This window comes from Macrosteles quadrilineatus, unplaced genomic scaffold (assembly GCF_028750875.1).
Source record: "Macrosteles quadrilineatus isolate MER2022 unplaced genomic scaffold, UCM_ALF_1.0 Scaffold_8__2_contigs__length_117827958, whole genome shotgun sequence".
Taxonomy (NCBI): domain Eukaryota; kingdom Metazoa; phylum Arthropoda; class Insecta; order Hemiptera; family Cicadellidae; genus Macrosteles; species Macrosteles quadrilineatus.
The window spans coordinates 105,153,743-105,225,831 of NW_026542601.1; the positions used below are offsets into that span (position 1 = coordinate 105,153,743).

Genomic DNA, 72,089 nt, shown 5'->3' on the forward strand with positions numbered 1-72,089 from the left:
TAAAACTGGTAATTAAATAGCTAACAGTGATCATTCTCAATGACCACAGATATTTTTTGAAACATTCTCCCTATTTTATGAACCAATTTGGTATCTGTATCATACAATTTTCTAAATTCAATATTACCAGAATAATTTTGTCTATTTATTTAGTATTTAGTTATTTTGGTGTCAAAATGTAAATTCACCGTCACATTAATATTCCTGATATCAATATTAGACCAAGTCACATCTTCCATTCAGCCTGGTTGTTTACAGCCCTTCAGGGAATCATTCAGGCGTTTGCCTACTTTTCCTCAAAATGGTCAGTATAATAGTTAGACCTAATATACAGTCTTGTGTTGCAGCAGTGTGCGGTGATATCATCACAACGTATGATGCCACCTAACTCGGTCCTAATACTAATACAAAGCTTCATAATACTACCAATCCTAAATTACACTGTATTCTATCAAACGATGCGACGGCGGTTTTGGGAAGCAAATAAATTGATTCTACCAATAAACCAATCCATCAAGCGCTGGCTTAGCAATGATGAGCATGATGGTAGTTCTGACACTGACAAATCGTTGGAATTTCACCGTTCATTCAACGGTTCATTATAATACTCGTAGCATTTCAATTTTTCTTGTATGGGAGTGAAAAAAAATAAACCAGTTCATCAAAGAAGTTACCGAACAATTTGATATTTCATTCATACTATCAACGTTTCTTTCCCCTCTATTTATGGCGGATATCTTGCTTTTATTTTGCCCCGTAAACCCTATTCTTAATGTTTTATACTTACTTACTGGACATTCTGAATATTTATGGTCGTTCGGCAACAAACGGTAAGTAAAATACATATGTTTAAAAGGTATTTTGATGAAATATTTTGCCTAAAGCATATTTATAGCATTGTATTCATTTTGAATTGAAAGCGAAAGGTATATATGAATAGTATTGAGTTCATGGGGGGTTTATGGGCTACAAACTAGTTTTCCCATTTTTTCCCTAAAAACATAACCTTTGCAATTTCTTTCGAAACAAATAGTTTAGTATATTGAAGCGCTATAATGCACCTTAATGGTTACAGAGAAATTAAAAGTTTTAATTTTAAAATTTCCATGTAATTTTTTAGAAGAATAAGTAAACTGTTGTAGTTTGCCTGTTTATAAACATATTTTGATCAAATTTGGAAAAAGCCTTTATTTTACCCTCAACTATTGAAATTTCACAAAAACAAACTTGTTTACCCTTTCTGTTGGTTTGCTAAGAACTCGTTAAACTAATAATGTGATATTTTTAAGGAAATATTTTACTGTAAATACAATCAGTCAAATGGAAATTTGCTTAGTCTGCAGGTTTGCTGTGGTGAGGGAATTTTAATGTTTAGAAATGATGCAAGCTATCTTAAACAAAATAACGAGGAAGAAAAAGTTTTACGTGCATAAAAAATATTGTATGGCCTATTATACAAAGGGACTTGCCGTTAAAAAGGATTTTAAACTAAAATATTGTTATAGTAAAGAGAAAGATCGCTCAGTTATATGCTTTTCCTACAGTTACCTGACAAAGATTTGAGACAAAAATCTTTCAATGATTATAGAACGCAGAGTATTGCTGCATTTACTTACTTTGCCGCACTCCAGTATTCCAATCAAACAACACAAAACAGTACGGTAAGCTTTTATTAGGCACGTAATACGTGAACGCTTGAAAATAAGTTATAAGATACTACGACTACGATTAGCTGGTGCAGCGTTTCCAAGCTGGTTTCCAATGGTCATTGACTGTTGATACGACTTATTCTGTTGTTTCGTATTAACATCCTATTTTCGTTCAACTCTTGGATATTAACCTAAAAAATGTGGTTTGGTATTTGAAAGACTAATTATTTATATGCTTAGGCTTTAGTAACTGTAGAAAAAATAACGATTGAGGTTTGAAGCCCTGGCACTAAAAACTATAGGACTCTAAAAATAAAACCTTTCTTATACTTTATTATTACGGATATTACATAAAAAATAAATTTGGTAAAGTCTTAAAATTTCATCACTTCAAAGAATTTAATTTTTACAAGAGTTGGAATCGACACAAGGTTAAAGCAAGGCAAAGGTTGTATTCCAATCTGGGTGACAGCTGATGTAATCTGTCTGCAATATATTACATTCTCTTGTAATTCCACATTACACCACACCAATCATGTTTGTTGCCATGCGATATTCATTTATTACTCTCTAAAATATATCTAAGTAATCAAGGAACAAAGAATTGTTGTAAGTAAAGACTGAGAGACAGCTGGAGTAATATTACTGCCTCATATTACCACCTATTGTAATTCAGCATTTCATTACATGAGTATTGGTTGTAGCTTCAACTATAACTGTATACAGTATAATAGTAATAATAATGGTAGTATACAGTCTGGCTCGGCTCTAAGTAAACATTGATGTAATGCATAAATACTTAAATAATTTTACATCATGGGCATATTAAATAGTGTACTAGGTCCACAACACTGGGAGTATGGGGATACGGAATAGCCCCCAGTATAAGAGGGAACCATCTAAAAGCCTTCCTTTCCTATACAAAACTATTTCCGGGGCTAAGCTCAGCCAAGGTTTCATGTGATTATTATGACTCTATATCATGATACGATATAATAAACTCCCTCAATATTATATTAACAATATTCAATTCATATCACACAGATAGCGTTCATATTTCACTAATTTATCAACTCTAAGTTAAGGTTTTCACAAACCGACCAACGTCGACATGTAGCCACATTCTGTATGCAGACAGCTCCTCAGTCTAACTGGCAGAGCTCAACGTGCACCGAGTTATCTCTTACATATAAATTTCTAATTGTGTTCTTATTACACCACCAGACCTATTTTCCACATTCGCACAATTTATTTATTTTTTTTTTCTTTTGAGTACTTTGAATATTTTTTTACTCCTATCAAAATCTAAAACGTTTTCTACATTAAAATGTGTTTCTTTATTTAGGCCCATCATGTTAACTTAGTAGTTAGTGGTATTTTGTATGGTTTTTTTTAAACGTAACAAGACCTAGTTATCCTCATCAACTGATGTTTAAAGCTCATGATAAATAATTAGCAACCACGATCAGCTATGAAATCTTATTTTAAATAATTTTTTATTCCCACAACAGTACGATCAATTGATGTGCTCGTAAAATAGTTTCGTTCCCCCAAATCTTACCTGATAAATTATATTTTACTCTTGTATAATTGCATATTTGTCATACAGCATAGCTTACTTTTATTAAGATGAATGTGAGCACAAACAGAATGATTAAAGACAATTACTAGTAAAAAAGTCAAAATTTTTACCAAGTATGTTTTTCTATAAGTTTAGTTATAGTATTAAAATATCCTAATAACCATGGCTAACTGTGACTAAGGACTGTTGGAAGTCGAGTATTATATCAGTGACCTACTCCGGGATCCAATATGGGATATATCCGTCTACTTATCCAGGATCCAAGACCCCTCTCCATTAAGCGTATATCGTCCATGTTGTGATAAATTACTAAATAAGGAATAATTAAACCATATTGAATTCAAGAACATGTTGATCGATGCTAAAATTATTGATTTTAATAGATTTGAGTACCGGTAAAGTTAAAATGTGCAATCTTGATTAAATAACATTTATAAATTGTTAATTTAATGGACACCTACATATGTGTGGGGGGGGTGTATTTAAAAGGCAGCTTTTAAAGTAAGTTTTTTTTGTTAATGGGATTTAAAGTGGATTTTTTTTACAACATTTTAAACTACAACAGATGTTAATAAATATACAGTAGGCCTATATATTAAGAACAGGTACTAAGAGCAGACAAACTAAAGAAATAGCACAGTATGTGTGTCAAAAGATGCGTTCAAAATGTGATCAAAATATGCGTTTGAAAGAAAAAAAACAATTTGAGTATAAACCCTGGTTCGCAAACTCCATCAATTTTATCCAGCTCTACACATTCGTACCAAATTTTACCAAAATCAAACCAAAATTGTACAAGTTTACATGATCGCGGACACATATACACATAAGCCTACGTGTACACATACACATATTAAATGTGAACGAATTGAGTTTTTTGCTTCTGGAGGCATCAAAATAAAAAATTAAATCAACCCTGGGTCTATGTCTCGCAGTGCCACATTCAGTAAAGATTTCTTCTTTATAGGAGCATCGCTAAAATAATACAAATTATTAAAATAATTACTAAACGGGTATCTGTTTTAGCGACGTTATTATCATTATTGTTGAACCCTACGTACTAAATGCGTACAGTATTTATTTAACAGAAATACAAATAGTTGGGGACATAAAAATAGACACGTCATAAAATAGTCACAGGGAAATTATTTAAAACAACGCATGAAATAGTTGCTTATTGTAACAACAGTGGTTGGCGCAGACTGTACGTTCGTAGAGTGAGACAGAACACAACAATGCTACAATCAGCCGTCTGGATCTTAACAGTTGTGTTAGATTTCTTAATAACAATATTTTTCCTACAGTCACCCGACAAAGTTGGCTTCCTTGTACTGTTTATAGTACAGAAAGCTGCTAATTGCTGCATATTTATACTTTGCCGTACGGTTTATACTTTGCCGTACGGTTTATACTTTGCCGCACATCAGGATTCCAACGAAACAACACAAAACAGCGTGGTTCCATTATGCACGTAATCCGTGTACGCTTGGAAATAGGTTGGCAACACTTAAAGATAATTATACTATGAGCAGCTGATTGACTATTATAACTACGATTTAACCTGTCATTTCGTGTTTATAGTTTCGGTATTTCTGAACTTTTCTTTTAAACGTTTTTAAAACCTTCCTACGATCTTAATAAACAAGAAAATACCTTTTAAGCATTTTTTTTTAGGCGCGGAAACCACTTCAAATTACAAAAACATACGGAACTATATTCTCAAAACGCGGAGCACATTTCTTGCCGAGGAAAAATAGCGGAGTGATATGGACCGCGGGTACTACTTTCTCTAGGGCACCATTTGTGTTGCCAGCTGAACCTAAAAACGTGTTGCATAGTGTTTGAAAGACTAATTATTTATATGCTGTATAGTGACTGTAGGAAAAATATAATGTGTAACACGAGTAAAAAAGGCCTTTGCTGCACTCGAGATCATTCCACACTCGCCTGCGGCTCGTGCGTAAACATTGCTCTCGTGTGCAGCAAAGTGCCACTTTCACCACTAGTTACACAAATAACTATTCCAATTCACCGCATGAACTATCTTGCGTGTTTTAACATAACAGTATTATTAATCTGTTTCTTTCTTGGGATTTACAGTTTTTACTACCGCTATATTTATAACTTTCTAGCAGTTATTATTGATTTTATTTTACAATTGAATAATATAAATAATTAGATAACAAATGGTTTAATTTCACCTTCAAGGTTTATAAAATACTCACACGTTTATGAATATACAGCCTTATATAATTCTATGAGCTTAAAATATCTATCTCTAAACGAGTTGTTTAATAAGTATTGGAATGTCTTTCTCAACTACTTTCGTATGACAAATCCAGATGAAAACTGCGTATAAAATACTACTTAGGAATTTAGCAATGTAATAAAAAACAATGGCTATAAAAATATATACACAAAAGCATACTGTATGTATAGTTATTTCACTAAACTATAATAGAACAAATATATTTACCTTTTTCCAATATTGCCCCAACCTTAATCTTGTCTTTAACACCATCTTTATATCACTCGACACAAACATACACTAATCACAAACATTACACTATCTATACACTAAAACCTAAAATACACTACACGATCTATACACTAAAACCTAAACGAACACTTCACGTAGTAACAGGAAAGTACATCGAACTGTTCAACGACACAACAAGACAACAGTGAGCCAATAAGAAACAGATCGTGCGAGTAAGGACTCATCAGCTGTTATCCACGTTAGCATGAATTGGCCTTTGGTTTAGAACATAAGCCAGCATTTATTTATACTGTATTCAATGATAATGGTGCATTATTTTATTTGATTTGTTATTTTAAATGCAGGAAGTAATTACAATAATACATTTACTTTCATTACATAGTATCATAGATAAAACATATAAATATCTTTGTAAGTCATAAACTCAGGTGTAATGTGCAAGGGGGTTGGAATATTTTATGCGTTATTTGTGTGATGTGTTTCCTAAAATTATAAACTAAAATTTCCATATATCTATAGCCATCTAGTGACTATAAGCCTTTCAATTACTGGCATGTGATAAACGTAATCGTCAAGTGAATACAAAAAGTACGAAAGGGAAACTTGGAATGAATCAAGAACTTTATGATGAACTAAGGTGGATAATAGTTTGTCAAAATTGTTTACTGATAAAGTTGGGGACAATAAAGAGAGAGAGTCGAATTGTAAGAACCACAAACACTAGAAAAGACCTGGTATGGATCATAAACATAAACAAATGACGTTTTTGGCCCGAAAGTAAACAAAACCATATCAATCAATTAATTTATCAATATGTTAATTAATGCTATTAGTATAGGGGTTTTGTTTACTTTCGGGCCAAAAACGACGTTTGCTTATGTTTATGATACATACCGGTATTTCCCTAGTATTCGTGGTAAGAACTGAAGGTTTGCGTAGTGAAGTGTAACATTTTCCAGAATATTAAATAATTATCCATGATACTATTCGTTCGAATTGTTATGTATAAATTGTGTGTGTCCGTGAATATGATAACATAAACAAATTTGTTCTGATTTAGATTAATTTTACACATTAAATACATGAATGTGTAGAGCTGGATAAATTTATTGAATTAGGCCGCGGACCAGCAAGATTAAGTAAAGAACTGGGGTTATGGGATTAAAACATAGAAAATTCCGATATTCATTACAACTAGTGTAGAGCTAAAGAACAAAAACATTATATACATTTAAGCATTGTTATACGATTAAAGGTTACGTTGTAATCTCTATAAACTGTACATTTAACATTCACATGTTCTTAAAAATAAAAAATAAACTATTGTAGTTTGCTTGTTTATGGATATATTTTGATAGAATTTAGTGAATTTTTTAATTACATCCTATACTACTAGCACAACATCAAAAACACCCTTTTCCCTTTCCCTGTGGCAGCAAACCTAAGCACTCTTTATATCAAATGTTAATGAAACAGAGAATAAATTACATGTTTATGGAAATATTTTTAAAAAATCAAATGAGATTAATTGAATTGAACTGATTATTGACATATTGAGGTTCTACGGTGGGGGTATTTATTCTAATTATTTTAGTGTATCTGTTAGACCAATAACTAATGATTCAAATATTTGGGAGAAACAATGTTACAATAAACCATACATTAATACACCGCAATTTTCTAAATTATCAAAATTTGTCTTAATGTAAAAAATGTCACAAACAGTTATCTACTATATTAATATATTATAGTTCGAGTACAATCACGTCAAAGCAAGGACATACCTTGGGGCATGTGAGAGCTGATGTCCACCAGGAGGTAAGGATCGTTCAGGATGGCTTGCTGGGTGTCGTCCAGGTGCACCTTGAGGAGGAACTTGGGGGAGCGGGACTTTGCCCTCCTGGGACTCCGCCGCGGGCTCCCACCCTCGGCCATGCTTCTGCGGATACATCAACTGTTACTTTGATTGAAGTTCAATTTTGGTGATAGTGGGTTTATTGTATTTGATTGATTATTGCAGACATGTTTAATCATTCAGTTTTCTGTGTGATATCTATGAGATTTCCCAGCTTTATCTGAATCTTTTTGCCAAACTTGTTATGTTTTAGGTATTTTCCCACCTGAGGACGGGTTCAGATTTTAGGTTTCGAAACTTCGTAAAAACTTGTTTACAATCATGATAAACAATGTCCACAATAATCCGTCAATTAACATTAACTGTATGAAAACGGGATATGTAATGCTATGATAATACATTTCCTTATTTTTCAATCGAATTATTATATTTTTTCAGATTAGTTTATGACATATTGTTAATTAAGAGGTATTTATCCTTATTTTCTGAACAGCTGACAAAGAGGCCTGTCCTAATTTACAGTACATTGATTATTAACGGAATTTCAAATCTCAATATTGAATTCCACTCAAATATATTGAACAATTCTCAAAATTAAATATATTTCCAGGATATTTATGTTTCATTTTAATTTATGTTTCTTATCTTTCTTATATTTCAATTTTTTATATTTTATTATATTCTTATATAGCTTACTAAACACTTTAACAACTTCCAAGGTGACGATAACTCCTACGGTAAATCCAATTCAAAATATTTTCGAACAGTCGTGCACGTACAACGAAATTTTCTCAACATTTCTGCTTACTAATAAACTAAAAATCGTGATTATTCGAAACAATGTTTTTTTTCTATAGGTGTTATTCAAGTTGTTATCATGGTATTTATCTAATTGCGTATTTTAAACAGATCCACCATTTTTATTTTTAATGGTGATATGTTTTGAACGCCAAAAATATAACTGAAATTTATTATAAAACTTCCAAAATGTATCGGCAATTTCTATTTCTGTGCACATCCACTCACAGATACAGATATATGCACACATTCGCTTGGGGACAAACCCACATACAAACAGGACTACAACCACAAACAACAAATAGTTTACAGTTTCACGGGGGCATCAAAGCAAATATTACACCCCAACAAATCAAACTCAAAAGTTTTAACGAAAAAATACTAACCTGCCGGTACGAAAGTAGAAATCCATTTGATATACCTTTCTGTCCATTGAAAATCTCATGAGAAACCTAACCTAACTAAACCTAGTCTAAAGGTGGACTTTTTTAGGTTAGGTTAGGTTATAAATATTTTGTTATATAAACTAATTAAAATCTTATTTGGAAGTCGATTTATTGGTGTGGTCGATATAATACCAAATTACCCGAAATTAATCTGTTTAAAGTGTCAGGAAATGCAAAGCTACGATTATATTTTACTACACATATGTCCATACTTTTAATCAGGTTAGCTGTAAAAATAGGCGAAACCAAAAAAAGATCTATTTTATTCAACATTTTCATTATTCGTCACTCCATTGACATAGTTTTTTTTTTTTATAAATACTTTACATTCTGTATGGTTTTTAGCAATTCTAAACTGTTTAAGAAAATGTATGCACAAGAATATTGATATAAACTTTGACTTTTAATAATAACCAAATACACCTAACAAAAAAATACAGATAGTTTCAGTAAGTTTGTTTCAGTAGCCCGACAACTCACATCAATTTCAATTACACCACTGTCAACATAGCAATCTATTTTACTGATATTATCAAATGCTAGAGATAGCTATAGTCATGTCAGACTTCCAATATCATCATCAACCACTCAACAATGAATTTCAATCAGCTGTTTTCTATTATCAGCTGTGCCACATCACTGACGCGTTTATCAATTCACATACATTACACACTTGTTGAAAATAAAGTCAATTGTATACGTGGGAGAATACTACTGTAATTAATGTTGGATTACGATTGAGTAAAATGTTAGTTTACTTTCCTAGCATTACGTGCAACCTCTTACAGATAAAAAAATTAATACAAAAACTATTTGGGTAAGTAGGAACTGTCATTAAAATGAATTTCAAATACTGTAAAAGGATATTTAATGATGTTTAATCTTTTAATATGTAATCTTATATTGTTTCAAATTTATATTCATTACCTGTTCTTTTCTGGAATTTGCGTTTGTTGAAAATCAATATATAATCAAGATTTAAATTGAAAAGTTAATACTAATTTGATTATTGCAAAACATGCTATGGTGTGTTTAAAATGATTTTCCTCCAGTTACCTGACAAAGCGGGCTTTCTTGCACTTATATATATTATATTAATTTGACTTTGTTTCACTCATTTTACTTGTACGCACTCCAGTATTTGAACCAAGCCACACAAAATAGTGTCCTTGTATTAGACACGTAATACGGGTGTGATAGAAAGCAAGTTTGAAACACTGATTAATCAGCTTGTGCAGCTCATTTCATTTGTGAGCTTCAACTCATGCAATGAGCTTAGCTCACTGCAGCTTGTGCAGTGTTTATTTGTCATTCCATTTGACCATTGATACACCGCCTTCATTTAACCTATAAACCTGTTGCAAACACACCAAATATTCAGTTTTGAATTCATTATGTTTCTGAAATGTAATTCAAAGTGTGTTTGCTAATTTATGAATCAATTTCATTTATGTTTTTATTTGTTTGTGAGATGATATTATTAAGGTTTGAATTTGTTAATTTGTGAAACTACATAGTAAGGGTTAACCTGTATATACATACAATTACCCATTATTTAGGCTTTATACTGACTGTAAGAAAAATATAATGTATAACACGAGCGCAAATTTCTTTGCATACTAGATACTTAAATAACTAATGTTTACAATCCAAGATTTATTCAAATTGAAAGTTTTTATTTGAGAAGTTTAAAAACGTTTGCCAAACAAACCTCTTGAATTCAGACCGACACAATCAAAGTGAAGAGGGCTCTATTCCATATAACTCTAAAAGCACAGTCATGTCTTTCAAATAAGCGAAGATAAAAGATTGCAAAGATTTTATTTACATTACAGCGCTAACAATGATTAAAAGAAATTGAAATGAGCGTTTTTAATCATTTGTCTCATACTATAATAATTATGTTTTGAACTCACAAAATAATTTTGAAAATGCAGTTTTAAAAGTACTGTATTTAGTAAATAAACTTCCAGTAAAAAATGCATTTGTCTGTACCTTTTGTTTTATTACAAATTTATCTGAATTTTACAAATCATCATTCGACAGTTAAGTAGTAAGAATATCAATAGTCATAGTCAAATAGGTATGGAACCTTTGGAAAGGCTCCAAATCCATTTCATAATTTACACACCCATTATTTGTATTTCCGTTTTAAAACAATTTGACGTTCACGAATGAAAATTTGAAATTTCCAATGTACGCAATGAAATTACCAACAAGTCCAAAATTAATTTAATTTGTTATAAGTGGAATTCAAGGCGCATTTTTCGGATTTGGAAAAGTGAACTTGTATACTAAACTTGTTGTACTTGGAAATATAAAATGTATTCTACAAGTAGATCAAAAACCCATAGACACTAAGATCAAATATTTTGTAATGTTCCTAATGGCAATAGAAATTCATGTTGTTCAAAGAACTATTAAAGGAGGTTTTTCATAATTCATTGAGTCAATTTACTATGTCTCACTGTACAAAACTGACTCCGTCTTCAAAATGAAGTTAGTTTGTAACACCGTTTTTTTATTCAATGCTATAACATGACAAAATTTGTTTATAATCCAGGAACCGCTGGGGAAAATTATAATAGAAACAACAAAACTGTCATATAGGATGGTGGAAATGGACGATTCCACCTATTCCTGGTTTTCTTATTGATTTTGCCTTTTGAATTTGAACGCTCGAAATATTTGTTGTTTATAGCTATTTTCGCTGATCATTTACATTCTTCTCGATTTTTATACTTTTGAAATCATCCAGGTCCCTTCCCACTTAATTTCAGCCAGATCCTTATATCAATGCACATTTATGTACTATATAACATTTTTCGTAAATTGTATTTTAAATTATGGTATATATTTTTTGTACAAAACCCAGTTTAAAAGTTTAGTGTAAATTCAGTAAAAGCGTCTCCTATCCCTCAGCAACGTTATCACGCATGAAGTGTCCTTGGCTGTCGAAGACCAAAGTGATAAGACACGCAGATCGATAACATGTCTCGGGCTTGCTTCTCTCTGAACAATTAATTATTACTCAACTCCAGCTTCATGCGTTGCTGTTTCATTGCTCTGAGTCACACTCCAAAATTTAAAATTTCGACTTAAAATCTCAACATTTTGACTTATAATCTCAACATTTTGACTTTTAATCTCAAAATGTTTACTTTTATTCTCAAATTTTTTGCTTTAAATCTCAAAACTTTGACTTGAAAATCTCAGAATTTTGACAGGGGATTGATGACGGCTGTACTATTCATATTCACGAGGTGCTAGGTATTGGAGAAGCTTAACCATTCTGTCTTATAATGGATAAAGGTCCCAAAGAACGCCTTATCCAAGATTATTTTAGATTAGGGCTGCATAATGTAGAGATTTTAGCTATTTTACTCTCAAAACATAATATTTAATAAGTGGCCGACAGTTGAAACGGAAACTGTCAGCGTTGGGACTATATAGAAGACGAAACTATTCAGATTTTCAAGCAGTTTCTGTCTTTATTCAAAACGAAGTGAGGGGTTCTGGACGTCTCCATAGCTATAAATGGATGCATTCAAGCTGGATACGTGATTTCTCAAAAACAAGTGAGAGTTATTTTAAAAGAATTCGACCCTGTTGGTGTAGAAACCAGAATACGGCAACGGCAACGTCAGAGACAGTACCAGAATAAGGGTACACATTTTGGCGTTTAGATGCATATTAACCAGAGTTATACACCATGAAGTGTGAAACCGTTCCATTGGTCGGACTTGGTCTGTGGGCGTTACGGGATTCATCTGACCCAGAATGATGCGAACGATAATTTGAAGTATTATAATCATACAGGGTAACAAAAAAGTCTAGAAACGGCTTAATATCTTTTTAACTAAATCCGTTAGAAAATCCAAACATTTCACATCAACTTATATGTGTGAAAACTACTTTTTGGAAGCATTACCATTTTTTGACCTTCACCACGGAACGACCCATAAGGAGTAGGTACATAATCTTTATTGTAAGCATATGTTGATATGCACATCATTTTAAAGGGCCGTTCAAGTGGAGTTCATTGCCGGAAATTGCGTCTCAAAAGGTTCATCCGTTACAAAATGACGGCTGTTCAAAGTTCTTGCAGAAAATACCTGCACAGGCCTTAGCATTGGTAAATTCAAATTTAGCTTTGAGAGCCGAAATTGTATTTTAAAGTCAACTAGGTCATAAACTATTACTATTCAATCTTCAAAACAAATCTAACCGGGTTTCGACTTTGCCGGCTAATGTTGACTATGAGTATTTACCATTTACCAATACTAAGGCCTGTGCAGGTATATTCCACAACAACTTTGGACTGCCGCCATTTTGTAACGGATGAACTTTTTGAGACGCAGTTTTCGGCGATGAACTCCACTTGACCAGACCTTTAAAATGATGTGCATATCAACATATGCTTACATTAAAGATTATGTACCTACTCCTCATGGGTCGTTCCCTGGTGAAGGTCAAAAAATGGCAATGCTTCCAAAAAGTAGTTTTCATACATATAAGTTGGTGTGAAAGGATTGGATTTTCTAATGGATTTAGTTAAAAAGATATTAAGCCATTTCCAGACTTTTTTGTCACCCTGTATTAGGCTTTGCAATGCAATTGTTACTCGTACGACTGAATGCTCCTAAATTCCTTGATATAATAGAACCGTTTCCGTTCACCTGTACTCTTTAATTAATTAGTTATAAGTCCTCAAACACGAATTGTTAGTTGCTCATTATGTAATGTTTTTGGCAATGGGCAGGGTAAGAGAAGAGACTGGATTAGGACTAGAAAAGTGTAACAAAAGAACAAACAATTTTAAATGTAATAATGTGTTTATATATTATATGTTTGAATATTTCTATCAGTTCTTGTAAAGATTGCCCTCGATGAACTATTAGTTGAACAGGGTTACAATTTGTATCATTGTTGATTGCTATATGCATAGGTGGTTCTTCTGAAGAACTACCTATGAAAGGTGCAGTCAAAACTTCGTCACTAACGTCAGCTACACTATCTACAGTATGACAAATTTCAGTTTAAAGTGTGGGCGTTACTCTGCTTGGGATGTCAATTTGACCTTCTAAATCACTGTATTCGACAAATTCTGTCTGATTTAAAAGATCTGTAGAATGTTCACTGTTAGGATCATCTTGTACAATATCTCCAGATTCGGTATCAGTGTATATAGACGGGGTTTCTTGTTGTGGTAATAAATCTCCTGAAGTTATGGTGTGAGAGGGAAGACTTGTTTTTTTCTCTGGTGCTTAGGTAAAATCTTAAAGTAGACAATTTTGTTATGTCATAGAGTTGTCCAACATTCAAATTCATATCTAATACATTTTTTTAAAGTCAATAATGTTAAAATGAAAGTGCTTTACATTTCCTAGAGTAGAATTACCATTAGGAACAAATAATACTACATCCTTTTTCAATATGTCATCCTTATTTGCACTTTTTGGAAGTTTCTCTTTTATTGTTCTACCTTCTTTTTTTTTGTTCTTACTTGCGTGAAAGTTCCATCTTTCTTCTCTAGATACCAACCTAGTTCAACTTGCCTTCTCGACTGAGTGTTTGGTGCTGTACACAATTGCTTATTGCTTTTAGACGTACCGGCAATTTCATTAGCATTACATAATGAGTCAGTATCTTTGACATTTTTTATTTAAAAAAATCAAATATAATACATTTTTTTTAAGTCAATAATGTTAAAATGAAAGTCCTTTACATTTCCTAGAGTCGAATTACCATTAGGGACAAATAATACTACATCCTTTTTCAATATGTCATCCTTATTTGCACTTTTTAGAAGTTTCTCTTTTCTTGTTCCACCTTCTTTTTTTTGTTCTTACTTGCGTGAAAGTTCCATCTTTCTTCTCTAAATACCAACCTAGTTCAACTTGCCTTCCCGACTGAGTGTTTGGTGCTGTACACAATTGCTTATTGCTTTTAGACGAACCGGCAATTTCATTAGCATTACATAATGAGTCAGTATCTTTGACATTTAAAAAAAGAAAAATCATATCTAATACATTTTTTTTGTCAATAAAGTTAAAATGAAAGTCCTTTACATTTCCTAGAGTCGAATTACCATTAGGGACAAATAATACTACATCCTTTTTCAATATGTCATCCTTATTTGCACTTTTTGGAAGTTTCTCTTTTCTTGTTCCACCTTCTTTTTTTTTTTGTTCTTACTTGCGTGAAAGTTCCATCTTTCTTCTCTAGATACCAACCTAGTTCAACTTGCCTTCCCGACTGAGTGTTTGGTGCTGTACACAATTGCTTATTGCTTTTAGACGTACCGGCAATTTCATTAGCATTACATAATGAATCAGTATCTTTGACATTTTTTATAAAAAAAAATCATATCTAATACATTTTTTTTAGTCAATAATGTTAAAATGAAATACCTTTACATTTCCTAGAGTCGAATTACCATTAGGGACAATAAATACTACATCCTTTTTCAATATGTCATCCTTATTTGCACTTTTTGGAAGTTTCTCTTTTCTTGTTCCACCTTCTTTTTTTTTTGTTCTTACTTGCGTGAAAGTTCCATCTTTCTTCTCTAGATACCAACCTAGTTCAACTTGCCTTCCCGACTGAGTGTTTGGTGCTGTACACAATTGCTTATTGCTTTTAGACGAACCGGCAATTTCATTAGCATTACATAATGAGTCAGTATCTTTGACATTTTTTATAAAAAAAATCATATCTAATACATTTTTTTTAGTCAATAATGTTAAAATGAAAGTCCTTTACATTTCCTAGAGTCGAATTACCTCAGGTCTGGGCGAACCCACGAGTTATTATTGCTAATTTCTTGTTTATTTTGTTAACACTTCGGTGAATAATGTTATCATTGAACTAGAAATAAATGCTGTAAAAAAAAAATAAAAAAAAGATGGGGTTATTTTTGACAAGTATGACCAACAAAACGGAACAAGCTGCAATCTTGGATGGCAAAATTTTCTCTTATGTTCAACCAGACAGTAGTGACTCCAGTTTTTAATCTATTCATCTCTATGGTTAATAGTAGGCCTACTTACGGAGTTTGGTGGTAACTTAACACTTAAAGCCTGATGATTTAAACAGTAATTATTGAGCTCCAGTTGTAACAGCGCTTGCACTAAATACGACGTTGTAGAACTCAATGATACAAGTATACATTTTGAGATAAAAGTCAAAATGTTGAGAATATAAAAATTTTGAAATTACATATAAGTCAAAATTTTGAGATATTAAGTCAAAACTTTGAGAATAAAAAATATTACTCCCTGGTCCTTCTACGCCGTTGTAATAAAGTGACCGTACAGAACCCGCTGCTATAAATTTGTCAAACAGATTACAATTATTGTAAAAGTCTTGAACACTTACACTTACACTTATTGTTCTTCTAACATCCAAAACTACGTATATTTACTTACCTTGTTTATAAAACAATCTGATTACCACAAGTTTTTATAGCACGACCACTGAAAATTGTTAAGTTATTGTTTTTTAAATGTTTTTAAACATTACCATATGTTGTCATGAACCAACCCAACTTAGTTTAAATTCAAATATGTGACGTATATTTCACAGCCTTTGGGAAACGCATTATTTTAACATTATAGTGTAATTTAACAAAAAATACATGGGAGCGGCAAAATGATCTGACGGTTTTCTTTGCCGCCCTGTCGAGCGAATGAGTGGCGTAGGGTGGTGGGAATAGGGGCGTTACAAAGCCAACGTGTGAACATTTTTAGTAGCCATGGAGCCGTTGGATAGCTGAGAAACATGTATTTGTAGTAGAAGTGTTTCTAAAAGTAGAAATTCCTGTGTAGCTGTTCAGTACACTTTTCAATATGGGTCCAAGGGGAAAAGTCCCAACTCAAAAATCCATTTTGCTGTGAGTAGGTAACTTTAGAGCTACTAGTATAGCATTAAAAAAAGTCAACAGGCTGTCCAATGTCAGCTCGGACACCAGAGAGCGCCGAGAGAGTGAGATACGCTGTGGAAGTTAGTCCTCAGCAGCCTAAACGTAAATAAGCTGCAGCTCTGCACTTGTCTGGCCTCTCAGTAGAAGAGTATTACAATACCATCTGCATTTTCATTTATACAAAATGGCAATCGTGCAACTGCAAAAGTTGAAGCCCAGTGGTTATGCAAAGCGCATCTCTTTTTCAAAACAAGTAGTGATGACAAAGTTGTCATTATGAGTGACGAATCACACTTTCAATCACGCCACATAGTCTTTCTCACTCTCTTTAGTTTCACACCACGTAGTCAGATTTTAGTTTCAATGCTGAACTAGTAGCTCTAAAGTTACCCACCTACAGCAAAATTGTGTATCGAGTTGGGACTTTTCTTCATTGACCCACATTGAAACGTGTACTGAACAGCTACACAGGAATTGCCACTTTTAAAAACACTTCTACTACAAAGTCATGGTGCTCAGCTGTCCCACGGCTCCGTGGCTACTAAAAATGTTCACACGTTGGTTTTGTAATGCCTCTATTCCCACCACCCTACGCCAATCACTCACTTGACAGGGCAGCAAAGATAACCGTCAGATCATTTTGCCGCTCCCTGTATATAGATTATTAATGATACCGGTCACTTACTGGTGCCTCCACCCAAACTGATATTATAGTTTATGCCTTTTTTTTTACTAAGACAGTTGGTGGTTATTCAAGCAAACTAAGTTAGAAAGCGTATAAACTTTTCATATAAAGGTAACCTTTCAAAACTAGTTCCAACTTTACAATTTTGCTAATGCAAACAAACAGCTGTTTAGTAAGTGGGTCAATCATTTCGTCTATTGCGGTTGTGTTTGTTATGTATATTTCAAAGTGGGGAGAGATCTCTACATAAAGAATACATAAAGGTTTCCTTGTTTGGGAAAACTGTTCATATATTTTACCACTTACCATCTTTTAAATGTAATTACAATACCTGAAAGTACAACAAATATCAGTGTTATTAGACGTATTTTTTGTACTTTCAGGTATATTTTACCGTAGATTAAAGAGTTGGTCTATCTGATTTTGTTAGATAAGCGGACCTTCCACAAAAGTCAAATTCAGAACAATCGAATTACGTCATTCTCTATACAGGGTGTTTCAGAATTAGTGTCGGATATTTTAGGGTATTATTCCTGGGTAAGAAACATATCCAAATATCATATTTAAACAGTCCGGAAGTCTTTATTTACTCAAACAGCCGCCATTTTGTTTTTTTCCTTTAATATTTTTTTAAAGAGAATGGTAAAACATACGGACTTCAAACTTTGAACAAACATTTCTGACTACTAGGCAAAGCTAAAAAAAAATTATGAACATTTTCCAAAAAACATAAAACAAAATGGCGGCCATTTAAAGTTTTGTTTCTTAAATAACTCGAAAACATTGATTTTATGAAAATTTTACAAGAATAACTTTTTTTAGGTAATTTTATTACAAATCGATTTACACCTTAAGTTTTACAATCGAACGTATATTAACTGAGATATTGCAGTTTTAGTGATACGTGACCACTGGAGGTTAGTTGTAGAGCATGCGGCTAAAGTCTGCCACAACAATGCATGGCTCCGCATGCTCTACAACTCACCTCCAGTGGTCACGTATCACTAAAACTGCAATATCTCAGTTAATATACGTTCGATTGTAAAAATTAAGGTGTAAATCGATTTGTAATAAAATTACCTAAAAAAAGTTATTCTTGTAAAATTTTCATAAAATCAATGTTTTCGAGTTATTTAAGAAACAAAACTTTAAATGGCCGCCATTTTGTTTTATGTTTTTGGAAAATGTTCATAATTTTTTTGTAGCTTTGCCTAGTAGTCAGAAATGTTTGTGCAAAGTTTCAAGTCCGAATGTTTTACCATTCTCTTTAAAAAATATTAAAGGGAAAAAACAAAATGGCGGCTGTTTGAGTAAATAAAGACTTCCGGACTGTTTAAATATGATATTTGGATATGTTTCTTACCCAGGAATAATACCCTAAAATATCCGACACTAATTCTGAAACACCCTGTATATAAATCCCAAAGTACCCATGAACTTTTGAGAAAACTTGGTACCCCCATAAACCATATACTTAAAATGTTCGTCATGACGAGAAATCTTGCGCAAAACTATCCATTATTTCATAAATTGCCCTTTAAGGTCGTAACTCCTTTCTAAAGGGAACTTTCCATAATACATCAGGTTAAAAATACCTCAACTATACGTATTAGGTTGTTATTCTTTCAATTTATTACATTATTAAAATAAGGTGTGATTATTTGTTTGTATTAATGTATTCTGTTTTGTTTATTTCAGCTTAACCGATCAATAGTTTTATTAAAGATTACATATCTTTGGTTTTATTAATACTTATGAAGTCAAATAGGGTGAAGCCCATGGGTAACAGCTAGTTTCTCTAATAATCTTTTTGACTGGTTAGATTTCAAATCTAACACCATACCCCTGCCACTAAACTTAATTTAAGTATACTGTATATTTCTCAATGATATTAAGTATTCAAAATGTACAGTATATTCTTAGAAAGTCTCTTCTAGGCTGATTATTCAAACTGAAAATTGTATTGGCACAATAAACTATCTTAAGTAATTGGCAGTTATACAATAATAACTGTAATGAGAGGAGTGTAACCCTATTTTAAGACAGTATTTTGTAAGTCCCCAATACTTTCATGTGTAACATGAGCCAGCGAAATACACCCGAGCACAGTAATGATGTGTGCAGTCGTTTAGCGACTCTATTATTCAACAGAGGATCCATTGTGTGTTCAGGGGCTGTAACTAAAAAGGCCTTAGCTTTTAGCTTTTGTTTTCAATCAACAGTGATGAGCTCGAAATTGGCTCATCGGCTTTTAGACGAATGAGATTGAAATCCAGTACTGTTACAATATGTTGATTTTACTCAATATAGGCTAAGTAAAAAGTGTTCGTTTTTATTTTTATTTGTTTTTAATTAATTAGCCCTGTTTTCGTTGTAATATACAGTTTATTTGACTCGTTTAATGTTGTAAAAATAGTCATGATTTGGAAAAAAGTGTTCCACAAAGCTCATACTTGTGTGTTTACAGTATTATTTAATACAAAGGAAAAACAAGATGTCTTTTACAATAATGAAACCAAATATTTATCATTGAGGAATCAGTGAAAATCTTTTCATGAAGCTTCGTTGGCTATGTAAATAAAGTAAGACAGAGGTGTTGTAAAAAAAAGTTCTGTATTCTAGTGAGAGAAAATATTTACTTTTACGTCACCTAACAAACAATCTCCAATTCTACATTCTTCAACTACAACTTCATTGAATTCGCCTCATCATACAAACAATTTTCATGAAGCTATAAAATTTATGTAAATACTACAGCTGTTCTGTTTAATAACATTTTCATCACATTGTCTGGAAAGCAGAATTTTTTAATTCTCTAAATCGTCAGCAAAATCATCGTGCTAAGGTAACTTCAAATAGGGGACAGAAAAAAACATATGGTACATTTTTAGTTCACTTACCTCAAATTATGTGGTTTAATTTAATAATAATTGGAAAATTATTTCCGCAGTATGAAGAAAATAGTTGTTCGTCACACGGAGGAAAAGGGTCCTTTTGGTACTAAATCGTATTTACAAAACACGATTGCGTACCAAAAAGAGCCACTTTCGCTTCTAGTAAAGAAAACTACTATTTCATTAAAGTACTTGAAGAAAATATAAAAGAACCTTATATAGCCTATTGAAGAACCTTGATGATTTGTTCAAAAAATACACAGATACTCTTGGTTGAGGATCATATAATCATCATTCTTTGACTAAGCTAAAAGGTCCAGAGGTGGATTTTTGGTAGGTTCAACCACATAATGTAAGTCAAACTTTCTGATTTCCTCAAATCTTAACCTTTATTAATTTTAAACTATTCAGTTCAACCAACTCTTATAAAGGTTCAAACCAAACTATTAAGACTACGTCATAAGGCTAACACTGAGTAAAATTAAATAAATCATTTAAGGTGGATTCAAGGTATACTTAAGGTTGGGTATTCTGTTAATCCAAAAGACGTTACCTTGAAAAAATAGCACAAAAGTAGACACTGACACTCAAAGATCACACACAACACTCGGTACTGTCGGAAATACCAGAACATACTGAGGCACCCATACAATCTCCAGGTTGGGGCTTCCCTACAGTCACTCATGTAGCTAATAACTCTCTCTCCCCTTTAAATCCATCCTAATCACGACTCAGCTTTGGGGCAAAGAGATAGAATCGCAGCTGGAAGTATATTATTGCAGCAAAATGTTAGAAATAAACAACATCATGTTTATATAACAAATTGAAGGGTATACGTCCGTATCTGTGGTCAAAAACAACCGATTGAAAATATCGATCAATATATCGATTGTTTCATTCGATATACAGTATTAGGGTAACCTAACCTAACCAACAGAACGTTATATCAAATGAAATAATTGATACTTTCATTCGGTTGTTTTTAACAACAGATACGGAAGTCTACTCCTTACAGGCTTACACGTTGACTTTCACTATGCAGTTTCGCGAATTAACCAATTCAGACCTAAATGAAATTGTTTAACAAATTAGAAAATAAAAATCTGAATGGAATTTCACAAACGTAATGAATCAAAAGCTGAAAATAATTGTTGCTTTGTAATGTATATGTTAACACGCGACAACAGGTTTATAGGTTTAGTTAAGTCGTTGTATCAAAATGTCAAGTGGAATAACAAATGCTGTCCCAGCTGATTGATTTAGCAGTGTTGCCAACTTTTTTAAGCATACATATATTACGTACCTAATACAAGACAAAAATTTGTGTTTTTTGGTCGAAATCTGAAGTGCGGCAAAGTTAGTAAATGCAGGTTATTAGCTACTATGCGTGCTTATATCAGTACAAGAAAGTCCGTTTTGGCAGATGACTGTAGGACAATTTTTGGATCTTCATCTTCAGTATTATTAGTCTGAGACTTTTCAGTGAAACTCATTCTCATCATATGTTATTGCCACAAATCGATACAATGAAACAAATGTTATATTTATGGCATTGCTGCAACGTTTTAAAAATCTAAAATCATAAGTATTTTACAATAGTCTTGTACAAATTATTAGTGTCACATTACAGTTATACAATATGATCTTACAGTATTGTAATAACTGCAATGTAATGCATTGTTAACGAATATTATACTTTCAAAACGTTACATTGTTGTTGAGTACAATCTATATAATTAATACGCTACATGAAACTTTGTCGGTTGAACTCCTCCGCCATTTCTTAACCGATTTTATCCATTGACATCTCATTGGAAAGAGCGTGTCGCGTAGATTTGCAAACTGGCCTTACATTTTTGAAAAAGTCCCTTGGGCTCTGCCCCAGTGGCTTTGAAAGTTCCCATGTTATCCTTATGAAGATCATAATTGTTTACATTTTGGTCAGCTGTTTAATTTAATTGCTGTTATTTATTTTTCAATTCAATTAAACCCATCGAGTACATTTATTTACTACGAGAGGTCGTCCAGTGGTCGAAACTCGACCAAAAATATGTAATGTAAACTTACTCACTTCTCTATTTTCACCCCACACTGTAAATAAAACATGTGATTGGAGTTTCTTCCATTTGTTTTGATTTTCTGTTTATATTTCGTTGTTATTTCGTCACCAGCATGGCAACGCATAAGATCCATGTAAATTTTTTCAAATTTTTAAACTCATTTTTTGTGCTTATCTTTGAGCTTATTTAAATTTATAAAGGGATTCTGCACACCTACAGGAAAATAGCTATCTAACGGTATTCGTAGATTTACCCCACGATGCACACGAGCTGAGAAAAAAGGTTTTAAAGAAACATGCTTGCCTATTAATATATAGATAGATAGATTTGAGTTTGTGTAAACATAACCTCCAAGACGGATTTTGTTAGTATGGTTGTACAGTATCTTAAATTTGTGTATTTATTTATCGTTGTTTTGTGTAGCTATGACGGATCGTGTTAGCACGATTGTAACATTTATCGTTGTTTTGTGTAGCTATCATTTGTTTATTTGTTGTTTTTTTCTCTTTTATATGCCTCCGACGTGACGACAACAACACATATAGACAGGAGGCGTAATCGTGATGACCGCAGCTCACAGAACAGTGGCGAGTATTAGGCTTAACTCATCACAGTCAGCACCTGACCCTGGACAATCTCAACTATTAGGTTACAAATGCCCCCTAACACTACCTAAAAACGACTTATCGTTCTCAATTGGCCCTCTATAAATGACCTGTGTTGCCTGTACAGCGAGGCATTTTGAGAAGGAGAAAACCGGCCCGAATGCTTTAGGTTTATCAATAACGAAGATAAACATAGTCTGAGTTACACACCGGTAATCTTTGAGTTGACTCTTTTAAATTCGTTGTAAATATGACTGTTATTCGTTTTGAAATATCTTCTGTAATATTTGCAATTGCTCGAATTCGAGCAACATGTACACTAGTTATTCTCAATTTAGAATGATGTTGTTAAAATAAAAGCCAAGTTATTAAACTTACCAAGGTGATGACGGTTATTAAGGTTATTAATAAAGAGGGAAATATTTACCTAATGTGATATAGTTACTACCTGTACTCATTCGTTTACTGCTTGTCATGAAGTGTATGTACATTAGTAGATTCAATCGTAACATCTCTAGGTACATTATAAAATAAAAGATGTTCTATGTTTGATAATTTACAATTTATTGTTGGTTTTATTATTCACAAGATTTCAAATAAATAATTAAATACCATACATTTAAATATATAAATTAAAGACATGTTGACCTTTTGCACAAATACAAATATTTCTTTTACTTCTTGAGTATGCGAACCAACGGGGTGGGGTTGTACGCGTAGATGGGAGCGGAGATGGGCTTCACTTCTCTGTACTGGAGGTTAGCCTCGAACCCAGAGGCTTCTTCCTTCTCCTCGGCCTTGGTTTGTTCAGACTTGACCTCACTGAGCTGCAACTTGGTCTGAGAGAACTGCTGAGCGCCTTGCAGAGGGAACTGGACAAAGTCGATCTGGTAGTTTGGCTCCTCCTTGACCTGCTGGAACTTGGATTCCTCGGGCTTCTGGAACTTCTGGAAATTCTGGAAGTTCTGGGAGTTCTCAGCGGTGTACCGGGAGCTGTCGCTCTCTTGAGGTCGGATAAACACGGGGTAAGCAGCTGGCTGGAACTTGTAAGGAGCGTTGTTGTATTGAGCGGGTTGTTCCTGCTTTTGTTCCTCCTGGGCCTGGATGTAGTAAGCGTTCTGGAACTGTTCCGCTGGGTTGTTCTGGGTTTGTTCGTTCTTCGCATCCTTGGAGTCGGTCTCCCCAGACTTGAGAGCTGCAGTAGCGTACTTCACCATCTGAAGGCGGCCGTCGGGCAACAACACGTAGTACTCTCCGCTCTCCAGCAACTTTCCAGACTGGCTTTCGTCTGACTCAGATTCCTGAAACGGAAACCACGGAATCATTACAAAATAGTAACAGAAACTGAGTTATTGAGTAATAATGATTTCTGATAGCTATAAGCTACAATTTAACACTTGTAGACTATTCCCTCACAAACATTGTTTTAAGAAACAGTTGACGACAAAAACGTCCTTCTGATAAACAAGTATAAATTGATGAATACTTCGATAGATACCATTTTTGAAAAGTTAACTTGAATCTTGACTGGAAGAAGTACAGTATGATTTTATTAAAACACACTTCAAAGATCATAGCAAAAGCAAATCTCCTTTCTTCATAACATGACTTGGGGTTTTTGTAAAATTGCAAACGTGTTTTAGCTACCTGAGCAACGTGAGTCTGGTTGGTCTCTGGCTGGACGGTGGTCTGGGGGTACTCGGCCGGGGGTGGGTAAGCCTCCAGGCGGGCGGGTACCAGGAGGAGTCTTCCTGATGGCGTCCACCCCGCGGGCGGTGCTGGGGCGGCACACAGGGCGGCGGCGACGAGGGCGGCGGAAATCAGGAGGACCTGAAAGTAGAGGTCACTTATGAAGAGCTGCCCTTGCTTGTATCTATATTCACATTACATTTTTTTTGTAGAGTGCTAGTTGTAATGCAAAATGGCTGAAATATGATGAATGGATGAGATGACAGCTTTGATACTGTCTAATCAGGCAGTTATTTATGTAAGGCCAATTATGAAAAGCCCAATGAGTTTTTCAAACCATCAACATTTTTTGCATTTTCTCAGGATCGAACTCGAAATATTGTGATTAGTATGTCAGAACTCTAACCTTTCAGCTACCCAGCTAATGCAAGTACACCAAACAGAAAATAAATTACTATTAAAATGCTTCTCGATTTGTGTAATGTACAAATACGTATTCTAACAATACCAAAAATCAAAACGTCAACTTTTGCTGTTAGGCCTATTATTTACGTCAGTTTGCTATTATTTATGGGGTATTAAAAGTTATTAAAAAATGTCCCTACTAAAAAGTTACCTTTAACGGATATGCTTCTTCTCCATAACCATAATTTACAATATTTGTTTGAATTGTAATGTATTAATAATAATACCCAAGACAATTTTACTCCTGATCAAATGAATTCGCAGCCTATTAATTTAACCATATTAACGGCATTAATTTTTATTAATTGTGAATATGGCGTCCCCATCTCAATGATTGATTATTGATTATTGATTATTGATTAGTGAAGTTTCTCAAAGAAATTCCACTGAAGCCTATATAAGAGATATCCTAAAAACTTGTGAACTCTATTGGCTGGTAGCCTAAACATTGGCACAGAGGATTAAAGTGTTCGTTATATATTTTATTTCGGTAACTGGAATTGATAGACAGATAAATATTATGTTTTAGAAAACTGCCTGTACGGATTTAAAAACAACCAAATAGCAAGCAGTAAACTAAACTAAACACAGCGTTTCCAGGCCTCGATATTTTGTGATTGTTTTTTAAACTTCAAGTTTCATAACACCGGCAAACTTGATGTGACGCGAATTCAATAAACACATTTACTGTCAAGACGCGAAGCAAAGTGGAAAAGTTTACATTTACGAGAACCTCTACCTTTCCGTATTTACTATGGAAAGTTAAAGGGTAAATGCAATTATTCTTGCTATGAGTTAAAAAGAAAGACAAAGCAAAACTTCACTTTTGTAGGAATTGTATTTTATGAATCTCTACAAATATTTGAGCATTATAAAAGAGGTAAACCGAAACAATTAACAAACTGTTTGTCATTTGATTGGCAGTTTACTAGGAGCAACTTTTTTTTAATTACCTAAACTATATTACTTAAGTTGTGCTACAAAATAAACAGTATTGTGACTATTAAAAAATAGCGTTCTGTAATAGTGGCAATACTGTATGTAATATAATAAGTCATGAATGTATCAAACAAAATATTGCGTTAGAAAATATCAAAAGGATTCGAATAATTTCCATGCAAACGATACAGAAGTCCTTTGATTTCAGCGAACACACAAATAATAGAACAAAATTTACTCTCTAATGTAAAAATTTTAACCTATGTAATTTTTATATTTTTTTATATTTAACTCGAGTTCTCAAAGCTTAGCTAGTGTCGAAAACAGTTAATTTTCCAGGTCCTAGTAATAAATAAAAGAAAAAAGTTTAAATTGTTAAACAATATTTTCTTATCCTATTGCCCAGAAGGCGCTTACCTTCATTGTTGGTTGTGGTGAGTGAAGTGCCTACCCTAGCCAGTGTACAGACTATATACCTACACTGACAGTGCGGCATTGGCCTGGACGTGCCTCAAACACTTGCCAAGGGCCTAGGTCACCTAATGGGCGAGGGTCTACACCTACTATGCAATAACATTACATGTTTCAGTTTATGTACGGCGAAATTATGTCAGTATTTGTAACTTCAAGATGGTTTAGTTAGTGTATTACGGATAAATAAGTGGGGTGGACTTGCTTATGGTATTTCATTTGCAGTTTGGATTCAATTTCTGGATGATGTTTTGTTAAATCAGGTATAAACATTGTTTTCAATTTTTTATATGTTTATTCATGGTAATAATTTGTATTCTCTTATGTTTAATATTAAGTTCATCCTGTGTCTCTACTTTCATTGCTAAATGATAGCTACCTTTACACCCGCGTTTTGCGACGGGGCGAGAACTCAGATAATTTTTGTTTTTAATTCTCTGCAAACAAACACTTACAAACCCAATTTTTTCAGCGAATATAGTCTTATTCTATTTTACTTGGTAGAATTCCACTACCTGTATAAAAAACCAAATTCTGAATTCATCACAATTTAAACCTAGTACTAAGGAGCAAATGTAAAAATATGTTTTAGTTTTTTCTCTTGTGACCAAAATTGTTCTTCCAAAGGTCTATCTCGAAACTTTGGATTTGGAGAGTTCCGATAAAGTTTTAATGGCTTGAATATATTCGTGTGTTGTTTGGGTCCATAAACATCTTTTTTTATAAAATGTTAGCCCAGTATCTTTGACGTAACTGCATTAAAATACAGCAACCAGGTCCATATTAAATTTATCCGTTTCCATTAAATTATGGTAACTGCTTAGTGTTTTAGAATCTTGTGGATAGACCATTACGTGTATTCAATGATTGGCATTATTTTTGTTCTACTTGTATCTATATTCTATATTTGTACTATTCTATAGTTAGCCATGGTTTACCAACCTCTATAATATTGACAAAAACACATTTTTTAACACAAGTAAATGTGTTTAGCTTTGATGAGAGCTCAAAAAATGTATTTTGTCGTTAGTAGATTACAAAGCGCTCAAATTTGAGGGAAATGTTGTAATACCTTTTTCAACTGATTTATACACTCTTATATGAGTTCAACAATAATACACACATTTTGACTATTTTAGACGAATGAACAAGACTAGACCATATATTTTAATCGGGACCGATGGCTTTTTTAGTAATGTTAAACATATTCCTGAATTTGAATTGGTTAAGTTTTTGAATGAAGGCAGTAAATTAATTTCAGATAGACTAAATTTAGAAGAGAATCACGGTAATTCCAGTGTTGAATTCGTAAGAGATCACCTCCTGTTATGAAACATACTTCAAATTTTTCTCTGGTTAATTTATTAACGTAGGCTATAACCTGAATTATCCTTTAGGGCATTATCAGGTTGATTTTGGGATTAGAATTGATTACATCCATGTATCACCACAATGTTTATGCCCTCTTAACTGTCAAACATGTCTCAAATTTTTTGTATGTGTGTAAATGAGTCATTTTAAAAATATTTATTATCTTTTATGTAGTAAATTGTAATATTTTTATGATCAACAATAAGAACGAAAATGACGAGTAGCCTAATAATTTGGATTTCAGGCAAATTTTTTTTATTTACAGATATAGGTTTACTTGAGACAACATTATTTTAAAGTTGTCAATTTGAAAACTTGTAGTCGTTTCAAACTATTGATTCAATATTTTTATACAATACTTTACTATCCATTAGTGAATGTCACTACTTCATGATAATATAAGTACTAATGTTGTTAGAAATTGAATATTCAAACCTTCTACAACAATTGTGTCTAAGCCTTAGAGATCTGTAAAATTGTGCCCTTTGATATCAGGAATACATTTTTTTAAGATATATCTCGATATTTATTTTGGAACTTTGTCTAAACTGGGGGAAACCCACTTGACAAAACTTACTTCTCAAATATTCATTTTGATAGCCCCTGGACTAAGTATATATGACTTTTTATGCTTACCTCCTTAAGGTGATGTTTTCGACGTGTTGCAAGCTCCGATGATGTTACATTGCAAAGAAACGTGTCAGCTTTAAATAATTAAATCTAGACGCAATTTTGGACTGCTGACGGAGTAAGCCTAAAAAGTTATACTTTTCAGTCTGGTACAAGGACCAATATAAAAGTGATGTACCTTATCCTGTTTTACCCCTTTCTTCATTACATTATTAAGGACCTTTTATAATTTGTTTGATTCTGTAAATGCTTATCTAAATGTAGGCTACACTAAGGTATATTTCAGCAACATTAGGAAATGTAGCACGTAGAACAAGAGATTTACTGCGTCCGGTTTACTCCAAAGTGTTTGTTTTACGTAAGAATGAATAAAGAACGGGATTTTATTTGATTTTAAAAAATGCACACGGCGTTGAGTAAAGGTTTTGAACTGAACTAATATTATTAGATAATTCAGTGTTTAGTTGGCATAGTTTTAGATGAATTCATTAAATAATTATAAGTGTTTTAATGAAATTTTCTACATTATACTGATAAAAACCCTGCTAAAATTTCAGCTTTCTGATAAATAACAATTCTAACTAAATGTAATATGATGTTAATTAAATAATTGTAATAAATCATTTACAATTATACATTTGCATAATTAATTGCTTTGAACTGCATAGGCAAAAAATCTATTTAAATATAAAAACCAACAGAGTCGTAAAAATTCCTTGAGATTTTATTTTCCACTGATGCATAATATTATTTCGGTGAAATTAGTAAAATAATTTTTAACATGAACATCCTCAGTGAAAGCTAACTTTCGACTCCAAACTGTTCAATATAGTCTCTGTATTATATGGTCAAAAATTACACCATTTTCAGTGTCAAGATAGGAGGGATAGATATGGGTTAAAGTTTAAAAATCTTTAGTGTTTTTTTTTTGTTTTTTTTTTATAGAAATATCTTTAAAACAACGTGATTTAGCGCAAAACATGTTATATACAAAATTGATGTACGATAAATATCAAACAAATTGGTCCTCTTCATAATCTTGTTTAAGTGAACAGTCATAGAGATGTAAAAGATTAAAAATGGATATTTTTCAAAGAATTTTTTCTCTTTAAAAGTCCCAGGACAACTAAATGTAAAAAAATAAAGATAGAGCTACAAAACTTAGAACAAAGTCACTGGGGATAAAAATCATTTAAAAATATTATTCAATGATACGTTACCTCCTCAGGGGACGGCCTAATAGGAGTCAGAATGAAATGTGAATTGTAACAATAAGTGCACATCCAATTGTTAGTAAAGTACAATGCCGCAAACTCAAGCTCAAACGACAACCAAGTCAAAAATAATAGTCGTTGATAAATTATCCAATTTTGAATCTTTTTTGAGTCTCCTACCTCAATGCCTGGTTTTTAAAGTATTTATGGATTACCTTACTTAACATTATTATTTTACATATGACAAAATATTCATCCAATATCAGATGCTAAATAGTATATTTCGTACCCAGGGCCGAAAATGAGGTTTTGCCAGCTCGAGATAGTTTTTAAGTTCGAGACGAAGTTGAGAACTTAAATCGATCGAGAGTTGCAAAACCATTTCGGTCCGAGGTACGAACGCTATTTTTCACCACACTATACCCTATTACCACTATTCACCACTATAATAATGCACACTGATAGTCAACACAACTACAATATTTAAGGTTATGTGAAGAAATAGTTTGAGGAATCAGCAAAAATAAAAATAAATAGTTGCTAGGCAACGGTGACAATAACACAATTCTATTGCAATGCTATGGATTTTGATTTGTGTATTTAAAATGCATTCATGTTTTAAGTAAGTAAGCGGACAGCTGATTTTGTGGCCCCGGCCTGTAAAAACCTGCTTGGTCCCCAAATTACGATGACAGTTGGCCAGCAAAACGTAACTTTCAGCCACCAATTAACGTATGTAATACATCCAAAAACATCAGTGTGGTGAAAAAGACATTTTAGTTATAAACTCCCTTTGTGTAATAAATAAGTATAACTTTAGCAAAGCAACCATTAAAAGTGTGTCTAAAAAATTTGACAAACTCTTTAAAAGATAGCTGTTAAAACTCTTCTTCATGTTTTGTTTCTATAGAGTGCAATGCAATGACACATTCTGAATTAGAGTTTTTTTTTTTTTTACTGTAGATTATATTTGTGTCCATTGTGTAACTAGTTCAATTTGTTTTGCACATTTTTCCGTAGATATTATCTGTGACAAGGCAAAATAACAGAACACTTTGATAAAACAATTATTTATACAAATCAATAATAAGTTATTTATTTACATCACATATAGATCATCTATACATATTAATAGTAACAAATCTAATACATTTCAATGACAATATGTACAATAACATCAATACAACTATTCCTAGCAACACCACAAATTGCCAACAAAACAAAGATGGCGGATCAATAATTCTTAAAAAGTGGATTAATCAAGATAATATTATTCACACTAATAAATCCACTAACAAAAAAAAACTCAGTTTTGTTAGTAATTCTAATAACTCAGACAATAATTTCACACCCTGAAAACAATTTAAAACTAATATTTAACAGAATAACAAATTTCAAAACTAATTTAATGTCTACTTTCATTAGTTAAACTCTAATAAAATAGAATCTGTCCTTTAAATGCATCAGGTGTCTTTAACTTGCATTAATAAAAGCTTAAATGAGTTTGTTATCACAGAGCTAATATAAATTATCTACAAATCCATGCTATTTAATTAATGCATACACTTAGATGAGCTGTTTATTTAATTATGTTGGTGTTGACCATAAAAACATCCAATGCTAAACTACAGTAACATTATTGGTATAATTTAAGATTTTAACTTTGGTTCCCAAATGTACGGTAGGGATAAATTTTTGAGTGACAAATTTAATCAGACATGGGTCAATGTGAAAAGACTCTAGCTTATTTTCCAAACTCTCTATTTATCATCATATGTATTTAAGTATGGCCATGAGAAGCTAAACACATCAAATACTTCCTTAGAGGGAATTTTGTTTAAGAAGTCCAATACCAAGTTTGAGAACCACTGTTCGTAAATACTTCTATAACTATTTTAATATCTGAAATAAGTTCAGTACAACAATACAAAAAAGGCAATATCAGTCAATATTAATTTCAATGTTGGTAGGAAATGTTACACGACTATAAATGTGTATGGCTATTAATTTATGTAACACTTACTATGTATAACAATTTTATACATTAAATACTTTAAAAGTAATTATTTATTTACAGACTACAATGATTTGTTTAGATCAGTACCATTATTTTTTATTCGGTAAGAATCAGTAATGTAAAAATGTTTTAACAAATGAATATACCAATTAAGATAGAATTTTCCATAAAATGCAATTAAATGTTAACTGTTTTTTTTTTAAGTAACACAATGCTATTGCATATTATACATATTTAAAACCATAACTGAAATTGTAAAAAATATTATATTGTATTTTTTGCTACTTGGATACTTACCGGCAATATGAATAACAATTGATTTTAGTCATACTTTTAATAGATCTACATTAAAATTACATTCTTAAAACTTAGAATCAACTCATGTTTAGTACACTTAGTAAAGAATATATTTTCCAACATTAAACCTTTCATTTATAATTCAAACTAACACATAAAATACCCCAACTTAATACAAATGTTAAACACTATTTCTCCACTCTTTTCGGATTTTACTAAATTAGAAAGCTACTGAGAAACTGATTAAATTCCAAATTAATTTGAAAAAATATTAATTGTTGTAAAATGGTAACTTATGTTTAATATTTAGTGTATAATTATCAAACTTTCATACAAAGTTTAAACAACAAAAGCCCCTCTATAAATGTTTTTAGTTGCATTTCCAGCAAATAACTTTTAAAATACCATACATCATAACATATTTTTCTACAATCTTCGAGAGTTAACCTAGCAACAACCAGTCCATGGTGGTAGACCATATTTTACACAATAGGTACTTTATTGAGCACATTAAACAATAATAAATTGACACATTTTCCCACTTATTGTATATACAAAATTATTTTTCCCACTTACAGATTTTAATATGTGAACAAATTTCTACATTCCCAAAAATTTGAGTTCTATGTTGTTTTTACAAACAACTTTTATGTTGCCAATGAATTTCACTAAGTACATGTAAGAAGTAGAAGCTGATAGACTACAAACTCGCTTACGAAAAGAGTTCAATGTAATTGGTAGTATATAAAAAGTACACATTCATTTTCACTCCTCATGAGGGTCCATCAAAAAGATGATGAATTTTTTAAGAAAAGTTCCCTTCAGTAGAATGAAATATCAAGTTTGATGTATTGTTTTTCTACTATCAACCACTAAAACACTTTTCTTACATAAATAGTTGTGCTTCCTTCTTCCTTCTTATTGTACTCCTTAGCCATTGCCTCCCCCTTCTTAACATACAATAGTCTACTTTAAAAAGTACATCAACCATATACAATACATTGTAGACATTTCAAAAAGACTTTTTGTTAAAACATTTGTATAAATAAATTTCTCGTTGTTAAATGACATATCAGTCCCTAACGCTGTTATAAAATTACTTCCTAAATTGACTTTTAAATACAATCAAACTTACTTTTGTTTACTTAGTTTGAAAAAAAATTAGGGTTTTAGATTAGTTTATAGATCTTAGCAAGGTCGCAACAATTCTGCTTTTTACTTTGATGCTGATGCCGTTTGGTACAAATACACCATTATTTTTATGTGGCATGTAAAATTTTTGTTTTGCTTTTGATTCTAGGAAAAGCTTTTTTGAGTAAAATTTTACATCGTGTAGAAAGAGATCAAGTTCAACTAGTTTATCTGAGATATTTAGGTCTTTTTGGTTCAAATGAAGAACAATAATTAAGACACAATTAACATTTGGCTTTTGGATGGTAAAAAACTATGCAAAATGCATAGTGAGAAATAAGTCACAGTTTACCTAGTAGATAGTAATAGTGATTTTTTTACAAAATTATCTATGTTGAATATAAGATTCATTCTCCAAGTGAATTCCAACAACTTTTTAAAATTATGAATACTTCCATGGCATGCTAGCTAAACTTAATCCCTTTCTTGACACTAAACAATTAATTTATCACTGTTGATGATCCAGACGCATCAGTCTACGGCAGGATGGTTGAAACTACTTCTTGTTCCGTTGTGGTTGCATCCTGTAGTAGAACGTCCGGGTTGGTAGCTGGTTCAGTCCCTTCGGCCCACTCACTATTATCTTTGTCAGTGGTGGTCTGGGAAACCTCAACCTAGAATAAATTTTATACAAATTACTAGAAAATGTGCGTCTTGAAGCTGAATAAAAATTTTTTGGGCATTTTTCCATGACACAAGGAAGAAGCGCAAAACGGAGTAATGTTTAGGGATCAAGTAAAATTTTATGTTTGCCTATATATATTTTATGGATATAAGGAAACTATTGAAAGTAGTACTGCGAATGTTTTCCCATCCTGAATAAAATAACAGTAGTAAGTATAGAGTCTTACATAAGTACTATAGAGTCTTGTACCCTATTACCACTATTCACCACAATAATAATGCACACTGATAGTCAACAGACCTACAACTTTAAGTTTATGTAAAGAAATAATTAGAGGAATGAGCAAAAAAATAATAAATAGTTGCTAGGCAGTGGTGACAATAAAACAATTATATTGCAATGCTATACTGATTGTGTGTTTAATATGCATTCATGTTTTAAGAAAGTAAGCAGACAGCTGATTTTGCAGCCCTAGGGATGTAAAAACCTGCTCGGTTCCCAAATGACGATGACAGCTGGCATGGCCAGCAAAACTTAACTTTTAGCCACCAATTAACATGTAAAACAGCTAAAAACATCATAGTGTGGTGAAAATGTATACCGTAAAGGTCTCAATACATGTTCATGGGAAAACAAATAATGGGATGAAAAAATTAAGTACAAACTGTACATTACTTAATTTAAGATTTAAAGGTGCTGTAGGTTGAAAAATTAAGAACTCTTTTACGAGAAATATACTACATACTGTAGTTAGCTTAATCCAGGGTTGAAGAAAATCATTGCTTGTCACCAATATATTTTCGGCACAACATACTAGAGCAGAAATTGCACGGTCGACCCCTAAATAAGTTTCATCTGTACCTTACTTCTCTGTGGTACTTTTACTGTTTGAGTAGCATTATAATGGGCTAATTGAAGTGCTGGAACAATAAATGAGCTAACTAGTAAACATAAGTGTAAAATTGGTTAGACTAGTAATCATACCTCTGGAAGCTGGTCAGCAAATAGCACTTTGTCGATGAAGAACATTGTTCCCAGATTGTACACAAACACCTCACTTTGAACAATCTTCGCTCCTTCTACAGTAACTGAGCCATCTGGAAACATAATTTAGTTAGATCTTCATACAAAATAAAATAAATATCAAGACATCATCTGCTAAAAAAATACCCCCGCTACAGCAAACCTGCAGTCTAAGTGAATTTCTCATTTGCCTTGATCAGATTTTTAATAAAATATTTCTTTAAACAGTCAAGATTCATTCTCTACTTAAATTACATTAGATTTGATGAGTACTTAGGTTTGCTGCTACAGGGAAGGTAATGAAGTGTGTCTAAATATTTGTTTCCATTACATGACAATTTCTAGAATCCCTTCACCCTCCATTTTTATACATTTTACTCGTATTTTACGCTGCATTTATAGTTGAACTAATTTATAACACTAACTACTGTAAAATAAAGCACTAAAAAACTTCTTTGCAAAAGAGATCATTTAGCTTTTCTAGCCCATATGTTGTACAAGATTCATAGTATGATGTTCATGTGAATATTAACCTTGAGATGGAAGGCAACTCACTGCATTGAATAGCAAGTGAATGGACAATGGCCAAGCTAACTTTCACTACTAGTGAGTCAGTGTCATATGAAATATGGTGATAATTTTTATTATATTTTATACAACAGTAAACCTGCACTAAAATAATTTCAGTAACTTTAATTACAAATGTTTGAGAGAAAGTATTTTACCAGACTACTTTGATTGATTTTTATCTCAATTTTATTGTTTTGTGGTTTTTACTCACAATTTGTAAAATATTTGTAGTTTGAAAATACAGGGTGGAAAAAAGTCACAGGACGGTTAAGTATTTCAAAAAGTGATAAAGGATTAGCATCAAAACTTTGTACAAAGTTACTGGGCATTAAAATCTTTTTAACACATTATTATTCAGTAATGCGCTACCTCTTCAGGGAGACAGCCCGCTAGGAGTCAGAAGAAAATCTTAAATGTACACATAGGTTGATATGCACATCAATTTAAAGGCCTTCAATAATAGCATACAATGCTGCAAATTTCAACTCAAATGGTCAACCAAATAAAAAATAGCCAGCTGTTTAAGATTTCTTGAATCTGCCATTTTGTATCTTTGAGCGGCTGTCATTTTTTACTCAGTAGTTCTTTTGAGCTTAAATTTGTGTTATTGTATTCTAATAATAAAGACCATTTAATTTGATGTGTATATCCACCTATGCATACATTTATGATTTGCTTCCGACATCTAGCGTCCCATTGAGAAGGTATGTGAATAACAGCAACGCAAATTCAATGCATCTTTGAATAGCTGTTATTTTTTACTCGATTGTCTAATTGAGTTCGGGTTTGCAGCATTTTATTTTATTTACAATGACCTTTTATTAATTTGATATGCATATCAACCTCATTTTTAATGTAAACAAGTTTGTATAAACAATCAATAAACCAACTTATCTTAGTATTTTCATTTTCATAACTTTAATACAGTGGTAAAATTATTATACCCATGTCTTCGTATTAATTTTCCGTAATCCAAATAAGTAGTTTAATTTATCTAAATATTTTATTCTGTAATTATATGGAAAGTAGTACCTAAACAGCTTTTAGTAGAGAAGTTTTCCAAAACAGATAAGAAAGATCTTGTCAACTGATGGACCCATACATTCAATAAATCAATCAAAATCAATCAATTGAGATATGGACGTCACCTAGTTCACATTTTAACCCAAATATGAGCGAATATGAGCGAAGGATGAGTGTAGAATGAAGTGAGAGTGATGCCTTGTGTAGCTTATTTACTGACTAAGATCAGCTATTTCATTAGTCAGGATGATTTTTTTAAAGCCCAATGATCAGAAAAAGCAGGGTCTAGTTTTAACCATAAAAAAGCTATTGACTTTTTGTATGACCAACAGCTGAAAGTGGGTTTTGAATTATCATATAAACATCTCACATCATTTTTTTTTCCTATGTTACAAAAAAAAACTACTAAAAACTAGGTTGGTGGGATTTGGATTTACAACTCCTCTTTACTTCTTGGGACCATTAAAAACACATTTATCATCCAGGAATACATTGATGGACCACCATTTGTGTGTGAATGAACTAGAATCTTTATTTGAGCTTCACAAAGGAATGAGAGGACAGGAGATATGATTTTGGTGCATATAGATTGGATCCACCTTGGACAGTCATAAAGATTCATTTATTATTCATTATTATTTACGATTTATTCAATCTTTGATCCACTTTGGATCAACCAGCGACTGTCATGTTTCAAAGTTAGCACTGTAACTATTTGCCAACCCAGACATTTATTTTCATAGCGTAACAAATCACCTATATGTTATGTTATGTTATGAAGACAGGATCAGATTCCAGATCCAGTTTTTTACCATCGTGATGGAAAATGTCCGCAATAAATCTTTGAACAACATTAACTCACCATCACCAACAATGAATTTCAAACAACCTAATCACCTACAGTTTCATATCATCTACAAACTATAGCAGATGAGTCCGATTACAATACCTTCTATCCTCTGAACACGCAGAGTTTTTCCTCCCAGTGACTGAAATGTGGCGTTGTTGGTGAGATCTTTGTCGTACAGTCGATCCTTGACAAAATGACTGAGCAGAACTTGAAGACCATCTCCAGTTGAAAGGAAGTTGTCTGGGGCGAACTTCAGGCCTTGTTTCTCAAAAGCTGCATCCGTCGGAACAAAGAACGAGTATCCTAGAACATAATGTAGAACTTTAAAATTTAAAACAATTATGTTGGTCAGTTATATCAGAGTTTATTTGTTTCTTTGATGTTAACAAATTTGTCCAAGGGGACGATCATTAGATACTTGATGTAATGTAATGTCTATTCTTGTAAACTATCCTAACTGTTGGAAATATTTTATGAACCAAATTTTAACTGCTTATTGTGTCTTAATGGATAGCAAATAATAAGTGAGAAATTTTGGGAATGTCCAGATATTTGATAGAAAAAAATTATTAAAAAAGGTTCAGGATAAAATTAAATAATGAACCAAATTCACCCTGATTAACTTTTTGCTTTAAGGAAGATCGTGAACGAATGATAGTTGCTAAAACTATATGAAGTAAACAGAAGGAGACATTTTTATGCTACAAATATAACTAAGTTTATTGTGCAACTACAGGAATGCGGCAAAACAGAAGGAGTTTTACTCCAAGTATTCTAGTTATTAAGGTGGTAGGCAGACACTTTTGGGCATCGGTAACTCACATAATTTTAGTTGCCATCAAGGTTTAGGTTTAGACCAGACAAAATCGTGGGTATGCAAAGTGTGCATATTTCCAAAATAAAAAGTCAGTAATTGCGATTTCGAGAGCTTATTGTCACTGATTTTAAAATTTGCTTATCGACACTGTTCATAGTGTGAACACAATACAATCGTTGGTCAAAAAGCTGGAAGACAGAGGTAACACTCTTAAAACCATGAAAACCTTGTATGAAGCAGCAGTTGAGCAGTAGGCAAGACATTTGCCAAGAGCTTACAAATTACTACTGAATCTTTTATTGACACAAGTTTCTGCATTTTTTCACAGTATGATTCTTTAAGTTGTTGGACAATTTTAATTTTGTATGGATGAAAACGTAATTCTTATTTTATAATTCTTCTCAAACTACGATATGACATTCCTAATGCAATAGCGTACCTCCTAAGGGAATGTCTTGCCGACTACCCTACCACTGCTATGACCAACACTTTCCAGTTCTCAGTGATGTTCTTTGTTTTCTGTATTTAGAAGTTTTAACAATGCTACCACCATCTTTCAACTTTTTGCACTGTTTTGCAATGCAAACAGTGACAATGAGTGGGATGATAAGCCCCTGAGGCTCTTTGCGTCAGAACCATACTTACTTGTTGTTTTAGAAATAAACGCACATTGCAAAACCTTTACGTTGTCCTGTCTAACGCTCCTTTCATACTATACGATTTCGCTCATACGGTTATTAATCGTATTTGTAGTCAACCATTGGAGCTTATGGCCCCATTCATATCGTGCATTTACTAATCGTGTATGATTTTCACCCGCATAGCGATGAGGTGACCACGGTTGGTATCCGACTCCCGTCCGAGTAATAAATAATTGTGTCTACAGCTAATAATGTGACCATATGGCCCCTTTCACACTACACGATTGTTTAGTCGTACCGGAGCCCTCCCCGAGTGCATTTCGTTGTGCATAGTTTTCAGATATTTTGTGTTTTCAGTTTAATTGTTTAATTAATGAGTTGAACTACCTGTGCATACTGTATTATACATTTTTTTTTATTCATTACAGTTTTGTTTATATAGTTAAAATTATGGATGTGATTGACCTTAAGTTTTAAACGATTCTCTTCACATCCGAAAATAGTTGAAAAACTTGCCTTTGTCATTTCTCAGGTCTTGAAATAATGTTTTAAACATCCCCACTTCCTCACGTCTCAAATTTATTTAATGCACTCAGTGGAGATGGTCGCATTTTTTTTTTCTCCGCCAGTAAATTATCAAAGCAGCAATAATTTGCTTGCGATCCAAACTACTTAACTTAACTACTTAACTACTTTCCACTGAAGTGTCAATGAACTCTGTTCTAGTGAATTGGGGGTTAAGATTTTTTAATTGTACGATTACAAATCGTAGTGTGAAAGCAACAGACCCACGATCATCTGCCCGTACAATTAAAACTCGTACGAGCAAAATCGTATAGTGTGAAAGGAGTGTTATTCTTTAAGGCAAATGAAATGGTATGAGTGACCAATGACAACAAGACCATAAACATTTGCCTATCACTTCTACAGCTACTACGTGGGGATACTACGTGATACAAACTGCTTAATCCATTTCACAGCACCCTTTATAACTATGAATGGGGCATCAACATCAACAAACAACTAAACTAATAAATTAGAGCTCTAACAAACAAAGCTACTGAACAATATTGATTTTACACCTCTGCGTTTAATTTAATAAGAGTATGTTCAAGATCTTGTAACATACATTATTTTCTATAAATTGTCCCTTAAATCATTTAGACTCATTTCTGGAAGTGCAGTATAGTCTGATGTGACCTTTAAAGATTTATGTTTTGAAGGATCAATTTTTCAGTTACTGTAAAACTACTTTCTCGTATTAGAACAATTATATATTTCTAAGCAGTGCTCGATTTGATGGGGAACGCGGCGGAACGGAGTTCTGGTACCTCTCTTTTGGAAAGATAAAAATATTGGCATAAATAGGCACTAATCACATTAAATAGGTTACAGTTCCGGCACCTTAATTTTTACAAATCGAGCACTGTTTCTAAGTATTTTTAATCAATAATATTAAATAAAGCTATACATTGCAACCTGTTGTGAGCTGTAACCTATATCTGGATTCCAAACAGATTTTGGCAAAAATTAATATACTTTGAATAGTTAAGTTGCTGTTCCTGTTTTAAAACCTCTATTATAAATCATTGTCACTAGAATACCCACCAGCCCCTGAGATGTGTGGAGCCAAATCAGCCATGTTGAGGAAACGTGTGACATGGGAAAAGTGGGGCGTTCTCTCCAGCGCGAGGAACGCATGGGACAGGAACTGCGCTCCAAACCACGGGAACGCAAGTAGCGGAGGAGTCTCCTTGTCTTTGTGTTTCTGGTGAAGTCTCTGTACAACTGTTTCATTGACGAACAAAACTTCGGAGACAAACATGATGTTGCCTCGTGCCACGGGAGTGTCTCCTTTCACTACATCTGCTCCATTCACCGTTAAACCAGCTCCTGTCAACATATACACATCCGAGTCAATCATTTGTTGGGTACATCTTTCAGTATTTTCTCAGATAATTTTTTAATAATACTGTAAATATTATAGGCATTAGTGTCTACAGTGTAGTAAGAAAATAATGTTAGAAGACCCCCTGAAGATGCCAAACAATGTGAAACTTAAAATCAACTTCTACAAAGGCAAAAGATAGGTCATTATTACTTAAATAAGAGTGTACAGTGCCAAATTTAGGGTACTTGCTGCAATTAATTTACCTGAGCGTCCCTTACCCCTAAGGTGGAGCTTCCCTCCTATCGTGGACACCTGCCGCGATTAAAGGACCACCATCATCTCCACCCGCTATTGCGGCAAAATCGTGAACATTTCCCATGATCACAGTAAACTTAGTTAAGTCTAATAACTATGTAATAATTTTTGTAACCCACAGTCTATTCCTACTCGCGTACCAACTAAGTTGTGTTTCCAGGATATGCCTATCTTTTAACGAAAACGATTTATTTCTATGTCGTATACGTATGTGTAGTGTGTTGAATGTGCGTCCGTATTTAAATATCAATGAAGCTAATCAAGCGGATTCAACATTGTCCAGTTATGAATTGTAAATAAATTGTAAGTACATTGTAAACAGTAGAATGTATGGCTTTATATCTTTAGTACAACCCTGAAGATGCCACACCCTGAGGTGAAATAGGTATGTATTAATTGAACATCAAGAACTCAAGACAAACAACCAAAAACATAAGGTAACTTAATTAAAAAGTTCCTGAAATTGGATAAAACAATTAATACTTAATAGTATAATTACAGTACGGCCCACGAGAGTCTGCAGTTGAGGGAGGAGCCTATTTACCACGTGACTTTGAAGGAGCCAATGAGGACTGTGCGTTGTTTCCAAATCTAATAATAACAGTTGATTTGACAATATTGTTTAGTATAATTTTAATTAGTGTTGAAAATTAGTGAACGGGCGATGTTGCAACGTCGTGCCAGTCCAGTCTTGCTATTGGCTGCCGCCAGACTCTCGTGGCCCCTAATGTAAGTAGGATGAGTATACTAAAAATAACTGATGAATAAGCCAGCTTTTACACCAAATTGAAAAGGACAATAATTTTAAACTATAGATCTCTTGCATCACTTCAACTATATCATACTGACAAAAACCAAGGGAGAAGACAGAATTTTCCTACAGTCACCCGAAAAAGTGGGTTTCCTTGCACAGGTTATAGTACAGAAAGCCTTACTTTGGCGCACAGTTTTTACTTTGGTGCACAACAGTTTTCCAACCAAACAACACAAAACAGTGTCCTTTTAATATGTACGCTTGAAAATAAGTTGGCAACACTTAAAGATATTAAGACTACGATCATTTGGTGCAGCGTTTACCATTTTGTTCAATATTTGAATTTAATCTAACCTAAAAACATGATGTACAGTGTTTGAAAGACAAATTATTTATATTATTTATAGCATAGACAAAAATAATTAAATATAGACCGTCAGCTGTGTTGCGGTTACGATAGGTTCTGTCGCACACCGCTGGGAGCGCCCTTTAGTTACGGCGTACGCGCTATGTAACTACACGGCGCTACCAGCGGTATGCGCCAGAACCTATGGTAACCGCAGCACGGCTGACAATCTATATTTAATTCTTTTTGTCAATGTTTATAATAACTGTAGGAAAAACATAATGTGTAACACTAGTGCAAACTGCTGTTGCTGCACTCAAGAAACTTTCCACACTCACCTGCGGCTCGTACGTAAACATTTCTCTCATGTGCAGCAAAGTGCCACTCGCACACTAGTTACACAAATAACTATAGTAGTGTTATTTAACAATCACTAACATTAAGAAATTACCTATTGACACTCAGTTGACATGCATAAAAACCTAATATAAACGGAGCCTCTTATACCTTTTTTATGGAAAACTATTTCTTGTCCTCCCAAAGTCTTAAACGTTTGACCATCTTTTATTTGCTCTTGGCGAATGTTCTGAGGTACAAAATGATTTGTGAGGACATTCTCAGTAAAATCAGGCACTGAAAATGGATAGAATCCCCAGTCTATCGGGTGCCAACGTTGGAAGGCTCGGTCTGTCGGAACGAACACTGTGTAGAACTCATCTGCAACAGAAAATACTCTGAGAAACAAATTTACCTTAGCCAACATATAACACTTGTGGGTGATAAAAATTCCCTAACTAACTCAAATTGAGTCTTTAATCAAAAGATAATCACAGTACAATTAATATAGGCCGTTGGATATACCAATAGAGGTTATTATATCCATTGACTTGTGTAATTCATTTTACAGATGTAATTTCATAAATCACCCATAAAATTCATTTTTGCCAATCAAAGTCAACAGAATTGATTTTCCACTTAGTCTAGCTTTTGGAATTAGAAACTTAACTAACTTGTAGCAACTGCTTGGATAATTGCAATTTACAAAAAACAAATTGATGATTTGTGTGCAAAAGATTTTGGCCTGGCGAAGTCAGGACTTGGCAGTTGATACCAAGAAATACTTTTTCACTATCACAAGCAGCACAACTTCCCTATAGGAACAGTTATCCCACCAACAACTACTTCTCAGGAGTTGCAGTGTGCTACTCCCTATGAACCCCCTACTACGCCTATGAATGTATGTCCTACCCCTATGAATCTCTCCGCCACTGAACCTCGGAGGTGTGTTAGGACCATTCAATAGCTTTTCAAGCTACCGTATTTGTTTCAGTTCACTGCTTTAATGTATTTTGATCAAAAATCAACACTCTGTTACCTTGCTTCAAGAGTTTGGTGACATTGGAGCGAGCCAGCAGATGTTGGAACACTCGGACACCTCCTTGTAGAAAGGACAAGACTTCCGTCATATCCTGTAGGAAGCTGTGATCCTCGGTGAGATCCTCCGGGAACAGATAGTTCTCCAGGATGATGAGTCTCCCGTTGGACACATCTACCTTTGGGTTCGTCACTCTGGCTCCGTTAGCAATCAGGGAACCTGGAACAGAACAAATTGTTTAATATAACCATAGTGGTTATATTTGATGCATTTCGTCAAAGTATACTTGATATTATTAATTTAAATTTCTCTGGTTGTTAGTATACAAATTTATTGCTTGAGAAGGGCTTCAAACCCTAAGGTAAGAGCATGATCAGATTGTAAAAGTCATTGGTGATTTTAGTGAACGTGAACAGGCTTTTTTTGCAGAGGATTTCAAATATTGATTATTTATGTTCAAATACCATGAATTTACTGCTCGAGAGGACTTCAAAAGTCACAATATAAGAACATACATTCCAAAGATAATTGGTGGTTGATAGGGTCCTTAACCAAAACCCCCATTCTAACCCACCACACTGCATGCATCCTCGCAACATGAATGAATAAATTAACAAAGTTTGCGTAGAGCATCCCTATTTATTTAACACTCTTAAGTAAACCCACAGGAGATCGGTGTTTTATCAGATTAGGGTATGATGTTATATCTTCTCGTTCAGTCTTTAGCCTTCAAATCAAATCAAATCATTTTATTGAGCTAAAATTGACAATACATATTGCATTAGCTGAGTCATGGTACAAACGTACAGTATTAAAATTATTCAGTTTTCCTTATTCTTATTAGTCTATATACAGTAGTCTACTACTCTTGATAGTCTGTGTAAAGGAGCGCGGCCTATTTGGTAAAGCACAACTTGTCGTCTACGAGACCCTCTGGTTCAAATCTTGCCAATTGTGTTGTTTAGCAGTGTGATAAAAATACATAATGCATCCTTCCTTATTCATTCTATCCCATGTTCATATCCAGTAATACGTACCTAAATGTGTTTTGCTGTCTTAAAAGGATTGATTAATTGTATCATGAGCGCAACACCTTTTTATAGAGTACCACCATTGATACTGAAGTAGATATCCCATCTATATGAACAAACTGTCACCAATTTAATTCTCTGAGCCATTCACAGATCCCACTACGGTAGTGTCTAAAACTTTATCTTTTGTTATTGAGATATTTGACGTTACATAAAATATGCTTTATAGCTTAAAATACAGTTATCCTATCAGTTATACTTGGCTAAAAAAGTCTGCTTACTATGCATGAATCCGTAATTTAAATGAGCTTAATCCGGAGACTCAACTATGTCTATTTTGATTTTAAAGCTGGCAACAACTTTAGCATGCAGATGAAATGTCTAGTTGTACGAATGGTCAAATGTACAGCCTTAATTTTTATTTGGATTCAAATGCTCTACTCCCAGTTGTGTTCCCATCGTAATTAGTAATAAATGTGACAAACCTTACCATGTTTCGCCCTGACCGTGACAGTTCGTCCGCCCAGTGTTGTGAAGCTGAGGTCAGCCCCGATGTCCAGGTCTAGCCTCTGACCCAGAACCACGTGGTCCAGCAGCAGCTTCTTGACAGCCTCGGGTTGGGATTTGAGCTTCTCACTCGGAATGTGGAGAGAAGCGTTGTTGCGAGGAGCAAGGATCGTGAACGGCTTGTCTGTAACAATAATCAACAATAATAATTGTATCAATAATAATTGAATCAAACGGATTTTTCTTTTCAACTTGAGTTCGCCAGTCCATAGGCTTCAGTGCTGTGTTAGGAACACTTTTTTTTACTGTCCTGTATATTTGAACCCGGTACCTTGATCTTTTGAAGCCCCCGAGTTCTACTACAACTAGACCAGCTCCCTCTCCTCTGTGTATGGAACATAAGCAGAGATAATAATTATTACTTTGCTCAATTGGCAGACGCCCACCAACAATAGATTGCAAAAATGCTTAAAACTATTTGTGGGGGTTCTAGGACCTCGTCAAGGGAGAGGACTACCGAAGGGTTTGGGGGGGTCCACCCTGCAAAATTTGGTATTACTAAAGCTGTTTAGTGACTTTATAAAGTCATTTTAAGGACTAAAATGTGTCCAAAAAAAACTCCAATCTCATATGTTAATTAATTGTAATGAGCACATAGATTGCAAATTTTAAACTAAACGATGATGATTGCATGACAAAATGTAAGATTAAATTTATTTTTCCAACCCCTACATCACCCCCCCCCCTTAGAACTGCCAATCAATGGGTACTGAAATTTTTAAACTCAAGACATAGCTAAATTGCTTATAGTCACAGTCATCGATGTATAATACCATTATACATCGATGGTCACAGTACTGTCTCAATACCTTAACTACTTGCATACTTACTTACTTAATACATTAACTACTTCAAAAATACCGGTTTAATTATAGGTAAATTTATAAAATGTGTTCTTCAGTTCAGTTGTTGTTCCTTTTTCTCTATTAGTTGCTTAAGGTTCTTAAGTTCTTCGCAAAAAAGAAATGTTGTTTTGGTTTTCACAAAATGGATATTTATTTCAAAAGTTAAAAGTCGACCCAGTGTTTTACAAATGTTACAGAATAGTTTTGTGATATTCTTGTTTAGTATTTTTAAATGTTCAGCAGCAATTGAAAAAATCCTTTTATAGGTTTAAATTGCCTAGTTAAAACACGATAACATAGATTAAAAGGTATTAAAATTAATTAAAAAATGATGGTATCCAAGTTGCTTATATTCACTCTAATCAATATTATAATTATTAAAATTGTTAAGGTTTAAGTTTTAGTTCCATCCAATCAATAAATTTACATAATGTAAATACCTAAATAGTAAATGAATCTACTTGCTGTATCCAAAATAAGCTGTATAATCTTGAATCTTGTATAATGTACAGGAGGAGTAAGCCATTGCATGTGTGCCTGTTGTATATTAGACCACAGTGGAGGATTGTTGGTAGCTCCTGCAATGTATCTGACGCTAGTAGCATTACTCATGTGTTATGTGGGTAACCTGCCAGACGTAATGAAGGCTCTCAGGTGATGAGCACAATCATCCAGTCGAACAGCTGATGTACAGCTGACACGAACTCAATATAGAATTATTTCACGTGGGACTTGTGTTTATTCGGTGTTTTTATATAATTTTCTGTAAATATTTATAGAACTTTCAAAATGTTTTACGAAGCAATTTAAATTAACAAATAAAATGGAAAATTATCGAAATGCTGTGTTGCACCGCTAAACAATTAAATTGGCCTGAACAGCTGATTCGTTGACGTTCAAAGCATTACAATTTTACTTCTTCTCTCTCTCAATCCAAATAACCTCATTGGTCCGTTACTCGTGTTTTTGAGTAAAACAACAATGTTGTTATAAGTAAACAATGCTGTTAAGTGAATCTTTTCAATACTAAGAACTGGACTGTAACGGCTTGTTTAAGAAACGGTGTGTAATCTTTGGTAAAATGAATTAATACGATACACCACTTGCATTTCGAGGTAGTTTGCTATCTAGAAACTTTAACTTACGATGGGGAAATGGTTTTGTTCTAAAAAGTGTACTGATATCATTACTTTATTAAATAAATCAAAATGAGAGTTTGTAATCAGTGTCGTTTAAGGAATAATAATTATACTTCAAGATATCATTTACTAACTTGTATTACTATTGAGTGGCCTTGACATAACCCGTTTTATTCGTCTTTGTTGTAGGTGTTGCGGATGTTGAGAGTGACGTCATTAAGATTTACAACCCTACAACGTTACTGAGTCTCGCCACTCATGGCCAAGTCGAACACGACGGGAAATTAATGTTAGGATGTATATGATCGATTACTAAATGTTTTATCCCTAGGGTGTTAATCTTAGGAACACAATGGATTTTCCTTGGTACCTACCAACACAATTAATCGATAACTAATCGATTCCCCAAAACAGTTAAAACTTTCGCAAAAAATACTCGTATATCAGTAAACATTCTCTACATTACTCTAAGTGGGCATAATTTTATGGGGTTTCTGCAAGAAACCATTGTTATAGAATACAAATTGTGTATAGTCGATGAAATAACTACCTTTTTGTGAAACTTCGGGAAGGCAGTTCTGAAATTTATGATAAGGGACATTCTAGAAAGTATGTATCCATGACTGTGTATTTAATATTTTTGTCAACAACTCAGTGCAATACTGTCTTCTGAGGGTTATCAATATTTCGATCTTCATCCAAGGATGAATCTGAGAATACCATTAACTATTTATCATCAATGAAAGTAAATACACCAACGACTCCAACTCAATGGGGCATTTGAACCTGATAGGTTTTCGTCTTTAATCGCTGTACCTTTGTTGAAGGGGGTGTTGTAACCTAAATACCTAAAACATATAGAAGTGACGCTACATAACTCTCAAAGAAAAACTCTTGACTTGTTTCCTTTGAATTTAATTCAATTAAGCGCCGGTATATCCCCAACTGGAAACTGGCATTGTCCCTTCTTTCAATTGGTCCAGGAAACATTACCATATAAAACCTTTACAGAACCTTTATGAAAGGAGAAAAAATGTCAGTTTCCCTTCATCGAAACACACAGCTAAATCTCCATTCTCTACACCTTGGTGTACCTAACGCTACCGAAAAAAGAACAGTTCATGAACAATCACAAACAAGCTAGATTCTTTGAACCTGCTTCCATACTTTCTTCCTCAATTACAAGCGTAAGTTAAATTGACATATTTCCTCATTTTGTCAATTCATCCTAGTAACAATATATCCAGCAAACCTATCAGAATACTGGAGCGTCGACACAACAAACCTTCTGGAAAGGACTTTCACTCTCGCTGTGAACTATGGCACTGTGTCAGGAGCGGTCACCTGACGCTGTCGTCTGCTGGTCACCGATCAGCTGTTGACTGGTCAGCTCAGCTGGTTGCTGGGGCCGGCGCCAGGATGTTCTGGAATGTGCCAGGCGCCGAGGGTCAACGACATACCATGTCGTTGGAACTGGAATGGAATCGGATCTCCTCGTATCTTCTTTTCGGGACATCTTTGGCGCCAGGTCAGTTTTCACAAGCGTTCTGGATTCGAAGAATCATTTGGTTCGAACGGAAGTGAAATCAAGGTTGGATTTTCTCTTGGGATTGTAAGGTTTACGATTGGTTTGTTATCGTGTTGGTTTGTAGTTGTTTTTGTAGTGGTTTGTAGCGTTTCCAAATCAATTGACGCGTGCATTGCTAGGGAACTCTACTGATGTGGGGCATTCAAGCTCAAGGGGCTGGTCTAGTGTTTCTGTTTAGACTACGGCACTTCTGTCCTAAGGTTATAGGTTCAATTCCTGCCAAAACCAATTAAATTTACTATATTATGTCCAGGACCGGTTTTTTAAAGTCTGCTTTGAGCAATGTTCAAGGTTCCACTAAAGCAAACAGGATGGTCTCATAGGTTGACAAATATTTGTAAGATGTCTCTCTTCCTCAAGACATGAGTGACATGACTTTTTCCATCCCAAAACATGGTTTGGATCGTCGATACATTTTATGGATAAGCGGTGTTGTCATGTCGTGTTTTGAGGAGATATTTATAGACAATTTCCTACTTTAAGAGCCAAATTTTCGTCATTATCTAGATTCTAATAGCAGAGTAATTTAATCAGGCTTGCTTATAAACTGTGTGAGAAGTGAAATTAGGAATGTCAGTGAGGCCATTCTGTAATGCTATTTATCCCCTAATATAATGGACATAGACTATATTTTTTTTTTTTTTTTTTTTTTTTTTTTTTTTTTTTTGTCCTAGGACGCTAGGCACGAGCCTGGGATTGTTTTTCACATTACTTCAGGCTAGACCTAGGGGTTGCGGCATTATCACTTAGTCACTTAGATAAAATCCATTGGTGACTTGGTGGGGATCGAACCCGAGACCTCACGGACCGAAGTCCCGCGCTCTAGCCACTACACCAGCTCGCTCCCCATAGACTATAATAGAGTATTAGTAGGTAATTATACTTAGTAATTTTTTTTTTTATTAGTTTTGGTTAGAATTTGTGAATAACGTCAACCAACAAACTAACAACAGTCCACTCCAAACCAGATGGAACTTACGTGTTTTTATTGTCCTTAGATAAAACATTAAGAGGATAAATATACAATCAGTATATAAAATCTGTTGATGTAGTATGAGTTCACATTGTTTGCTTTCGTAGTAAATGTTTCTGTATTTCGTGTGAAATTATTGTTAAGCCTATACCACTAACACTAACACACTATATAACACTAGTATAATTGTATAACACTAGTGTATATATAGTCAATGCCTTTAAAAGGTTTTGGGCCTCAGCTCTCAGCACCCAAGCTAATACATCCCCCATTAGAGCAGTGAGTGGTCATTTATGTTTTATGCTCACGTCAGTAAAATGGTTTATGTGGTCTATTTTTAGCCGGTAACGGGCCGAGCAGGTTTAGCAGCTAATTTTACCCGACAAGTCCACTCCGCGTGCAAAAACTGATCCGGAATGCAATCTGCAATCCTGCACAAGCTGTTAACGGATGCGCTTGCCTCGTCATTGTTGGGAAAAAGAATGTAGTTCATCTAATCTGGGCGAATTAAATGTAAATCGAGTTCATGTTGAAACGTTTTTAATTTTGCAAAGTTGCAATTGCTGTAACATTTCTAGAACGTTGTGAAATATGTTTAATTGACTTGCGATTAAATAATGACGACATTGCAAGTTTTTGTTCTCTATAAGCTATATTGCAATTTTTCGCTATATAATGAAATGTCATGTATTCGTGTGACTTTTTTTGTAATTTGTACAGTCTACAGTATGTTTAAGTTTCATTGCCTGTCGTATTAAAGGCTGTCTCAAATAAAGACGGAACGAGGTCCCAAATCTCTGTGCTAGTTTAGTATGCGAAATTATGAAGTTCTGCGAATGTTTTCCAAATCCGTACAAAATGTGTTGCTCGATTTATTAATGAAAACAATGTTTACTTTCGGAGCAGTGAAGTAATTTTTGTTTATGTTTATTGTGCATGATCCACACCGTTAATGGTTTAATCACTGAAATAGAAGTACAAAATAGAGGTAGCACTCACACGGCAAATCTGCTTGAAAATCGAGACGCTGTAATTTTGCTATTAAAGTCAATGTTGGTATCAACTAGGGGAATCAGCTCATTAGCTCATGGCTTGTATGTATCCCACAATCCCCTAGTTCAAATGCACTAACTATATACCTCATCCACTACAGAAATTGTTGCCCACGTCTAGCAATTCTCTCAATTTCAATTATAATAGTGTTAAAGTCAATTAAAATAATGTAGTGCTACCTCCGTTTGTATCTCTTGCTCAGTGGTTCTAATGTGTGTTTACTATCGAGTACGTTGCACCAGCTGATCACAAGTTTACGTAATGAACAGGATTATACGTGACGTAACACCGTAACTACCGATCCCAGGATATGGCTAACTAGAGTAACGCTGTTACGTGACGGATGTGTACAACGTGACGTGATGGCAGTCCGTTAGTGTGAATGTGACTGTGACTCACCACTGAGGCATGTCTCGGTCATCGCCTTTCCTTGTATTTGACAACAGTCATTCTCAGGCGCATTCATCTGGTATACTCATGGTCGAAGACTCGTTCAAAATAAAGGGTGCGGTTCCGCAGAGAACCCACGATATGTTATCGGATGAAAGTTTCATTAGATATATTTTCAAGCGTACACGTATTACGTGCCTAATAAAAACACACTGTTTGGTTGGAATATTGGAGTGATGCAAAGGTAAGTAAATGTACCAAATAACTACTTGGCGTGCAAGGAAGCCCGCTATGTCAGGTAACTGTAGGAAAATAACTATTTCCTACAGTTACTATAAATCGTATAAATAATCTTTCAAACAACACGGTTTTAGGTTAGGTTAAATCCAAGCGTTGATCGAAATGGAAAACTCAGCACCAGCTGATCGTAGTCGTATTATCTTTAGGTGTTGCCAACTGATTTTCAAGCGTACACATAAATCAGCTTCTTTGGTTGCTATAATCAGTGCAAAAGGAAGTCCACTTTATCAAGTAATTGTGGGAAAACTATATTTTTATTTAGTTGTACACGTTAGATACACGTCCTATATGCGTGCATATTAGGATATTACAAATAATGTACAAACTTAGCTTGACAAAGCTATGCAGGAAATTTTACATATAATATTAAAATACCGGAACGTTCCCAGGTAATAGATCGGGGAAAATCTCAAAACATTCTGGGAGGATATCCGAATACTCAAAATCAGTCACATCCGATTTTACCATTCGCTGGATCTCCATGTGTCAAGAAGTGGAATTTAATGCTAACAAGTTTTCCTGGTTATTCAATTCTTCGTATTCTCGTTTAAGGAATATCGAGATCTAGAATCGAATAACAAGCTTTCTCTGGTGGACTGGTTTGTACTGTTGATTATTTACAATCAATCCATGTTATATTTTGTATAGATATATTGTATTTATCATTCTATTGTGTTTACCGGATGTTTTCTGTACAGATAGTATCGGAAGACACAGATTGAGTATTAATTACCACTTGTTTCGCAACTGAAACTTCGCCACTTTCCCTTCGGAGGCTTGCCTTTGTCAACACAGCAGAGTTCGCTAACACTTGTAATGTTTACATCATAAATTTTCATGTGGAAACACTTTTTTTCCTACAGTTACCTAACAATGTACATGTTCTCTCACTGATTTGAGAAAGCAAAGTGGCCAATTCGCTTATCAGTGAGACAATGTTAACATTGTCTCACTCTAATTACTTTGTCTCACTCCAGATTTGCAACGTGAAGGAACGAAATAGTGAGCGCGTAACATGCAGGCAACGTCGTATGCGCGAAATACGTTGGCAGCACTGGCTATAAATCAGCTGGTCAGCTGTTGTACTGTTGTATTTGTCACTTCACATTAAATGTTATATTAAAAGTTCACGTCTGTGTAAAATTAGGTTATGTTTTTTCACCAATTTATTTGTTTTATGGTAACTGTAGGAAAAGTATAATGTGCAACTCGAGTTCAAAGTACAATTGCCTCACTCGAGAAACCATTCCTCACTCGCCTACGGCTCGTGGAGTAAGGATTTCTCTCGAGTGAGTCAATTGCTCACTTTTCTCACTAGTTGCACAAATAACTATTTAAACTTCTCCAGATTATTGTTCATTACAAAAACATTACAAAAACACTACAATATTTGTTACGCTTGATTGAAGCACTAGCGTATCACCGATCCAATTGCCTATTTACTTGTTTATTTATTTAAACTAGAGGTCGCCTCGTGGTCGAAAACTCTACAAAAAGTGTATTGTGCAAACTTCTCTATTTTCACACCACGCTGTAAATAAAACATGTGATTGGAGTTTCTTCCATATGTTTTTATTTTCTGTTCGTTGTTATTTCGTCACCAGCATGGCAACTAATATAGGACCCATGTTAATTTTTAAAATTCTTTTTTGTCCTTATTTTTAAGCCTAAGGGATTCTGCACATTTACAGGCACATCCGTCTAACAGTATGCGTCTATTTTCCCTGTGATGCACATGAGATGAGAAAAAAGGTTATAAAGAAACACGCATACCTATTAATATATAGATAGACCAGCTGTACCCGCGGGCTTCGCCCCGTTTGACTATATAAGTACTGTATTAATAAAACTATTTATTGCCGTAGGCTACCGGGTTCGGTGCCATTTAGAGTGGATTTTCGTGGTTACTTCAATAAACAACACTGGACTTAATAAGCTGTTATGGCAGAGCCCTAGGAGAGTATTAAAATAAAAAATGACTATCCATTAAGCCTGTGGTTATATTGCTCTATTTATGGAAAATACCAGCTTAATTATTTTTCAAGTAGTTTTCACGTTTTCATTTTGACATACTCCAAATATGCATATCTATTAGTTCCTTACATTCAAGTCATTAACTTGATCTGTAGTGCACTAACATTTTAACACGCTACTCCTAGACATTATTTTTAGAGAAAACAAACACGATACTTTTTTTGTGAAAATTTGAAAAATTTTAATAAGAAGACAAACTATGCACTTAAAAATTGGATTACCCTATTCGCACAGTACCACAAAAATTTAGTATTTGACAGTTCTCATTGTGTATCACAGCTTTTTGTTCCTGCTTTGTTCAATAACAGCCTATTGAGCACCCTGTTGGTAAACATTGTAACTTTATAATGCTATTGAACATCATAGAACCAACTTGTTTAATCGAAACAGCTGATAAGATTCATTAATTTCTTTTAAACGGGAACAATCATAAGGTCAGCATGGGAAACTCCAGAGCCACTGGGGTGAAGCCCAAAAGTCAGATCAGAATAAATTCAATATGTGTAAAAGAGTCAGTGTACCAAATTTCAGACTTCTAGTTAAATGGGAAGTAGGAGAATTAGTGATGAGTGAGTGAGTCAGTCTTTTTTTTTCTCGTGTAGCATACATGAAAATTTATTTTTTTCTTTGGTTGGGAAGCTCATTTACGTTGTTTATGAAAATGGCAACACCACAAATAGTAAAAACTTTCTAAAATAGTACCGGCGAGGCCTTCAAAAGTTCGGGCGAACAAAAAAATATTCTCTCTTCTCTAATTTGTAAACGTTTCTTTTGCATTTCGAAATTTTACATAAGCATCTATATAAATACATTTATAAAACGCAATTTGAAATATTATACAACAATAATTATTGTGCCAAACACACTTGACGTTTGGCCAGCTTATAGTTGGAATCTGTTTACAAATACGTACAAGTGAGAAGTATTCCACTATAGAATCCAGTCTAAGATCGAGGCACTTAGCCAAGTGTGTCGACCTCTTCAAATCGTATGCAAATTTGCCGCCTCGTGTCGGGCTACTGTCTTACTCTTTGGCGCCAAAAGTGGACTACTGTCTACTCTTTGGCGCCAAAAGTCCACACCATTGGCTATTGGCACGTGGACATTGATAAACACGTAGCAGATTTACTTTTTCTCGATGAATTTGTCCTTGATTAGTATAATAATTTTATAAAAGTTAGTGTACTCTTTGGTTCTATCGGTATCATAAAAACGTCCGTTGTTTTATTCGGTGTATTCAGCTTAATTTATATAGGGACCAAATTTGTAATATCGGGTGAAAAATAGGTGGCGACAAGTTGTTTATAAGGGTTTTACATAAAATCTGTCACAATTTTCCCTATCGAAGGTTCATAATAATGTTTTTGTCTGCAACATTTAAAAAATGTTTTAACTTAGTATACGTAAACCAGTTGTTCTGAATTAAAATACTGACTACTTGATACCAACAGTAGGATAAGTCCACAGCTAGTTTTACTTTTATTCATGCCACCAATGCATTATTTTTTTTTCAAAATAAGTTTTAACTAGTTTGACTGTGACAGTTGAAATAATAATTAATTCATTATTTTTTTCAACATGACAAGTTTTCATTGTGTTTTAATTTTTGTCCTATATACAGGGAATTTCGCTATAGTTTAAAACATTCTTAAGAAAATGTATTATAAGTATGTAACTTATAATGTCTCCCACTATGCTGTTCGTAATCGTTCCACAATAACAATGCTAATTGCTTCAATAATGTCCATAACATGACTCAGATCTATAAATAGATTCCGTGTCAATCAGCAGATAAAGTGCAATCAACAAATTCGCAGAAACACACTGTTGATTCATTGATTTTGATATTGTTGAATTATTCAATTGGCCTTCTTATCAATCAATGCATATTCAAGTGAAACCCGATGACAAAGTAAAGCCAATTAGGATTTTGCGGGGGTAAGAAGTTGGTAGCTAAGTTCCTAACCTTTTATATATATATATATATATATATATATATATATACATATTTTCATATACATATTTTCATGAAGGTCCAACGGCTTCGAATGGCAGACCATCGTTTTGATGAGGTACATGACAGAAAACATATCATTCTGCTCACTACACGAAAGTAAAAAGCCTGATAGGCTTTACATTGTTCCTTGCTTCAATTTCAACTATCAAATCTTGGTTTTCTTGAGGTGTTTTTGTATCAAATGCTGTGTGGAATATTTGGTGCACAACGATGGAAGAGTGGTTAAAAGATGGCCTAACATTTGCATTATAATTTTTACCCAACCCTCTTATCAAATTGTTTTTCTCAGATGTTTCGTGTTGTAAATCAGAGGGTTTCTAGTTAAATCCTGAGAAAAAAAACAGAAGCTTAAAGGTGGTTCAAAAATTAAGAAACATCAGCTGATAGTTATCAAAGTCATTACAGTTCAACCATGAGGTGAAGACTTGGTTACTGAAGTAGACTAGGCTGCTGTTGTTATCTTTTATTGTAGACAAAAAGAATTGTTGTTGTGTGACCTGTCACAGAATGCGTTAGTGTCTAAAATTCCATTTTCCATCTTAATTTCGGTTGCTGACATAGTTGATTGGTCGTAACAGTTTCTGTAGCACAAAATAAGCCATTCCATCAAACTGACTCGGTAAAAAAGTTCATGTATTTGACAGAAATCAGTGATTTATATCCGCAATCTATCGGTGGCTCACATCAACTAAGTCGATTTTTATTAAAAACTGACGACAATTTTTACATGGGGAATCTATGTTCAACACTAATCTGTCGGCCGTCTTCACTTTAAAAAATACGAACATAACATAAAAATTTCCATTATGTATTGACTGAACTATTTACCTTTAGACTGAACTTTAATACTTTTGGGAACCTAAAATGAAAATTACCCTGGTCCCAGACCTAGTGTGTCGGCGGCGTCGCGTCGTATCTAATGTAATACTAAAACTATTTCGAATCTGGTTCAAATTAGTGTGTAATCTTGTATCCATAAAATGCCCATGTATTGACTGAACAATATAATACTTTTGGGGAGCCTAAAATGAAAATTACCCCGTTCCCAGAATTAGGTCTTACCATGATCACACGGCAGTAGGTATATCCTTATCGCGAACTTCTTGGATAAGGTCAAGATCCGTACCATAACAAAACACACAAAAGTAAAAGGTGTAATTACACAAAACAGCTTTGAAAATAACTGGAAATAATTAACTACAGTCTCGGAAACATTAGAAAGTTACTTTGAGGCCCCTAAAATTGCTATCAATTACCCTGCAGATGTTACCACATGGCTGTAGGACCGCTGGAGGGCTTGTTGTTGGGCCCGGCAGACGTTGATGAGAGTAATTGAATAAGTAGTCAGCATCGTCGGCTGCATTTACATTACAAGCCACGTCCGCTCGGCCAAACCACATATTCAACAGTGATTGTCTGTATTTGAACTAGACAACCGTCTACGTTTGTAGAAGATCATATACATTACTATGGAAGCTTCTCCTACATTGCAGCCAATGTCTTTGTACAATTGTATTAGTCCGGCTTCTAAAATTTCTAGAACACTAAACACCTGTCATTTTATTCTTTTGGTACCTTGCAATGACGTTACGTTTTCTGATAAACCTGAACCTCCAAATCTTGTTCTGTACATTTGTAATTTCAAACTGTCTACATTTGTAGGCTGCCTCAAAAATATAATGCGTTCAAACAGCCGTGGCGGATTAGGAGGCCCCAAGGGTTTCCATGGGGTCTCCTAATCCGTCAGGTGCCACGGCTGTTTGAACGGAGTATAAGTATATATTTGTCAACATCCTTTTCCATCCATATCGGTTCATAGTCTCTTCTACACATACCAGCTAATATTCTGCTTCTATGTTTCAATCTGCAAATCTTCGTGTCAATTATGTTTGTGTCTGCTTATGTTTTTCATGCGTACCTACTAGCATACATTAAACAAACTCCCTAGTCTATGCCACTAGTCAACCTTCTGTATTCATACATTGTCAACTTAAACGTTTTCGTTAAAGTCTCCTACGTGAGTCAAAACCAATCCTTTCTTAGTAGAACCTTGATAACAAGACTCTCGTGGGGATTATCATATTAGACTTTTTATCAAGGTTGACTTCTTATCGAAGTTTGAAATACTATGCAATTAAAGGGGAAAATAAATTCCAGGGGATTTTAAAATGTTACTTGTTATCAAGCGTGACTTGATATCGAGGGTCTTGTTATCAAGGTTCCACTGTAATATATGTACTATATACAGTATCAGCAATCTTATTCATATTCCCAAATTCGCTCCCGTTGATCTTCTCTTCTAGCATTCGACCTTGGCAACATTCTTCCACACTTTTTTGACCAAATTCTTAGTTTACATGAATATGTTGGTAATTACTACTATTGTAATAGAGTTTACAATTCATATCGAACTCCGGAACTCATCCATGAAATAATGTTTGCATGAATAACACGATTTAGCGAAATGGAATACATAGTTCATCGCAATTCAATGGCTCTTTGGATAATCACAATAAACTTGCGTAAATATTCAAATTAAAAATAGTGGTGATTTGTCGATGAGTTGGTTTCTATAAACTTTCTAAACGCGAACAATTAATTGTTTCATTTTCAAACCAGTACACAAGCACAAAATAAACACTTTCACTTTTCGTTACAAGTCAACCTGTTGTTCAAAATCAATTTTAAACAATTTGCTTACTGGTTTCGGTTTCATACGAGCAAACTAGTTCAGCTCATATTTTGACGAAATAAGGTTATAAGTACAATCAACAAAGTAAAACATGGAAAGCTGTATACATGGTTAAAATCATTGACTGCGGGATACTGAAGTCTTTCCGGCGATAGTCAAAAGTATTAACCCAACTTTTTGGCTTCCGCAATACTTGAAGCGGTGAGAATGACTAAGGTAACCAATAAGTTGACACACATCTAGGAGACAATATCGACAATTACACGGATACTGCAAGTAGATTTCCCATTCGGCTGTAAAATAAAAAGAATATTTCTCAATTACGTTTTCTATATTTTTTATCCTTGAGGGTGATTATTTAAGCGTCCGATTTACTCTAATTATAACATCAGAGAACAAGTAGTAATTCAACATTAGATCGATTGGTTTAGTGAAAAAAACAACAACAAGAAATAAATAGTATAAAGATTAAAGCAAAACTCTAGATGAACCGGCTAAACATGCCTTATTGTCCCGAAGTTGACCAACAAGAAAATGAATCCATGAGCGACGAATTTATCCATGGTAAAAGGTTTTTATTTTATACACTTATTCACGAGATTTTACTGAAATATTACCAAAAGGTTGCCGACAAAATAATTAACTAGAGATGATGAGTCAGTGTTGTGTCTTAGAAGCGAACCTATCTTTTACTTAGTAGAGTTAGTTTTGCGTTTTGCCAAAAACATCGTCAGCCAAAGTATAAACAAAACATCGCGCCAAGCTGTTGCTATAGTAACCTTTATTTATTTAGATACTAAACCCGGTACAATGCAACAACACTCCTCCCATAAACTTTGCACAGCCTCTACAACTTTGGAAATGTTTACGGCAATCGATATCAAGACTTACCGGACATTGTGACATCGTCGTTGTTGAAGACGAGCCAGAGAGAGAAGAAATGATCGACAGCGAGTTTAGCTGTCAGTTCGCCGTCAATGCCGGTCGTGTTGGGCAGTTGGGTAGCCCGGGTGGACGACACCATAAACACGCACAGGGCGAGCAGGAGCATGGTTGTGGCGGGAGTCGGAGGTCCTGCCAGCTGGGAAACGGCGGGAATACTGACACTAGCGCCGGTGGTGCCGATCGATGCGGGATAACCGGTAACTAACACCTACACTGTCACCCGTCCCCACTTTAGATTAGCGGGTAGATGGGATCTGGGAATTGAGGAGGATTCTGAGAATTTACTAGGGATGGATTAGGCTGCGGCCACACGGGCGTTTTTTTTCACGCACAAACGCAGCGTGAAAACACGCGAAAAATTAGAGTAGGGCCTAGCATTGAAACAAATGGGCGCCCACTACTGCGGGAAAACACACTGCGTGTGGCATACTTCATTACATTTTAGAGATTATGTAAACGGTCTGCTAAAGAGGTCACCATAACTAATCCAAATTCACTTTACTGTGCCTCATTACGTTACGTCAAATATTCTTAGGTTTAAAATAATGCCTTTATTTAGTTTATTCAGTTCTGCAATAATATTATTTTGATCCTCCAGCAAAAGTGTGTTACGGTTTTGGGGACAATAATTATGTTGTTGAGAGTAAAATGTGTAATAAATTATATGTATTGCTATTTATAAAGCTCGCGGTCTTTTGAATAATACCATAAATTAAAGGATAGTACGAACCAGAATAGGATGTTACTTTTGAGAGTTTTTACTTTTCAACTCTTTCTTTAAAATTTAAATTACCGATGTGAGTAAGTAGATAGTTTGATAAGTATATCAAGCAGTGCGGAATGTTGTATTATTGTTGTTGTCATACATGGAGTTCATGTAAATTAATTTTCAACAGCCTAAATATTCCGTAAAAACTTGAACAGCTTAACATCTTAAACATATTTTCCTATATAGTTCGTTCACAATATTTAGGCGGTTTTAGGGGAAGAAATCATCCCCTCCACTTGGCCCTTACCTTTTAAAATAATAGCTCAACAGCTGATTATGATGTAGCCACATACATTTTGTTTAGTTTTTATTAATTAATTTTAAATAAAGGAGACATTTTTTAGTAACAGTAAAAGTTTCTATTCTCAAAAACATAACAACAACTTATTTGTAAACAGATGTAAGATAAACATGAAGAATCATATGTTATTTTAAAAGCATAGAATATTAAATATCTAAACATCTTCCCCTTTGACAAATTCAATTTTTCTTTTTCTTATGAAAAATGAGTTTCTTCTGAATTGTTTTCCATTTGTATATTGCACTACGTATGATCTCGGAGTTTCACCAACTTTTACTATGATAGCTGGCTCCCAGATCTTGGTCCGAACATCTTGTACATAAATGGGATCCTTTTCATTATATACTGTTTCTTGTTTTGTCGTCTTATCATAATACGATTTTTGATTGATTCTTTTTGTCTGCATTTGATCTGCTACATCTTGATGAATTATCTTTGGCTCTAATCTGTGATTTGGAAGAGGTAATTTTGATCTTAATACCCTCCCCATTAGTAACTGAGCTGGAGAATAATCAAGTCCTGCAACAACACTGTTTCTGTAGTTAAGTAGGCTCAAATTTAGATCTGATCCTGATTCTGAGGACGTTTTTATAAGTTTTTTAGCAATACCTACAGCTTTTTCTGCTAAGCCATTGGCTTGAGGATAGTTAGGACTTGTAGTTTGTATTTTAAAATTCCACTCCTTTGCGAACTCTCTTAGTTCGTAAGAATCAAAAGGCATGTTGTCAGCTATCATAATCTGTGGAATCCCAAATCTTCCAAATATTTGGACTAATGCATTCTTCACAGATAAACTGTTTTTACTATTCATTTTGACCACCTCTAACCATCTAGAGTAGAATTCAACAAGTATCAAGTATATCTTCCCAGCACATTCAGCAATGTCTGCGGAAACTTTCAAGAATGGAACATTAGGTATTTCGTGGCAAATGAGAGTATCTTTGATGTTTGATCTTCTATATTTCTGACAAATATTACATCTGTCAACAATGTTCTTCAAAACTGCTCTTACTCCGGGCCAGTAATAGAAATTTGAGACAATTGAATTCATTTTCCTTTCCCCAAGATGGGTCTCATGCAGTCGGTTGATAATTATGGGTCTCAGTTTCTTCGGAATTATTATACGGTTTTTGAAATACAGTAAGCCATCATTCAACTCAATGTCAGATCTGATATTAAAATAATGTGCCAGATCTCCACCACAAGGCAATGATGTAGGCCATCCATTTACATAATACTTCACAACTTGTCCCAAAACGTCATCACTTGCAGTTTCTTTTTTGAACTCTTCAAGTCGTTCATCTGAAAAAATTACAATTCCTGTTTCGGTTACACAGTGTACCATATCTAGCATGGTGAGGTCAACTGGCTCATTTGTTTTTACGCCACATCGTGACAAGAAATCAGCTATATACATGTATTTTCCAGCCAAGTACTGTATTTTGAAATTGTAGGGCAATAACTTTAGCCTAAGTCTTTTTAATCTATTATTCTGTATTTTATTGATAGGTTTTTGCATTAGTGACACAAGGGGCATATGATCAGATTGAATAGTGATGTCTTCATGTCCGTATACATAAGCGTGTAGTTTTGAACAGGAGAAATATACTGCTAGCAATTCCTTCTCAACTTGGGCATAACCGACCTCAGCTGAGTTAAGAGACCTAGACGCCATGTAAACAGGTTTGTTGTTTTGTAGCAAACAGCACCCAAGAGCATCTTGAGACGCATCACACTGTATGATTATAGGAGCTGTCATATCAAAGGGAGCAATAATCTGGTCACTAGAGATTAGTTGTTTAATATTATCGATAGCTCTTGAGTGTAGAACAGTCCACTGCCAATGAACATTCTTCTTTAAGAGCTCCCTAAGTGGCGAAGTTATTTGTGATAAGTTAGGGATGAAAGACCGAAGGAAGTTTACCATACCCAATAAACTTTGCAGTTCTTTCTTATTAGAAGGGTTCTTTAGAGCTTTTATAACTTCAACTTTCTCTGGATCGGGACGCATACCATTTTTGCTAAAAATAACACCTAAATATTTAATTTCAGGTAGACAGTATTGGAACTTGTTTATATTGAATTTAATATTCAGACTTCTGGCCCGCTCTAGGACTTTCTTGAGTATTTCATCATTTTCTTCTTTAGAGTTAGAAGCTATGCATAAATCATCAAAGTAGACCGTTACTCCTGGAATATCCTCAAAATATCTTGCTACACACTTATGAAATAGTTCAGGCAAATTACTTAAACCAAATGGGCAACGTAAAAATCTATAAGTTCCATATATTGTGCTGAAGTTACAAAGTTGACTAGATTTTTCGTCTAGTTTGATGTGATAGAAGCCATCTTTTATATCTAAGATGCTATAAAATTGCTTATTACCCAATTTTGGAAATATCTCATCAATAGTGGGAATCGTGTATCTCTCTCTAACAATGTACTTATTCAAATTTTGTGGGTCAATGCATATTCTCAATGAGCCATCAGGTTTTTCAACTATCACTACATTTGACACCCATTCTACAGGCTCATTGACTTGTTCAATTATACCTCTATTTATGAGATCATCAAGCTTGTCTTTAAATTTTTTGGTGATTTTCAATGGGATACGCCTAGCTGAATTGGCTTGAGGTACCGCATTATTTGTCAACTTAATAGAACATTGGTCAGGAAAACAGCCCAAACCACTAAATACATCTTTGTAAATATCACATATGTTTTGTTTGCCATTACAAGCACTCGTATTCAAGTTTACTTTACCTAGGTCATCGATTCTTTGTATCAACCCTAATCTAGTGCATGCTTCAAGCCCTAAGATAGGTGTGGAACTGCCTTTTACTACAATACAATCTATTATATCTAATTTCTCATTCGTTTCTACTTGAACAGTAATCTCTCCCAAAGGTATTATCTTAAAGCCACCATATGCTTCTAGTCGTACCTTACTTTTTCTTAGTTTACATGATAAGCCAGAGTTCTTAATGATATCATAAGGTATTACATTTACCTCAGCACCCGTATCAAGTTTGAAATTGACACGTAAGGTATTGTCTATCAGTAAGTTTTTGAACCATACCTTTTGTTTGACGGCGTTTACCAAGTGTACAGAGTCAATCAATTCAGCCTCGTTTTCTTCAGCCTCTTGTTGTTTTTCATCAATATTATACAAAGGTTGAGGTTTGTCTTTGTTCTGCCTTGTTGCTGGAGCACGTTTCTTCAAACAGACGTTGCTGAAATGGTTTGGCTTCTTGCACCAATTACAAAATTTGCCTAATGCAGGACAGGTCTGGTTATAGTCGTGATTCCTTCCACATTTCCTACATTGGTGTTCGGAAATGTTATATGATTTTGGCTTTATCTGGTCAGTACTGAAAAAAGGAACCCGGTCGTTTTCTTTGTTTATAATCTTCAGATTATTTTCAGCAAGCTCAATACTCTTGCAATATTCAATAATTTTGTCTATTGATGCATCATCCCTTAACAACCGTTCCTGGGTTTCTCTGGAAAAAATGCCAAGTGCTATCTGTGCTTTCATTAGTTTAGACTCTTGATCTTTGAAATCACAAATCTTTGCACGATGCCTTAAGTTAGCTAGAAACTTGTCAAATGATTCTCCTTCAGATTGTCTGCATGTGACAAATTTGAAAACATCCATAATTTCATTCTTTTTTGGCAAACAATAATTTCCCAGAACATCCATGATGGATTCTATACTTTCATCAGTGACATCTGTGACTAAAGAATTGTACAGCTGTAAAGCTTCTTTGCCCATCAAATTCTTCAATCGTGCCACTTTTACAGGATTGGGTTTCTTCATTGTCTCTGTGGCTATAAAGTAGTTTTCAACGTCTTCCTTGAACTGCTTGAAATTTTCTGGCATATTGCCTATTAATGATAACTTATCTGGTTTATTGAATTCCATTTTTGAGCAGTCACAAACAAAATATAAATACACTCAAATGCACGACTGCGCCATGTTTAGTTTTTATTAATTAATTTTAAATAAAGGAGACATTTTTTAGTAACAGTAAAAGTTTCTATTCTCAAAAACATAACAACAACTTATTTGTAAACAGATGTAAGATAAACATGAAGAATCATATGTTATTTTAAAAGCATAGAATATTAAATATCTAAACACATTTAACATTAATAAATACAAAAAAGTGGTGGGGGGACTTCCTCTCAAACTGCCTAAATAAATTGTGAACAAAGTAAAGTAGTTGTTACACTTGTGAACTTTCTCGAAAATAAAACTGTGTGGAAAGTAATAGATCGCATGGTCTAGACATTCCTACCAATTAAACATTCTACTACTACAACTAACAATGATGTCATTAATTTGATTTCGTTTTTTTGTGCTGATTAAAATCTGTACACACGACACTCGTGAGTAAATTTCAATAACCAGAAAACAAGACCACCAACGACCAACAAACCATTGTAATCTGAAATGTCAAAGGATTTTCCAATCAAAGGTCAGACAAAGGAAAAATATTTGAAAGGTATATCTGTTCTAGAAACAAACAGTTATTTGTAATGGACGTGTCATCAAATATTGAGGTGCACATTAACAAGTTATATTTTTAGATATTCTGCAATCAGCAATTGTGATCAGTCGTGTTAGCTGGGTCCTGACATAAATAACACAGACATCTAGAATTGCTTTTAGATTAATAGGCATATATTGTTTATCTTATCTTAATAATATTATGAATGTGAAAGTCTGTGTGTTTATATGTTTGTTTGTTTGTTTGAAGTTCAATCACGCATAGACTACTGGATGGATTGGGCTGAAATTTGGCATGATGGTAGCTCACATTCCCGATTAACATATAGGCATATTCTTATCTCAAAAATCCTTTCGGGCTCCGCCCCAGTGGCTCTGAAGGTTGCCATGTTAACCTTATGAGTATTCATATTTAAAGGGAATTAAAGAATTTAGTAAGCTGTTTCAACTAAAAAAAGTTGGTTCTATTATATGCAAAAGCATTTAAAGTTATAAGATTTACCAATAGGTAAATCATTACCTCATTAGGTCAATCATTTGCACGCAAATATTCAAGTCTAATTCCAGTTCGGATCAAACATAAGACCTAAAATGCGACCCATGGGCGCCCACATGGGGTTGCTGGCTAAAAAATGAGGAAATTTAATATCTTAAATGTTCTGTCATTTTCATAATGGTTATTACAAACAAATATTTTCAATTAATACATTCAAATAAATATATGAGCCATAGATACCACCATAGATAAAACATATCCCCTTAGTAGATTTCTCATCCTTATGGATCAGGTTCACTCGTCTTCTAACAGTAACGTTCATTAACCAAAAGCTAGGTTAGGAAAATTCTTCAAAACATAAGTATAACAATAAAATTCAAGCACACAGCTGATTTATAGCGTTGAACGTCGTTGGCTCCATAGAGGTCTTTTTTTTAAGTTAAGCACTCAATGCTATTTATTTAAATAAAATAGCATAACCATTTGGGTTTCATTACCTTACCGAGTGAGTTTTTTTTTTCAACTTTACATCACTCGAGAAGTAAAGAAGTTGTATAAATCACGCTTGGGATAGGGAAGTTTAACATGGCGGGTTAGGTAAATACAATTTTTTCACCACACTATGATGTTTTTGGCTGTATTACATACGTTAATTGGTGGCTGAAAGTTACGTTTTGCTGGCCATGCCAGCTGTCATCGTAATTTGGGAACCGAGCAGGGTTTTACATCCCGGGGCCGCAAAATCAGCTGTCCGCTTACTTACTTAAAACATGAATGCATTTTAAATACAATCAAAATCCATAGCATTGCAATAGAATTGTGTTATTGTCACCGTTGCCTAGCAACTATTTATTTTTATTTTTGCTGATTCCTCAAATTATTTCTTCACTGTTATTATTCTTAAACTGTTTAACCAACTTCCCCAACAGCTGAAGCTAGAGACTGATTTACTTAAATTCTGAAAACAACTGAAAAGCATATTAGTTGAAAAGGCTTGCTACAGCGTCCGCGATTTCTCAGCTGACATGTAGTCAGTCATTCCTGTTAGACTAAAGATTAAACAAGAATCAAATTGTTAGTCTTTGTACATATTATTTAGCCTACCTTGATAAGAATTTTTCAGTTTTTACTATTGTTTATTTTTATGACTTTTCCAATACAATGTGTTTTTTGTTATTTTGGAATAAAGAACTTATGACTTATGACTCACATAACCTTAAAGTTGTAGTTGTGTTGACTATCAGTGTGCATTATTATAGTGGTGAATAGTGGTAATAGGGTATAGAGTGGTGAAAAATAGCGTTCGTACCACGGACCGAAATGGTTTTGCAGCTCTCGATCGATCATTTTCGGCCCTATGTGCGAAATATACTATATTGTTAATTCTGCCCGGTGCACTGTGTGTGTTGTTTACAATTTGTGTCTTGTTATCTAAGTCATTTAAAACCTCGATTAACCAAAGAAAACGATCTAATCATAAATAATAACTCATCCCCCAGTTAAAACTAAACAGTAAAGCACAAATCATGAAATTAACCCTAAAAAAATATAAACAAAATTTCGTTGACACTAGCAATCATAGTGTCGCCGGACATGAACTAGACGCGAGAAACGAGCTTCAAAATTTACAATGGGATGAGAAGTCTACTTGTATTGGTTAGTCTATGCGTAATCAAGTCAATAGCTATTAAGTCAGATTGCTTACTTATTACTGTTGCATACTTATTACTTTTGACAACACTTTTCAGAATACAAAACATCAACTTTCTCGGCTGTTGCTTTATTTAACTGTAAATTATGTTCCTTTTTGATTATTTAGCTCGTGGATTCAACCATATAAAGTATACAAAATAACTTGGCTTTATTTTTATTTTTAACTTCCTTGACTTATTTCTCCTTCCTTGATGCACAATATACTATTTTTATTTTGTAGCTTCTATGAAATAACATAAAAAGTCATTATAAAACACTATATTTTCAGACATTTTCCGGTGAATGCCCCCGGATATTCGTTATCTATTGTACCCCCCTGTTCCAAATCCTGCGGGCACCCATGTAAGCGACACTTTGTTTCGGCAAACGCTCTCCTCAACTCTTACCTCTGAGTTCTTCTTTGGTATTCACTTTACTGGTATAGATGCGATCCGTAACGAAGCCCCACACAAAAAAGTCAAACGGGATAATATCTGGTGACCAAGGAGGCCAATGATCATACAATAGTAGTTTACGCAACGATTGCGTAAAGATAGTGTTAACGTCACGAGTAGAAAATTTAAGGTACGAGAAAATTTAAAAACTTCTACGAGTGTCGTTAACACTATATTTACGCGAGTTGCGTACACTACTTTACCTACGACGGTGTTTCTATATAAATAAAATTAGAGTTTTGTCTGTACATTGCTCAGAATTATATACTTTTAGGTTATTTTTACGTTTTATACATTAAAGAAGCAGAAACGAGTCTTATCTCAATTTCTGTCTGTCTGTCTGTCCCTTTGTCTGTAACACTCAAGATGGCATTTTACGCAATCTTCTCCGTGAAAACCAGAGTAGGCTACCTATCAAGATCCAAGTCATTTTAATGTATTCACTGGATTGGCGAGAGTGTCTTTAGTGATTTAAATATAGCCTCACTACTTTGTAAATAAAATTATGGACGTTCAAAAATGCAGTTTTGTGCGATTTTTGTCAAATTTTCGTTCAATTTTTATCACAGAATCGTCTATGAAATAACGAACAGCTGTTCGGATCAAGATTATTTTTTCTAGCTGTCAATGACATGTTTACAAATGCTGTTTACAAATACCGCAACTATTTCGAATCACGTTTTGAAAGCAAATCCCAACCAAGTGAGATTAAAAACGTTTTTCTTACATAACGGATTTAATTAATCGCAAGTGCAATAATATAGTCTAATAGTGTAACCGTAAATGAAATTAAATAACTAGACATCGTCCAAATCGGAACCAGAAATTCTTTGAGTATAAAATGTTTCTTGAGTTTTGACAACCAGAAAGAAGAAAACCTTGAATCAGTGTTGTATAGGGCTGTGACACTGAAATGATCGTCGCCAATAGCTTACAAAAAAGGTTTCCACTCATTGACGGCGCTTCAATGGCGATTGTGTAAAGTGTAAAGTAAAAAATCACAACTGCAGTGGGTGATTGTAACAGAGGTTTAACAGAGGAAGTGCTAAACTCGCTTTTCCAATGTGTCACTTTCTGTTTCTACTCACCGTGTGATGCAATCGCTGGACCATACAGCCAATAGGCCCATAGCTCATATCTTGGGTACGTAAGCCTACATATTTATTCATAACAACCTTTTTGACGACGATCCTTGATACCGGTACTTTTCCATAGAATACATGGCCTACCTACTTAAAAAATAAAATTACAAATGACCAAAACCCCAACATTGTGTGATTTTCGTCACATTTCCTTCGAATGTTAATAGATATACTAATCATTGTTTAGAGAATGCGTAATCTATTAAATAACAAAAAGTTGTTTGGGTAAGGTTGCTTTTTTTTCAAACTGACATCGATAAGTTTACGCTATAACTTTTTACGAGAAAATCCAAAAGCAAGAGATCAATAACCTCGAAGCTAGATATCAATGTATTTAATTGGTCCGATTTACTGTAATTCTTAGGTAGGTTCTTACGTAGGTACTGGTTCTTTTCCTTAGAACCGGTAATTTACAAATTAGATATCGTTGGTGTTGCCCCTTATTTATTAGAGCCGTCCGTATTCAATTTAAGTGATGTCTTAACTCTGTATAAGTTTTGCTTTTTCTGCCTGGATTCCAAATCTTAGCTTACCCGGTATGCTAAGAAAATGATAACCTATTTGAGTAAAACATTTGTTGGGCAAACCATCATGAATTGTTTACGCCTTTATATTGTTTATGTATCAATAGTTCGTGGCCTTTGTTGGATTGTTGTATTGTGTTGTTTTGTTGTATGTTGGTAACGCATTAATGTCCTTATTTCTCAGTGTTTCACGGAATGGACAAGAGCACCTTTGATACTGAAAATGTCAACCGGAATAAAGTGTTAAATGGTGAGGTTGAGGTAGTACTTTAAATACGTTTAAGTTAACCGATGTGGAAAGTAACTTTCAATTTATAGGCCTACTTTAGGGCTACGCTTCATGGATCTATAAAACATTTTTAAGTTTAATCATTGGACATATGGACCAACACGATCCGGGCGACATTTAATTGCGAAGCATTTATTTTGGCTTGAACTGTCAGATACTGTATTTGCGAAGGTTTATATATAATAGTTTTGCCAGCATATCTGCAAATATGCAAACTAATTGCTGCTCTTAATCTTAATATAAGAAGGTTTCAACTGACTACTATAAGATCCCCGTGCGTAGAACGGGCACACAGCTAGTTAATGACTAAAAATCACTACTCATAATTTCTAAGAGAGGTTATGTTTTTGTTTATAACCTCTAATTGCCACTGACAGTGATGCAACGAAACATTGTATCAAAATACTAATTGCACCAATCAACAATTAAATTGGCCTGAACAGCTGATTAGTTTAATTTCGAATCATTAAAATTTTGCTTCTCCTCTCTCAATCCTTGGACCTCATTGGTCCGTTACCCGTGTTGTTATGAGTAAAACTATGCTGTTATGAAAATAAACAATGCTGTTATGAGATACTTTTCAATTCTAAAAACTGTACTGAAACGGCTACTTTAAAAAAAAAAACTGCCGTAGGTAAACTTCTATTACGATTCTAATGAGACTCATATTATTTTATATTGTTTACCAAGAATTAGCTGATAAAACTACTGCTACTGATTAAAAGAAGATCCAGAATAGATTCCTGCGATTGGCTGGACTCAGACTTGGATTTGCCTTCATGGAAGTTCCCTTGGATGTTTTGGCTGCTCAGATAAACCTACCAACTTTGTTGTCCTGGGGCCCTATTTTTGAAATGGTTGACAGTTGAGTCAATCGTCAGCACTCAACTCAACCGACAACATGATTTGGTATTTTTGAAACCCAACAGTTGGGAAGCGAGTTGGGATTTTGGGAATCACTAGTTGAGAGACTCGTGGTGGAAATGTAGAGCATACGACCGTCAAAAATTCAGATGACGTCATTTTGAAGCAATCACAATGCAGAGTTCTTGCGGACTTCGATTTAACCTCTTCTTACTCTAAAACCTGGCAGCTAATCTCAATCTGCCATATTTCGAGACACTGAGGTAAACTAACTGTCAACTCCGTTCTTGAGAGATTGAAATTGAGGTTATGTCTTGTTTAATCTTAGTGATTGCAAAGTACCTTAACTTAAGTAATAAACTAAAGTAAACTAAATAAAGTAATAAACTTAAGTATAAAAAATAAAATTTACTATGGATGTTTGTTTTAGGGTGTAGCTAATAATAAGTTTAGGCATAGGCTGCACTTTACTTTAGGTCCTACACTAATCCTAAATACATTATTATTTGCTTTCTTCGTCTCTATTTCGGAACACATCACCTTATTTTAGTTTCCTTCATCGGTTTGTTTTATGTTATTTTTAATTGTTTTTTATTTAGGTTAAAGCGGCTATTTGCCATTGCACTGAAAGCACATCGTAACTTAAATTAATTTGATCCCTTTATTAGGTGAATGGTATTGAAACAAACTATGATATTGTTTCTCTCTACCACAATCTTTAATACCTTAAATCATAGGTCTAATAACAATAATTATCTTATAATAAGTTCAATTAGTATGCCTAGTCTATTTCAAACATTCCAACAAGAATAAAACCCTTGATTAAATAGTCTAGTATTGACACAGTAAATAAAATTAAAATGCGATTATTCTACAGAAAACAATCGCATAATTGGGTGCTAATACATTGACAACAAATACATAACCTCTAAATCGCAATTAGTAAATTAAAACAATAACAGAACAATATGGCGTCGTCTCAAAAAGAGTAATTTTTTGCCGAAAGAGAGGAAGAAGAAAGTGCAGTCAACCTCCACTCAACAGCTCGATAGGTGTTGAGTAGTTTTGGTTGTATAAGTCCACCGTCAACCGTTTCAAAAATACGAAACGATTGGAAATAGAATGACTCGACACTCAACTCAACAGTCAACCATTTCAAAAATAGGGCCCCTGCTGTTAGCTACCTCCGTTCCATGACGATTGACGACTTGAGTCAGTCATCTCTGTCACCCCCATCATCCGTTGCATTTTAAGTACCTATTCGGTACTTTAATACTAACTATGGGAATGGACTAAAAATTGAGTTTTCCCATTTTTTACCCTAAAAACATTGTTTTTTGTATTTTTCAAGTTATTTTGTGATATTTGACAAAATTAATAAATTAAACTTAATATGTTCAGATACCATGAATATTTCAGAGTACTTTTCCAGAATATTCTGAGAATGTTCTTCAGATTTCTAGGCAATATAAAAATTTTCTTTGAATATTTTTTATGAATGATCCAAGTATATTCAAGGAAATTGCCTGGGATGTTGAGAATGATCTCAAACATTTTAGAAAAATTCCAGGAAATCCTATTATTTTTCATGTTGTATTTAAATGTTATACGGTATATACAAGTGAGTTAACAAATTTTTAGATTTTCTCGAATTTGATGTTGGCAGATATTGATTGCAGTCCATGCCCTGGAATTTGAGTGGAGCAGAATCATTGCAACTATAAAATAAATTGAAATACCATCCAGAGAAAATATAGGAAATAAGGTCAACGATATTTGGTCCAAATTCAAAATAACTTAAGAGTTTTTGGAATTGTTTACATACTTCAACCTCCTTTGTTTGAATAATCTTTATGTTAGTCTGGAATTTTCAGATTTTATTTTAGTTCCTTTATACATTTAAACAGACCAATGCATCTGCAACTACGCATGCAACTTAACGATGTACAACTTGGTCA

At 34.0% G+C, this 72,089-nt stretch overlaps 2 protein-coding genes across 2 annotated transcripts; both read right to left on the reverse strand.

The window, feature by feature from the left end:
• Positions 1-23,568: 23,568 nt before the first annotated feature.
• Positions 23,569-26,545, reverse strand: LOC129001517 (uncharacterized). The gene is made up of 3 exons (XM_054428835.1): positions 26,509-26,545; positions 24,646-24,828; positions 23,569-24,299 (listed from the first exon to the last, which is right to left on the reverse strand). The coding sequence occupies exons 1-3, from the start codon at positions 26,512-26,514 to the stop codon at positions 23,673-23,675; spliced, it is 816 nt and encodes a 271-aa protein (XP_054284810.1). The 5' UTR covers positions 26,515-26,545; the 3' UTR covers positions 23,569-23,672.
• A 4,286-nt stretch (positions 26,546-30,831) lies between these two features.
• LOC129001316 (transforming growth factor-beta-induced protein ig-h3-like) lies at positions 30,832-59,273 on the reverse strand. Its single transcript, XM_054428570.1, has 8 exons — positions 59,033-59,273; positions 45,034-45,234; positions 43,513-43,731; positions 42,645-42,854; positions 40,440-40,724; positions 37,473-37,676; positions 34,892-35,004; positions 30,832-33,896 (listed from the first exon to the last, which is right to left on the reverse strand). Exons 1-8 carry the CDS (start codon positions 59,190-59,192, stop codon positions 33,759-33,761), a joined length of 1,530 nt encoding a protein of 509 aa, XP_054284545.1. The 5' UTR covers positions 59,193-59,273; the 3' UTR covers positions 30,832-33,758.
• Between the last annotated feature and the right edge of the window lie 12,816 nt (positions 59,274-72,089).

What these genes read in the sequence shown, in the direction of transcription:
- LOC129001316 (XM_054428570.1), bottom strand. Translation starts at nt 59,192, where the DNA reads ATGCTCCTGCTCGCCCTGTGCGTGTTTATGGTGTCGTCCACCCGGGCT. An exon ending in TCCACACATCTCAGGGGCTG is followed by an intron (nt 37,677 to 40,439) that starts GTGGGTATTCTA and finishes ATTATGTTCTAG; the next exon opens with GATACTCGTTCTTTGTTCCG. An exon ending in GCGTGTTCAGAGGATAGAAG is followed by an intron (nt 35,005 to 37,472) that starts GTATTGTAATCG and finishes TTATGTTTCCAG; the next exon opens with ATGGCTCAGTTACTGTAGAA.
- LOC129001517 (XM_054428835.1), bottom strand. An exon ending in ACCAGACTCACGTTGCTCAG is followed by an intron (nt 24,300 to 24,645) that starts GTAGCTAAAACA and finishes TTTCCGTTTCAG; the next exon opens with GAATCTGAGTCAGACGAAAG.